Below are 72,089 nucleotides of genomic sequence, written 5' to 3'. Positions count from 1 at the left end.
GTACAGGGGGTATAGAGAGTGAGTACAGGGGGTATAGAGAGTGAGTTCAAGGGGTATAGAGAGTGAGTACAGGGGGTATAGAGTTTTAGTACAGGGGGTACAGAGAGTGGTACAGGGGGTATAGAGAGTGGTACAGGGGGTACAGAGAGTGGTACAGGGGGTATAGAGAGTGGTACAGGGGGTACAGAGAGTGGTACAGGGGGTATAGAGGGTGAGTACAGAGGGTATAGAGAGTGGTACAGGGGGTATAGAGAGTGGTACAGGGGGTACAGAGAGTGGTACAGGGGGTATAGAGAGTGGTACAGGGGGTACAGAGAGTGAGTCCAGGGGGTGTAGAGAGTGAGTACAGAGGAATATGGAGAGTGAGTAGAGGAGGGTATAGAGAGTGAGTACAGGGGGTATAGAGAGTGAGTTCAGGGGGATTATAGAGAGTGAGTACAGGGGGTATAGAGAGTGAGTACAGGGGGTATAGAGAGTGAGTTCAGGGGGATTATAGAGAGTGAGTACAGGGGGTATAGAGAGTGAGTACAGGGGGTATAGAGAGTGAGTTCAGGGGGATTATAGAGAGTGAGTACAGGGGGTATAGAGAGTGAGTACAGGGGGCATAGAGAGTGAGTTCAGGGGGATTATAGAGAGTGAGTACAGGGGGTATAGAGAGTGAGTACAGGGGGCATAGAGAGTGAGTAAAGGGGGTATAGAGAGTGAGTACAGTGGGTACAGAGAGTGAGTACAGGGGATATAGAGAGTGACTACAGGAGGGTATAGAGAGTGAGTACAGGGGGTATAGAGAGTGAGTGAAGATGGTATATAAAGTGAGTACAGGGGGGCACAGAGAGTGAGTACAGGGGGATTATAGAGAGTGAGTACAGGGGGTATAGAGAGTGAGTACAGGGGAAATAGAGAGTGAGTACAGTGGGTACAGAGAGTGAGTACAGGAATATAGAGAGTGACTACAGGAGGGTATAGAGAGTGAGTACAGGGGGTATAGAGAGTGAGTACAGGGGATAAAGAGAGTGAGTACAGGGGGTAAAGAGAGTGAGTACAGGAGGGTATAGAGAGTGAGTAAAGGGGGTATAGAGAGTGAGTACAGGGGGTGTAGAGAGTGAGTACAGGCGGTGTAGAGAGTGAGTACAGGGGGTATAGAGAGTGAGTACAGGGGGTATAGAGAGTGAGTACAGGGGGTATAGAGGGTGAGTACAGGGGGTATAGAGAGTGTGTACAGGGGGGTATAGAGAGTGAGTACAGGGGATATAGAGAGTGAGTACAGGGGGTATAGAGAGTGAGTACAGGGGGTACAGAGAGTGAGTACAGGGGGTATAGAGAGTGAGTAAAGGGGGATTATAGAGAGTGAGTACAGGGGATATAGAGAGTGACTAAAGGGGGTATAGAGAGTGAGTACAGGGGGTATAGAGACTGAGTACAGGGTTGTAGAGAGTGAGTACAGGAGGGTAAGGAGAGTGAGTACAGGGGGTACAGAGAGTGAGTACAGGAGGGTATAGAGAGTGAGTACAGTGGGTACAGAGAGTGAGTACAGTAGGGTATAGAGAGTGAGTACAGGGGGTATAGAGAGTGAGTACAGGGGGTATAGAGAGTGAGTACAGGGGGTATAGAGAGTGTGTACAGGGGGTATAGAGAGTGAGTACAGGGGTATAGGGAGTGAATACAGGGGTATTATACAGAGTGAGTACAGTGGGGTATAGAGAGTGAGTACAGGGGGTATAGAGAGTGAGTACAGGGGATATAGAGAGTGAGTAAAGGGGGTATAGAGATTGAATGCAGGGGGTATAGAGAGTGAGTACAGGGGGTATAGAGAGTGAGTACAGGGGGTATAGAGATTGAATGCAGAGGGTATAGAGAGTGACTACAGGGGGTATAGAGAGTGAGTACAGGGGGTATAGAGACTGAGTACAGGGGGTATATAGTGTGAGTACAGGGGGTATAGAGAGTGAGTACAGGGGGTATAGAGATTGAATGCAGGGGTTATATAGAGTGAGTACAGGGGGTATAGAGATTGAATGCAGGGGTTATATAGAGTGAGTACAGGGGGTATAGAGAGTGAGTACAGGGGGTATAGAGAGTGAGTACAGGGGGTATAGAGAGTGAGTTCAAGGGGTATAGAGAGTGAGTACAGGGGGTATAGAGAGTGAGTACAGGGGATATAGAGAGTGAGTACAGGAGGGTAAAGAGAGTGAATACAGGGGGATTATACAGAGTGAGTACAGGGGGGTATAGAGAGTGAGTACAGGGGGTATAGAGAGTGAGTACAGGGGGTATAGAGAGTGAGTAAAGGGGGATTATAGAGAGTGAGTACAGGGGGTGTAGAGAGTGAGTACAGGGGGTATAGAGAGTGAGTACAGGGGGTATAGAGAGTGAGTACAGGGGGTATAGAGAGTGAGTACAGGGGGTATAGAGAGTGTGTACAGGGGGTATAGAGAGTGAGTACAGGGGTATAGAGAGTGAATACAGGGGTATTATACAGACTGAGTACAGTGGGGTATAGAGAGTGAGTACAGGGGGTGTAGAGAGTGAGTACAGGGGGTATAGAGAGTGAGTAAAGGGGATATAGAGATTGAATGCAGGGGGTATAGAGAGTGAGTACAGGGGGTATAGAGATTGAATGCAGAGGGTATAGAGAGTGACTACAGGGGGTATAGAGAGTGAGTACAGGTGGTATAGAGACTGAGTACAGGGGGTATATAGTGTGAGTACAGGGGGTATAGAGAGTGAGTACAGGGGGTATAGAGATTGAATGCAGGGGTTATATAGAGTGAGTACAGGGGGTATAGAGATTGAATGCAGGGGTTATATAGAGTGAGTACAGGGGGTATAGAGAGTGAGTACAGGGGGTATAGAGAGTGAGTACAGGGGGTATAGAGAGTGAGTTCAAGGGGTATAGAGAGTGAGTACAGGGGGTATAGAGTTTTAGTACAGGGGGTATAGACAGTGAGTACAGGGGGTATAGAGACTGAGTCCAGGGGGTATAGAGAGTGAGTACAGGGGGAATAGAGAGTGAGTACAGGGGGTATAGAGAGTGAGTACAGGGGGTATAGAGAGTGAGTACAGGGGGACTAGAGTGTGAGTCCAGGGGGAATAGAGAGTGAGTACAGGGGGTATAGAGAGTGATTACAGGGGGTATAGAGAGTGAGTACAGGGGGACTAGAGTGTGAGTCCAGGGGGAATAGAGAGTGTGTAGATGGGGAATAGAGAGTGAATACAGGGGTATTATACAGAGTGAGTACAGTGGGGTATAGAGAGTGAGTACAGGGGGTATAGAGAGTGAGTACAGGGGATATAGAGAGTGAGTAAAGGGGGTATAGAGATTGAATGCAGGGGGTATAGAGAGTGAGTACAGGGGGTATAGAGAGTGAGTACAGGGGGTATAGAGATTGAATGCAGAGGGTATAGAGAGTGACTACAGGGGGTATAGAGAGTGAGTACAGGGGGTATAGAGACTGAGTACAGGGGGTATATAGTGTGAGTACAGGGGGTATAGAGAGTGAGTACAGGGGGTATAGAGATTGAATGCAGGGGTTATATAGAGTGAGTACAGGGGGTATAGAGATTGAATGCAGGGGTTATATAGAGTGAGTACAGGGGGTATAGAGAGTGAGTACAGGGGGTATAGAGAGTGAGTACAGGGGGTATAGAGAGTGAGTAAAGGGGGATTATAGAGAGTGAGTACAGGGGGTGTAGAGAGTGAGTACAGGGGGTATAGAGAGTGAGTACAGGGGGTATAGAGAGTGAGTACAGGGGGTATAGAGAGTGAGTACAGGGGGTATAGAGAGTGTGTACAGGGGGTATAGAGAGTGAGTACAGGGGTATAGAGAGTGAATACAGGGGTATTATACAGACTGAGTACAGTGGGGTATAGAGAGTGAGTACAGGGGGTGTAGAGAGTGAGTACAGGGGGTATAGAGAGTGAGTAAAGGGGATATAGAGATTGAATGCAGGGGGTATAGAGAGTGAGTACAGGGGGTATAGAGAGTGAGTACAGGGGGTATAGAGATTGAATGCAGAGGGTATAGAGAGTGACTACAGGGGGTATAGAGAGTGAGTACAGGGGGTATAGAGACTGAGTACAGGGGGTATATAGTGTGAGTACAGGGGGTATAGAGAGTGAGTACAGGGGGTATAGAGATTGAATGCAGGGGTTATATAGAGTGAGTACAGGGGGTATAGAGATTGAATGCAGGGGTTATATAGAGTGAGTACAGGGGGTATAGAGAGTGAGTACAGGGGGTATAGAGAGTGAGTACAGGGGGTATAGAGAGTGAGTTCAAGGGGTATAGAGAGTGAGTACAGGGGGTATAGAGAGTGAGTACAGGGGATATAGAGAGTGAGTACAGGAGGGTAAAGAGAGTGAATACAGGGGGATTATACAGAGTGAGTACAGGGGGGTATAGAGAGTGAGTACAGGGGGTATAGAGAGTGAGTACAGGGGGTATAGAGAGTGAGTAAAGGGGGATTATAGAGAGTGAGTACAGGGGGTGTAGAGAGTGAGTACAGGGGGTATAGAGAGTGAGTACAGGGGGTATAGAGAGTGAGTACAGGGGGTATAGAGAGTGAGTACAGGGGGTATAGAGAGTGTGTACAGGGGGTATAGAGAGTGAGTACAGGGGTATAGAGAGTGAATACAGGGGTATTATACAGACTGAGTACAGAGGGGTATAGAGAGTGAGTACAGGGGGTGTAGAGAGTGAGTACAGGGGGTATAGAGAGTGAGTAAAGGGGATATAGAGATTGAATGCAGGGGGTATAGAGAGTGAGTACAGGGGGTATAGAGATTGAATGCAGAGGGTATAGAGAGTGACTACAGGGGGTATAGAGAGTGAGTACAGGTGGTATAGAGACTGAGTACAGGGGGTATATAGTGTGAGTACAGGGGGTATAGAGAGTGAGTACAGGGGGTATAGAGATTGAATGCAGGGGTTATATAGAGTGAGTACAGGGGGTATAGAGATTGAATGCAGGGGTTATATAGAGTGAGTACAGGGGGTATAGAGAGTGAGTACAGGGGGTATAGAGAGTGAGTACAGGGGGTATAGAGAGTGAGTTCAAGGGGTATAGAGAGTGAGTACAGGGGGTATAGAGTTTTAGTACAGGGGGTATAGACAGTGAGTACAGGGGGTATAGAGACTGAGTCCAGGGGGTATAGAGAGTGAGTACAGGGGGAATAGAGAGTGAGTACAGGGGGTATAGAGAGTGAGTACAGGGGGTATAGAGAGTGAGTACAGGGGGACTAGAGTGTGAGTCCAGGGGGAATAGAGAGTGAGTACAGGGGGTATAGAGAGTGATTACAGGGGGTATAGAGAGTGAGTACAGGGGGACTAGAGTGTGAGTCCAGGGGGAATAGAGAGTGTGTAGATGGGGAATAGAGAGTGAATACAGGGGTATTATACAGAGTGAGTACAGTGGGGTATAGAGAGTGAGTACAGTGGGTATAGAGAGTGAGTACAGGGGATATAGAGAGTGAGTAAAGGGGGTATAGAGATTGAATGCAGGGGGTATAGAGAGTGAGTACAGGGGGTATAGAGAGTGAGTACAGGGGGTATAGAGATTGAATGCAGAGGGTATAGAGAGTGACTACAGGGGGTATAGAGAGTGAGTACAGGGGGTATAGAGACTGAGTACAGGGGGTATATAGTGTGAGTACAGGGGGTATAGAGAGTGAGTACAGGGGGTATAGAGATTGAATGCAGGGGTTATATAGAGTGAGTACAGGGGGTATAGAGATTGAGTACAGGGGGTATAGAGATTGAATGCAGAGGGTATAGAGAGTGAGTACAGGGGGTATATAGAGTGAGTACAGGGGGTATAGAGAGTGAGTACAGGGGGTATAGAGAGTGAGTACAGGGGGTATAGAGAGTGAGTTCAAGGGGTATAGAGAGTGAGTACAGGGGGTATAGAGAGTGAGTACAGGGGATATAGAGAGTGAGTACAGGAGGGTAAAGAGAGTGAATACAGGGGGATTATACAGAGTGAGTACAGGGGGGTATAGAGAGTGAGTACAGGGGGTATAGAGAGTGAGTAAAGGGGGATTATAGAGAGTGAGTACAGGGGGTGTAGAGAGTGAGTACAGGGGGTATAGAGAGTGAGTACAGGGGGTATAGAGAGTGAGTACAGGGGGTATAGAGAGTGAGTGCAGGGGGTATAGAGAGTGTGTACAGGGGGTATAGAGAGTGAGTACAGGGGTATAGAGAGTGAATACAGGGGTATTATACAGACTGAGTACAGTGGGGTATAGAGAGTGAGTACAGGGTGTGTAGAGAGTGAGTACAGGGGGTATAGAGAGTGAGTAAAGGGGATATAGAGATTGAATGCAGGGGGTATAGAGAGTGAGTACAGGGGGTATAGAGAGTGAGTACAGGGGGTATAGAGATTGAATGCAGAGGGTATAGAGAGTGACTACAGGGGGTATAGAGAGTGAGTACAGGTGGTATAGAGACTGAGTACAGGGGGTATATAGTGTGAGTACAGGGGGTATAGAGAGTGAGTACAGGGGGTATAGAGATTGAATGCAGGGGTTATATAGAGTGAGTACAGGGGGTATAGAGATTGAATGCAGGGGTTATATAGAGTGAGTACAGGGGGTATAGAGAGTGAGTACAGGGGGTATAGAGAGTGAGTACAGGGGGTATAGAGAGTGAGTTCAAGGGGTATAGAGAGTGAGTTCAGGGGGTATAGAGTTTTAGTACAGGGGGTATAGACAGTGAGTACAGGGGGTATAGAGACTGAGTCCAGGGGGTATAGAGAGTGAGTACAGGGGGTATAGAGAGTGAGTACAGGGGGTATAGAGAGTGAGTACAGGGGGACTAGAGAGTGTGTAGATGGGGAATAGAGAGTGATTCATAGAATCATAGAATCATAGAAGTTACAACATGGAAACAGGCCCTTCGGCCCAACATGTCCATGTCGCCCAGTTCATACCACTAAGCTAGTCCCAATTGCCTGCACTTGGCCTATATCCCTCTATACCCATCTTACCCATGTAACTGTCCAAATGCTTTTTAAAAGACAAAATTGTACCCGCCTCTCCACCTGCCTCTGGCAGCTCGTTCCAGACACTCACCACCCTTTGAGTGAAAAAATTGTCCCTCTGGACCCTTTTGTATCTCTCCCCTCTCACCTTAAATCTATGCCCCCTCGTTATAGACTCCCCTACCTTTGGGAAAAGATTTTGACTATCGACCTTATCTATGCCCCTCATTATTTTATAGACTTCTATAAGATCACCCCTTAACCTCCTACTCTCCAGGGAAAAAAGTCCTTGTCTGTCTAACCTCTCCCTGTAAGTCAAACCATCAAGTCCCGGTAGCATCCTCGTAAATCTTTTCTGCACTCTTTCTAGTTTAATAATATCCTTTCTATAATAGGGTGACCAGAACTGTACACAGTACTCCAAGTGTGGCCTCCCCAATGCCCTGTACAACTTCAACAAGACATCCCAACTCCTGCATTCAATGTTCTGACCAATGAAACCAAGCATGCCGAATGCCTTCTTCACCACCCTATCCACCTGTGACTCCACTTTCAAGGAGCTATGAATCTGTACTCCTAGATCTCTTTGTTCTTTAACTCTCCCCAACGCCCTACCATTAACAGAGTAGGTCCTGGCCCGATTCGATCTACCAAAATGCATCACCTCACATTTATCTAAATTAAACTCCATCTGCCATTCATCGGCCCACTGGCCCAATTGATCAAGATCCCGTTGCAATCCCAGATAACCTTCTTCACTGTCCACAATGCCACCAATCTTGGTGTCATCTGCAAACTTACTAACCATGCCTCCTAAATTCTCATCCAAATCATTAATATAAATAACAAATAACAGCGGACCCAGCACCGATCCCTGAGGCACACCGCTGGACACAGGCATCCAGTTTGAAAAACAACCCTCTACAACCACCCTCTGTCTTCTGTCGTCAAGCCAATTTTGTATCCAATTGGCTACCTCACCTTGGATCCTATGAGATTTAACCTTATGTAACAACCTACCATGCGGTACCTTGTCAAATGCTTTGCTGAAGTCCATGTAGACCACATCTACTGCACAGCCCTCATCTATCTTCTTGGTTACTCCTTCAAAAAACTCAATCAAATTCGTGAGACATGATTTTCCTCTCACAAAACCATGCTGACTGTTCCTAATTAGTCCCTGCCTCTCCAAATGCCTGTAGATTCTGTCCCTCAGAATACCCTCTAACAACTTACCCACTACAGATGTCAGGCTCACTGGTCTGTAGTTCCCAGGCTTTTCCCTGCCGCCCTTCTTAAACAAAGGCACAACATTTGCTACCCTCCAATCTTCAGGCACCTCACCTGTAGCGGTGGATGATTCAAATATCTCTGCTAGGGGACCCGCAATTTCCTCCCTAACCTCCCATAACGTCCTGGGATACATTTCATCAGGTCCCGGAGATTTATCTACCTTGATGCGCGTTAAGACTTCCAGCACCTCCCTCTCTGTAATATGTACACTCCTCAAGACATCACTATTTATTTCCCCAAGTTCCCTAACATCCATGCCTTTCTCAACCGTAAATACCGATGTGAAATATTCATTCAGGATCTCACCCATTTCTTGTGGTTCCGCACATTGATGAGCTTGTTGATCCTCAAGAGGCCCTACTCTCTCCCGAGTTACCCTTTTGGGGGGGAAAGAGAGTGAGTATAGGAGGTATAGAGAGTGAGTCCAGCGGGTATAGAGAGTGAGTACAGGGGGTATAGAGATTGAGTACAGGGGGAATAGAGAGTGAGTACAGGGGTAATAACGAATGAGTACAGTGGGTATAGATTGTGAGTCTAGGGGGTATAGAGAGTGATGACAGGGGGAATAGAGAGTGAGTCCAGGGGGCATGGAGAGTGAGTACAGGGGGGAATAGAGAGTGAGTACAGGAGGTATACTGAGTGAGTACAGGGGGTATAGAGAGTGAGTACAGGAGGTATAGAGAGTGAGTACATGGGGTATAGAGAGTGAGTACAGGGGGTATAGTGAGTGAGTACAGAGGTATAGAGAGTGAGTACATGGGGTATAGAGAGTGAGTAAAGGGGGTATAGTGAGTGAGTACAGGGGTTATAGAGAGTGAGTACAGGAGGTATAGAGAGTGAGTACATGGGGTATAGAGAGTGAGTACAGGGGGTATAAAGAGTGATTACAGGGGGTATAGAGAGTGAGTACAGGGGGAATCGAGAATGAGTACAGGTGGTATAGAGAGTGAGTATAGGGGGTATAGAGAGTGAGTACAGGGGGTATAGGGAGTGAGTACAGGGGGTATAGAGAGTGAGTACAGGGGGTATAGAGAGTGAGTACAGGGGGTATAGAGAGTGGTACAGGGGGTATAGAGAGTGGTACAGGGGGTACAGAGAGTGGTACAGGGGGTATAGAGAGTGGTGCAGGGGGTACAGAGAGTGAGTCCAGGGGGTGTAGAGAGTGAGGACAGAGGAATATGGAGAGTGAGTAGAGGAGGGTATAGAGAGTGAGTACAGGGGGTATAGAGAGTGAGTTCAGGGGGATTATAGAGAGTGAGTACAGGGGGTATAGAGAGTGAGTACAGGGGGAATAGAGAGTGAGTTCAGGGGGATTATAGAGAGTGAGTACAGGGGGTATAGAGAGTGAGTACAGGGGGTATAGAGAGTGAGTACAGGGGGTATAGAGAATGAGTTCAGGGGGATTATAGAGAGTGAGTACAGGGGGTATAGAGAGTGAGTACAGGGGGCATAGAGAGTGAGTTCAGGGGGATTATAGAGAGTGAGTACAGGGGGTATAGAGAGTGAGTACAGGGGGCATAGAGAGTGAGTAAAGGGGGTATAGAGAGTGAGTACAGTGGGTACAGAGAGTGAGTACAGGGGATATAGAGAGTGACTACAGGAGGGTATAGAGAGTGAGTACAGGGGGTATAGAGAGTGAGTGAAGATGGTATATAAAGTGAGTACAGGGGGGCACAGAGAGTGAGTACAGGGGGATTATAGAGAGTGAGTACAGGGGGTATAGAGAGTTAGTACAGGGGGCATAGAGAGTGAGTAAAGGGGGTATAGAGAGTGAGTACAGTGGGTGCAGAGAGTGAGTACAGGGGATATAGAGAGTGACTACAGGAGGGTATATAGAGTGAGTACAGGGGGTATAGAGAGTGAGTGAAGATGGTATATAAAGTGAGTACAGGGGGGCACAGAGAGTGAGTACAGGGGGATTATAGAGAGTGAGTACAGGGGGTATAGAGAGTGAGTACAGGGGAAATAGAGAGTGAGTACAGGGGGTATAGAGAGTGAGTACAGGGGAAATAGAGAGTGAGTACAGGGGATATAGAGAGTGACTACAGGAGGGTATAGAAAGTGAGTACAGGGGGTACAGAGAGTGAGTACAGGGGATAAAGAGAGTGAGTACAGGAGGGTATAGAGAGTGAGTAAAGGGGGTATAGAGAGTGAGTACAGGGGGTGTAGAGGGTGAGTACAGGGGGTATAGAGAGTGTGTACAGGGGGGTATAGAGAGTGAGTACAGGGGGTACAGAGAGTGAGAACAGGGGATATAGAGAGTGAGTAAAGGGGGATTATAGAGAGTGAGTACAGGGGATATAGAGAGTGAGTACAGGAGGGTAAAGAGAGTGAATACAGGGGGATTGTACAGAGTGAGTACAGGGGGGTATAGAGAGTGAGTACAGGGGGTATAGAGAGTGAGTACAGGGGGTATAGAGAGTGAGTAAAGGGGGATTATAGAGAGTGAGTACAGGGGATATAGAGAGTGACTACAGGGGGTATGGAGAGTGAGTACAGGGGGTATAGAGACTGAGTACAGGGGGTGTAGAGAGTGAGTACAGGAGGGTATGGAGAGTGAGTACAGGGGGTACAGAGAGTGAGTACAGGAGGGTATAGAGAGTGAGTACAGTGGGTACAGAGAGTGAGTACAGGAGGGGATAGAGAGTGAGTACAGGGGGTATAGAGAGTGAGTAAAGGGGGTGTAGAGAGTGAGTACAGGGGGTGTAGAGAGTGAGTACAGGGGGTATAGAGAGTGAGTACAGGGGGTATAGAGAGTGAGTTCAAGGGGTATAGAGAGTGAGTACAGGGGGTATAGAGAGTGAGTACAGGGGGAATAGAGAGTCAGTACAGGGGGTATAGAGAGTGAGTACAGGGGATATAGAGAGTGAGTACAAAGGGAATAGAGAGTGAGCACAGGGGGAATAAAGATTGAGTACAGGGGATATAGAGAGTGAGTACAGAGGGAATAAAGATTGAGTACAGGGGGTATCGAGAGTGAGTCCAGGGGATATAGAGAGTCAGTTCAGGGGGTATGGAGAATGAGTACAGTTGGTATAGAGAGTGAGTAGAAAGGTTATAGAGAGTGAGTACAGGGGGTTTTGAGAGTGAGTACAGGGGGTATAGAGATTGAGTACAGGGGGAATAGAGAGTGAGTACAGGGGGTATTGAGAGTGAGTACAGGTGGTATAGAGAGTGAGTAGAAAGGTTATAGAGAGTGAGTACAGGGGGTTTTGAGAGTGAGTCCAGGGGATATAGAGAGTCAGTTCAGGGGGTATAGAGAGTGAGTACAGGGGGAATAGAGAGTCAGTACAGGGGGTATAGAGAGTGAGTACAGGGGATATAGAGAGTGAGTACAAAGGGAATAGAGAGTGAGCACAGGGGGAATAAAGATTGAGTACAGGGGATATAGAGAGTGAGTACAGAGGGAATAAAGATTGAGTACAGGGGGTATCGAGAGTGAGTCCAGGGGATATAGAGAGTCAGTTCAGGGGGTATGGAGAATGAGTACAGTTGGTATAGAGAGTGAGTAGAAAGGTTATAGAGAGTGAGTACAGGGGGTTTTGAGAGTGAGTACAGCGGGTATAGAGATTGAGTACAGGGGGAATAGAGAGTGAGTACAGGGGGTATTGAGAGTGAGTACAGGTGGTATAGAGAGTGAGTAGAAAGGTTATAGAGAGTGAGTACAGGGGGTTTTGAGAGTGAGTACAGGGGGTATAGAGAGTGAGTGCAGGGGGTGTGGAGAGTGAGTACAGGGGGTGTAGAGAGTGAGTGCAGGGGATAAAGAGAGTGAGTCCAGGGGGTATATAGAGTGAGTACAGTGGGTATAGAGAGTGAGTATAGGGGGTATAGAGAGTGAGTACATGGGGTATAGAGAGTGAGTACAGGGGATTTCGAGAGTGAGTACAGGTGGTATAGAGAGTGAGTCATAGTCATAGAGTTATACAGCACGGATAGAGGCCCTTCGGCCCATCGTGTCCGCACCGGCCATCAGCCCTGTCTACTCTAATCCCATATTCCAGCATTTGGTCTGTAGCCTTGTATGCTATGGCATTTCAAGTGCTCATCCAAATGCTTCTTGAATGTTGTGAGGGTTCCTGCCTCCACAACCCTTTTAGACAGTGAGTTCCAGACTCCAACCACCCTCTGGGTGAAAAAGTTCTTTCTCAAATCCCCTCTAAACCTCCCGCCTTTTACCTTGAATCTATGTCCCCTTGTTATCGAACCCTCAACGAAGGGAAAAAGCTCCTTAGTATCCATCCTATCTGTGCCCCTCATAATTTTGTACACCTCAATCATGTCCCCCCTCAGCCTCCTCTGCTCCAAGGAAAACAAACCCAATCTTCCCAGTCTCTCTTCATAGCTGAAGCGCTCCAGCCCTGGTAACATCCTGGTGAATCTCCTCTGCACCCTCTCCAAAGCGATCACATCCTTCCTGTAGTGTGGCGACCAGAACTGCACACAGTACTCCAGCTGTGGCCTAACCAGTGTTTTATACAGCTCCATCATAACCTCCTTGCTCTTATATTCTATGCCTCGGCTAATAAAGGCAAGTATCCCATATGCCTTCTTTACCACCTTATCTACCTGTTCCGCCGCCTTCAGGGATCTGTGAACTTGCACACCAAGATCCCTCTGACCCTCTGTCTTGCCTAGGGTCCTCCCATTCATTGTATATTCCCTTGCCTTGTTAGTCCCTCCAAAGTGCATCACCTCGCACTTTTCTGGGTTAAATTCCATTTGCCACTGTTCCGCCCATCTGACCAACCCATCTATATCGTCCTGCAGACTGAGGCTATCCTCCTCACTATTTACCACCCTACCAATCTTTGTATCATCAGCGAACTTACTGATCATACCTTTTACATTCATATCCAAGTCATTAATGTAGACCACGAACAGCAAGGGACCCAGCACCGATCCCTGTGGTACCCCACTGGCCACAGGCTTCCAGTCACAAAAACAACCTTCGACCATCACCCTCTGCCTTCTGCCACTAAGCCAGTTTTGTATCCAAAGTGCCAAGGCACCCTGGATTCCATGGGCTCGTACCTTCTTGACCAGTCTCCTGTGGGGGACTTTATCGAAGGCCTTACTGAAATCCATGTATACCACATCCACTGCGTTACCCTCATCCACACGCCTAGTCACCCCCTCAAAAAATTCAATCAAATTAGTCAGACATGATCTTCCCTTGACAAAGCCATGTTGACTATCCCTGATTAATCCTTGCTTCTCCAAGTGGAGACTAATTTTGTCCTTCAGAATTTTTTCCAATAATTTTCCTACCACTGATGTTAGGCTCACTGGCCTGTAGTTCCCCGGTTTTTCCCTACTCCCCTTCTTGAATAATGGTATTACATTAGCGGTTCTCCAGTCCTCTGGCACATCCCCTGTGGCCAGAGAGGTTCTGAATATATGTGTTAGAGCCCCCGCAATCTCCTCCTTTGCCTCACACAGTGGCCTGGGATACATTTCGTCCGGGCCTGGGGATTTATCCATTTTTAGGCCTGCTAAAACCGCCAATACCTCCTCCCGCTCGATGTTAATATGTTCGAGTATATCACAGTCCCCCTGCCGTATTTCTATGTCTACATCGTCCTTCTCCATAGTGAAAACAGATGCAAAAAATTCATTTAGAACCCCTCCTACATCTGCCGGCTCCACACACAGATTGCCATTTTTGTCCCTAATGGGCCCTATTTTTTCCCTAGTCATCCTCTTACCCTTAATATACCTATAAAACATCTTAGGATTTTCCTTTATTTTGCTCGCCAGTGTTATTTCATGGCCCCTCCTTGATCTCCTAATTTCTTTTTTAAGTATCCCCCTGCACTTTTTGTACTCCTCTAGGGCTTCCTCCGTCTTTAGCCTTTTGTATCTTCCAAAAGCCCTCCTTTTTTTCCTCATCCATTCTCGTATATCCCCTGACATCCAAGGTTCCCTGGAGTTTTTGGAACCACCCTTGACCTTTACGGGAACATGTTGCCATTGTATGGTCTCAATCTCCCTTCTGAAAGACTCCCATTGCTCCGATGCGGATTTTCCTACAAGCAGCTGATCCCAGTCCATTTTGGCCAGATCCTGCCTTATCCTATTAAAATCGGCCTGCCCCCAATTTAGAACCTTTATTTCCGGCCCCTCCCTGTCCTTTTCCATGACCACCTTAAATCTCACCGATTTATGGTCACTGTCACCAAAGTGCTCACCTACTAGCACTTCTTCCACTTGGCCGGCCACATTCCCTAGAATTAGGTCCAGTACCGCCCCCTCTCTTGTAGGACTTTCTACATGCTGGCTCAAAAAGCTCTCCTGGATGCACGTTAAGAATTTTGTACCCTCTAAGCCTTTTACACTCTGAGTATCCCAGTTAATATTGGGGAAGTTGAAATCCCCCACTATTATTACCCTATTATTTACACAATTTTCTGAGATTTGCCTACATATCTGTTCCTCTATCTCCCCCTGACTGTTTGGGGGCCTATAGTACACTCCCATCAAAGTGCTTGCCCCCTTTTTGTTTTTAAGCTCCACCCATATGGCCTCATTAGAGGAACCTGCTAATATATCATCCCTCCTTATGGCAGTAATTGATTCTTTAATTAATACTGCGACCTCCCCTCCTCTTATACCTCCCCCTCTGTCTCGCCTGAAGATTCTGTACCCCGGAATATTGAGCTGCCAGTCTTGCCCCTCCCTCAACCATGTCTCTGTGACAGCAACAATATCATACTCCCATGTGTTTATCAACACCATCAGTTCATCCACCTTATTTGCAAGACTCCTTGCATTAAAATAGATGCCATCCAGCCTTGCCCTCACATATTTGCCCTGTCTTCCAAGCTGACTTGTTTTTTTCTCTATATTTGGCTGCACATCACCCCCTATTGTAGCTCCACTCTGTATCCCATCCCCCTGCCAAGTTAGTTTAAACCCCCCCCAACAGTGCTAGCAAACCTCCCCGCAAGGATATTTGTCCCGCTCTGGTTCAGGTGCAACCCGTCCGACTTGTACAAGTCCCACCTTCCCCAGAAGCAGGCCCAGTGATCCAGGAAACTGAAACCCTCCCTCCTGCACCAACTCTTTAGCCACGCATTCATCTGTTCTATCCTCCTATTTCTATACTCACTAGCCCGTGGCACTGGGAGTAATCCAGAGATTACAACCTTTGAGGTCCTGCTCTTTAATCTGCTACCTAGCTCCCTAAATTCTTGATGCAGGACCTCATCTCCCTTCCTACCTATGTCGTTGGTCCCAATGTGGACCACGACCTCTGCCTGCTCACCCTCCCCCTTGAGAATGCCCTGTAGCCGCTCAGTGACATCCATGACCCTGGCACCAGGGAGGCAACAAACCATCCTGGAGTCACGTTTACGGCCACAGAAACGCCTGTCTGTTCCCCTTACGATAGAATCCCCTACCACTATAGCTCTTCCACTCTTTTTCCTCCCAGCCTGTGCAGCAGAGCTACCCCTGGTGCCAGGAAGTTGGCTGCTGCTGCCTTCCCCTGATAAGTCATCCCCCTCAACAATATCCAAAGCGGTATATTTGTTTGAGAGGGGGACGGCCACAGGGGACCCCTGCACTGCCTGCCTGCTCCTCTTACTCTGCCTGGTGGTCACCCAATTACTTCCTGCCTGTACAACCTTTACCTGCGGTGTGACCATCTCACTAAACGTGCTGTCCACGACGTTCTCAGCATCGCGAATGCTCCTTAATGAATCCATCCGCAGCTCCAGTGCCGCAATGCGGTTTGTCAGCAGCTGCAGCTGGATACATTTCCCGCACACATGGTCGTCAGGGACACCGGAAGGGTCCCTGATTTCCCACATAGAGCAGGAAGAGCATAACACGAGGCTGGGCTGTCCTGACATGACTTACCCTTTAACTAATTAATTCAAATTAAATGAATCCCACCAATTTCACTTCAATTAAAAAGGTCTACTCAAGGGCCCTCGCTGAACAGCAGTCCCCCACTACACAACAGAGACCAGAGAATCCACAAACTCTGACCTTAGACAAATTCAGCAGGAAAATACTCACCAGCCAATCACTGACCTCTTCCTTGGTGACGTCCCACTTGGATTACTTTTTGCTTCTTATTTATCTTAGGTCCAGGAGTTAAGTCCCTGTGATGTCGCACAGTAGTTGTCTCTTGGAGCAGGTCTGATGCTGCTTTTATTCCACAATCTCAGAATGAGTCCAGGGGGTACAGAGAGAGTCCAGGGGGGAAGAGAGTGAGTACAGGGGGTTTCGAGAGTGATTACAGGGGTTACTGAGAGTGAGTACAGGGGGTATAGAGAGTGAGTGCAGGGGGTATAGAGAGTGAGTACAGGGGGCATAGAGACTGAGTACATGGGGTATAGAGAGTGAGTACAGGGGGTTTAGAGAGTGAGTACAGGGGGTACAGAGAGTGAGTACAGGGGGTATATAGAGTGAGTACACGGGGTATAGAGAGTGAGTACAGGGGGTATAGAGAGTGAGTACAGGGGGTATGGAGAGTGAGTACAGGGGATATAGAGAGTGAGTACAGGGGGTATAGAGAGTGAGTACAGGGGGTATGGAGAGTGAGTAAAGGGGGTATGGAGATTGAGTACATGGGGAATACAGAGTGAGTACAAGGGGAATACAGAGTGAGTACAGGGGGTATATAGAGTGGGTACAGGGGGAATAGGGAGTGAGTACAGGGGGTATAGAGAGTGAGTACAGGGGGTATAGAGAATGAGTACAGGGGGTATAGAGAGTGAGTACAGGGGGTATAGAGAGTGAGTACATGGGGTATAGAGTGTGAGTCCAGGGGGTATAGAGAGTGAGTTCAGGGGGTATAGAGAGTGAGTACAGGGGGTATAGAGGGTGAGCACAGGGGATATAGAGAGTGATTACAGGGGGTATAGAGAGTGAGTACAGCGTGTATAGAGAGTGAGTACAGGGGGTATAGAGAGTGAGTACAGGAGGTATAGAGAGTGAGTGCAGGGGATATAGAGAGTGAGTACAGGGGGTATAGAGAGTGAGTGCAGGGGGTATAGAGAGTGAGTACAGGGTGTTTATAGAGTGAGTACAGGGGGTATAGAGAGTGAGAACATGGGGTATAGAGAGTGAGTACAGGGGTATAGAGACTGAGTACAGGGGGTATAGAGAGTGAGTACATGGGGATATAGAGGGTGAGTACGGAGGGTATAGAGAGTGAGTACAGCGTGTATAGAGAGTGAGTACAGGGGGTATAGAGAGTGAGTACAGGAGGTATAGAGAGTGAGTGCAGGGGATATAGAGAGTGAGTACAGGGGGTATAGAGAGTGAGTGCAGGGGGTATAGAGAGTGAGTACAGGGTGTTTATAGAGTGAGTACAGGGGGTATAGAGAGTGAGAACATGGGGTATAGAGAGTGAGTACAGGGGTATAGAGACTGAGTACAGGGGGTATAGAGAGTGAGTACATGGGGATATAGAGGGTGAGTACGGAGGGTATAGAGAGTGTGTACAGGGGGTATAGAGAGTGAGTACAGGGGGTATAGAGAGTGAGTACAGGGGGTATAGAGAGTGAGTACAGGAGGTATAGAGAGTGAGTACATGGGGTATAGAGAGTGAGTACAGGGGGTTTAGAGAGTGAGTACAGGGGGTATAGAGAGTGAGTACAGGGGGTATAGAGAGTGAGTACAGGGGGTATAGAGACTGAGTACATGGGGTATAGAGAGTGAGTACAGGGGGTTTAGAGAGTGAGTACAGGGGGTATAGAGAGTGAGTACATGGGGATATAGAGGGTGAGTACGGAGGGTATAGAGAGTGAGTACAGGGGGTATAGAGAGTGAGTACAGGGGGGAGAGAGTGAGTACAGGGGGTATAGAGAGTGAGTACAGGAGGTATAGAGAGTGAGTACAGGGGGTATAGAGAGTGAGTACAGGGGGTATAGAGAGTGAGTACAGGGGGTATAGAGAGTGAGTACAGGGGGTATAGAGAGTGAGTACACGGGCTTTGAGAGTGAGTACATAGGGGAAAGAGAGTGAGTCCAGGGGGTATAGAGAGTGAGTACAGGGGGTATAGAGAGTGAGTACAGGGGGTATAGAGAGTGAGTCCAGGGGGTATAGAGAATGAGTACAGGGGGGTATATAGAGTGAGTACATAGGGTATAGAGAGTGAGTACATGGGGTATAGAGAGTGAGTACATGGGGTATAGAGAGTGAGTACAGGGGGTACAGAGAGTGAGTACAGGGGGTATAGAGAGTGAGTACAGGGGATATAGAGAGTGAGTACAGAGGGATATAGAGAGTGAGTACAGGGGGTTTGGAGAGTGAGTACAGGGGGTATAGAGAGTGAGTACAGGGGATATAGAGAGTGAGTACAGAGGGATATAGAGAGTGAGTACAGGGGGTTTGGAGAGTGAGTACAGGGGGTATAGAGAGTGAGTACAGGGGGTATAGAGAGTGAGTACAGGAGGTATGGAGAGTGAGTACAGGGGGTATAGAGAGTGAGTACAGAGGGATATAGAGAGTGAGTACAGGGGGTATAGAGAGTGAGTACAGGGGGTATGGAGAGTGAGTACAGGGGATTTCGAGAGTCAGTACAGGGGGTATAGAGAGTGAGCACAGGGGGTATAGAGAGTGAGTACAGGGGGTACAGAGAGTGAGTACCGGGGGTATATAGAGTGAGTACACGGGGTATAGAGAGTGAGTACAGGGGGTATAGAGAGTGAGTACAGGGGGTATGGAGAGTGAGTACAGGGGATATAGAGAGTCAGTACAGGGGGTATGGAGAGTGATTAAAGGGGGTATGGAGATTGAGTACAGGGGGTATAGAGAGTGAGTACATGGGGAATACAGAGTGAGTACAAGGGGAATACAGAGTGATTACAGGGGGTATATAGAGTGGGTACAGGGGGAATAGGGAGTGAGTACAGGGGGTATAGAGAGTGGGTACAGGGGGAATAGGGAGTGAGTACAGGGGGTATAGAGAGTGAGTACAGGGGGTATAGAGAGTGAGTACACGGGGTATAGAGAGTGAGTTCATGGGGTATAGAGAGTGAGTACATAGGGTATAGAGAGTGAGTCCAGGGGGTATAGAGAGTGAGTACAGGGGGTATAGAGAGTGAGTTCAGGGGGTACAGAGAGTGAGTACATGGGGTATAGAGAGTGAGTACAGGGGGTATAGAGGGTGAGCGCAGGGGATATAGAGAGTGATTACAGGGGGTATAGAGAGTGAGTTCAGGGGGTATAGAGAGTGAGTTCAGGGGGTATAGAGAGTGAGTACATGGGGTATAGAGTGTGAGTCCAGGGGGTATAGAGAGTGAGTTCAGGGGGTACAGAGAGTGAGTACAGGGGGTATAGAGAGTGAGTACAGGGGGTATAGAGGGTGAGCACAGGGGATATAGAGAGTGATTACAGGGGGTATAGAGAGTGAGTACAGCGTGTATAGAGAGTGAGTACAGGGGGTATAGAGAGTGAGTACAGGGGGTATAGAGAGTGAGTGCAGGGGATATAGAGAGTGAGTACAGGGGGTATAGAGAGTGAGTGCAGGGGGTATAGAGAGTGAGTACAGGGTGTTTATAGAGTGAGTACAGGGGGTATAGAGAGTGAGAACATGGGGTATAGAGAGTGAGTACAGGGGTATAGAGACTGAGTACAGTGGGTATAGAGAGTGAGTACATGGGGATATAGAGGGTGAGTACGGAGGGTATAGAGAGTGTGTACAGGGGGTATAGAGAGTGAGTACAGGGGGTATAGAGAGTGAGTACAGGGGGTATAGAGAGTGAGTACAGGAGGTATAGAGAGTGAGTACAGGGGGTATAGAGACTGAGTACATGGGGTATAGAGAGTGAGGACAGGGGGTATAGAGAGTGAGTACAGGGGGTATAGAGAGTGAGTACACGGGCTTTGAGAGTGAGTACATAGGGGAAAGAGAGTGAGTCCAGGGGGTATAGAGAATGAGTACAGGGGGGTATACAGAGTGAGTACATAGGGTATAGAGAGTGAGTACAGGGGGTATAGAGAGTGAGTACATGGGGTATAGAGAGTGAGTACAGGGGGTACAGAGAGTGAGTACAGGTGGTATAGAGAGTGAGTACAGGGGATATAGAGAGTGAGTACAGAGGGATATAGAGAGTGAGTACAGGGGGTTTGGAGAGTGAGTACAGGGTGTATAGAGAGTGAGTACAGGGGGTATAGAGAGTGAGTACAGGAGGTATGGAGAGTGAGTACAGGGGGTATAGAGAGTGAGTACAGAGGGATATAGAGAGTGAGTACAGGGGGCATAGAGAGTGAGTACAGGGGGACCAGAGAGTGAGTACAGGGGATATAGAGAGTGAGTACAGGGGGACCAGAGAGTGAGTACAGGTGGTATAGAGAGTGAGTACAGGGGGACCAGAGAGTGAGTACAGGTGGTATAGAGAGTGAGTACAGGGGGTATGGAGGGTGAGTACAGGGGGTATAGAGACTGAGTACAGGGGATATAGAGAGTGAGTACAGGGGGTATAGAGACTGAGTACAGGGGGTATAGAGAGTGAGTACAGGGGGTATGGAGGGTGAGTACAGGGGGTATAGAGAGTGAGTACATGGGGATATAGAGAGTGAGTACAGGGGATATAGAGGGTGAGTACAGGGGGTATAGAGACTGAGTACAGGGGATATAGAGAGTGAGTACAGGGGGTATAGAGAGTGAGTACATGGGGATATAGTGAGTGAGTACAGGGGATATAGAGGGTGAGTACAGGGGGTATAGAGAGTGAGTACAGGGGGTATGGAGGGTGAGTACATGGGGATATAGTGAGTGAGTACAGGGGATATAGAGGGTGAGTACAGGGGGTATAGAGAGTGAGTACAGGGGGTATAGAGAGTGAGTACATGGGGATATAGTGAGTGAGTACAGGGGATATAGAGGGTGAGTACAGGGGGTATAGAGAGTGAGTACAGGGGGTATGGAGGGTGAGTACAGGGGGTATAGAGAGTGAGTACATGGGGATATAGAGAGTGAGTACAGGGGATATAGAGGGTGAGTACAGGGGGTATAGAGACTGAGTACAGGGGATATAGAGAGTGAGTACAGGGGGTATAGAGAGTGAGTACAGGGGGTATAGAGAGTGAGTACAGGGGGTATGGAGGGTGAGTACAGGGGGTATAGAGAGTGAGTACAGGGGGTATAGAGAGTGAGTACATGGGGATATAGTGAGTGAGTACAGGGGATATAGAGGGTGAGTACAGGGGGTATAGAGACTGAGTACAGGGGATATAGAGAGTGAGTACAGTGGGTAAAGAGAGTGAGTACAGGGGATATAGAGGGTGAGTACAGGTGGTATAGAGAGTGAGTACAGGGGGTATGAAGGGTGAGTACAGGGGGTATAGAGAGTGAGTGCAGGGTTTATAGAAACTGAGTACAGGGGATATAGAGAGTGAGTACAGGGGGTATAGAGAGTGAGTACAGGGGGTATAGAGACTGAGTACAGGGGATATAGAGAGTGAGTACAGGGGGTATAGAGAGTGAGTACAGGGGATATAGAGGGTGAGTACAGGTGGTATAGAGAGTGAGTACAGGGGGTATAGAGCGTGAGTGCAGAGGGTATAGAGAGTGAGTGCAGGGGGTATAGAGAGTGAGTGCAGGGGGTATAGAGAGTGAGTGCAGGGGGTATAGAGAGTGAGTGCAGGGGGTATAGAGAGTGAGTACAGGGTCTTTATAGAGTGAGTAGAGGGGGTATAGAGAGTGAGAACATGGGGTATGGAGAGTGAGTGCAGGGGGTACAGAGAGTGAGTACATGGGGATATAGAGGGTGAGGACGGAGGGTACAGAGAGTGAGTGCAGGGGGTATAGAGAGTGAGTACAGGGGGTAAAGAGAGTGAGTACTGGAGGTTTCGAGAGTCAGTACATGGGGTATAGAGAGAGAGTACAGGGGGTATGGAGAGTGAGTACAGTGGGTATGGAGAGTGAGTACAGGGGGTATAGAGAGTGAGTACAGGGGGTATAGAGAGTGAGTACAGGGGGTATAGAGAGTGAGTCCAGGGGGTATAGAGAATGAGTACAGAGGGATATAGAGAGTGAGTACAGGGGGTTTGGAGAGTGAGTACAGGGGGTATAGAGAGTGAGTACAGAGGGATATAGAGAGTGAGTAAAGGGGGTATAGAGAGTGAGTACAGGGGGTATGGAGAGTGAGTACAGGGGATTTCGAGAGTCAGTACAGGGGGTATAGAGAGTGAGCACAGGGGGTATAGAGTGTGAGTACAGGGGGTACAGAGAGTGAGTACCGGGGGTATATAGAGTGAGTACACGGGGTATAGAGAGTGAGTACAGTGGGTATGGAGAGTGAGCACAGGGGGTAAAGAGAGTGAGTGCAGGGGGTATAGAGAGTGAGCACAGGGGGTAAAGAGAGTGAGTACAGGGGGTATGGAGAGTGAGGAAAGGGGGTATGGAGAGTGAGTAGAGGGGATATAGAGAGTCAGTACAGTGGGTATGGAGAGTGAGGAAAGGGGGTATGGAGAGTGAGTAGAGGGGATATAGAGAGTCAGTACAGGGGGTATAGAGAGTGAGTAAAGGGGGAATAGGGAGTGAATACAGGGGGTATAGAGAGTGAGTACAGGGGGTATAGAGAGTGAGTACAGGGGGTATAGAGAGTGAGTACAGGGGGTATAGAGGGTAAGCACAGGGGATATAGAGAGTGATTACAGGGGGTATAGAGAGTGAGTACAGGGTGTATAGAGAGTGAGTACAGGGGGTATAGAGAGTGAGTACTGGGGATATAGAGAGTGAGTACAGGGGCAATAGAGAGTGAGTACAGGGGGTATAGAGAGTGAGTACTGGGTGTTTATAGAGTGAGTACAGGGGGTATAGAGAGTGAGTACAGGGGATATAGAGAGTGACTACAGGGTGTTTATAGAGTGAGTACAGGGGGGATAGAGTGTGAGTGCAGGGGGTATAGAGAGTGAGTACAGGGTGTTTATAGAGTGAGTACAGGGGGTATAGAGAGTGAGTACAGGGGGTATAGAGGGTGAGTGCAGGGGGTATAGAGAGTGAGTACAGGGTGTTTATAGAGTGAGTACAGGGGGTATGGAGACTGAGTACAGGGGGTATAGAGAGTGAGTACAGGGGGTATAGAGGGTAAGCACAGGGGATATAGAGAGTGAGTACTGGGGATATAGAGAGTGAGTACAGGGGGTGTAGAGAGTGAGTACAGGGGGTATAGAGAGTGAGTGCAGGGGGTATAGAGAGTGAGTACATGGGGTACAGAGAGTGAGTACAGGGAGTACAGAGAGTGAGTACAGGGGGTATAGAGAGTGAGTACACGGGGTTTGGAGAATAAGTACAGGGGGTATAGAGAGTGAGTACAGGGGGTTTGGAGAGTGAGTACAGGGTGTATAGAGAGTGAGTACAGGGGTTATAGAGAGTGAGTACAGGAGGTATGGAGAGTGAGTACAGGGGGTTTAGAGAGTGAGTACAGAGGGATATAGAGAGTGAGTACAGGGGGTATAGAGAGTGAGTACAGGGGGACCAGAGAGTGAGTACAGGTGGTATAGAGAGTGAGTACAGGGGGACCAGAGAGTGAGTACAGGTGGTATAGAGAGTGAGTACAGGGGGTATGGAGGGTGAGTACAGGGGGTATAGAGAGTGAGTACAGGGGGTATAGAGAGTGAGTACAGGGGATATAGAGGGTGAGTACAGGGGGTATAGAGACTGAGTACAGGGGATATAGAGAGTGAGTACAGGGGGTATGGAGGGTGAGTACAGGGGGTATAGAGAGTGAGTACAGGGGGTATAGAGAGTGAGTACATGGGGATATAGAGAGTGAGTACAGGGAATATAGAGGGTGAGTACAGTGGGTAAAGAGAGTGAGTACAGGGGATATAGAGGGTGAGTACAGGTGGTATAGAGAGTGAGTACAGGGCGTATGGAGGGTGAGTACAGGGGGTATAGAGAGTGAGTACAGGGGGTATAGAGAGTGAGTACAGGGGGTATAGAGAGTGAGTACAGGGGGTTTGGAGAATAAGTACAGGGGGTATAGAGAGTGAGTACAGGGGGTATAGAGAGTGAGTACAGGGGGTATAGAGAGTGAGTACAGGGGGTATAGAGAGTGAGTAAAGGGGGTATAGAGAGTGAGTACAGAGGGTATAGAGAGTGAGTACAGGGGGTATAGAGAGTGAGTACATGGGTTATAGAGAGTGAGTACATGTGGATATCTAGAGTGAGTACACGGGGTATAGAGAGTGAGTACATGGGTTATAGAGAGTGAGTACAGGGGGTATAGAGAGTGAGTACAGGGGGTATAGAGAGTGAGTACATGGGTTATAGAGAGTGAGTACATGTGGATATCGAGAGTGAGTACACGGGGTATAGAGAGTGAGTACAGGGGGTATAGAGAGTGAGAACAGGGGGTATAGAGAGTGAGTACAGGGGGTTTCGAGAGTGAGTACAGGGGGTATAGAGATTGAGTACATGGGTTATAGAGAGTGAGTACATGTGGATATCGAGAGTGAGTACACGGGGTATAGAGAGTGAGTACATGGGTTATAGAGAGTGAGTACAGGGGGTATAGAGAGTGAGTACAGGGGGTATAGAGAGTGAGTACATGGGTTATAGAGAGTGAGTACATGTGGATATCGAGAGTGAGTACACGGGGTATAGAGAGTGAGTACAGGGGGTATAGAGAGTGAGAACAGGGGGTATAGAGAGTGAGTACAGGGGGTTTCGAGAGTGAGTACAGGGGGTATAGAGATTGAGTACATGTGTTATAGAGAGTGAGTACATGTGGATATCGAGAGTGAGTACACGGGGTATAGAGAGTGAGTACAGGGGGTATAGAGAGTGAGTACAGGGGGATTATAGAGTGTGAGTACAGGGGGTATAGAGAGTGAGTACATGGGTTATAGAGAGTGAGTACATGTGGATATCGAGAGTGAGTACACGGGGTATAGAGAGTGAGTACAGGGGGTATAGAGAGTGAGAACAGGGGGTATAGAGAGTGAGTACAGGGGGTACAGAGAGTGAGTACAGGGGGTATAGAGAGTGAGTACAGGGGGTATAGAGATTGAGTACATGGGTTATAGAGAGTGAGAACATGTGGATATCGAGAGTGAGTACACGGGGTATAGAGAGTGAGTACAGTGGGTATAGAGAGTGAGTACATGGGGATACGGAGAGTGAATACAGGGGTATAGAGAGTGAGTACATGGGGATACAGAGAGTGAGTACAGGGGGTATAGAGAGTGAGTACAGGGAGTATAGAGTGTGAGTACATGGGGATACAGAGAGTGAGTACAGGGGGTAGAGAGAGTGAGTACAGGGGGTATAGAGTGTGAGTACAGGGGGTAGAGAGAGTGAGTACATGGGGATATAGAGAGTGAGTACAGGGGGTATAGAGAGTGAGTACAGGGGATATAGAGAGTGAGGACTGGGGGAATAGAGAGTGAGTAAGGGGGTATAGAGAGTGAGTACAGGGGGAATAGAGAGTGAGTACATGGGGATACAGAGAGTGAGGACATGGGGATACAGAGAGTGAGTACAGGGGGTATAGAGAGTGAGTACATGGGGATATCGAGAGTGAGGACATGGGGATACAGAGAGTGAGTACAGGGGGTATAGAGAGTGAGTACAGGGGGTATAGAGAGTGAGTACAGGGGGTAAAGAGAGTGAGTACAGGGGGTATAGAGAGTGAGTACATGGGGATATAGAGAGTGAGTACAGGGGGTATAGAGAGTGAGTACAGGGGATATAGAGAGTGAGTACAGGGGGTATAGAGAGTGAGTACAGGGGGAATAGAGAGTGAGTACAGGGGGTATAGAGAGTGAGTACAGGGGGTATAGAGGGTGAGTACAGGGGGTATAGAGAGTGAGTACAAGGGGTATTGAGAGTGAGTCAAGAGGGAAATAGAGAGTGAGTACATGGGGATATAGAGAGTGAGTACTGGGGGTATAGAGAGTGAGTACAGGGGGATACAGAGAGTGAGTACTGGGGGTATAGAGAGTGAGTACAGGGGGATACAGAGAGTGAGTACTGGGGGTATAGAGAGTGAGTACAGGGGGATACAGAGAGTGAGTACTGGGGGTATAGAGAGTGAGTACAGGGGGATACAGAGAGTGAGTACAGGGGGTATAGAGAGTGAGTACAGGGGGTATAGAGAGTGAGTACAGGGGGTATAGAGGGTGAGTACAGGGGGTATAGAGGGTGAGTACAGGGGGTATAGAGAGTGAGTACTGGGTGTATGGAGAGTGAGTACATGGGGATATAGAGAGTGATTACAGGGGGTATAGAGAGTGAGTACAGGGGGTATAGAGTTTGAGTGCAGGGGTTATAGAGAGTGAGTACAGGGGGTATAGAGAGTGAGTACAGGGGGTATAGAGAGTGAGTACTGGGGTTATGGAGAGTGAGTACATGGGGATATAGAGAGTGAGTACAGGGGGTATAGAGATTGAGTGCAGGGGGTATAGAGAGTGAGTACAGGGGGAATAGAGAGTGAGTACAGGGGGTATAGAGGGTGAGTACAGAGGGTATGGAGAGTGAGTACAGGGGATATAGAGAGTGAGTACAGGGGGTATAGAGAGTGAGTACAGGGGGTACAGAGAGTGAGTACAGGGGGCATGGAGGGTGAGTACAGGGGATATAGAGGGTGAGTACAGGGGGTATAGAGAGTGAGTACAGGGGGTATAGAGAGTGAGTACAGGGGGTATAGAGATTGACTACAGGGGGTATTGAGAGTGAGTACATGGGGATATGGAGAGTGAGTACAGGGGGTATAGAGAGTGAGTACATGGGGATAGAGAGAGTGAGTACAAGGGGATATGGAGAGTGAGTACAGGGGGTATAGAGAGTGAGTACAGGGGGTATAGAGAGTGAGTACAGGGGGAATAGAGAGTGAGTACAGGGGGAATAGCGATTGAGTGCAGGGGGAATAGAGAGTGAGTACAGGGGGAATAGCGATTGAGTGCAGGGAGAATAGTAAGTGAGTACAGGGGGAATAGAGAGTGAGTACAGGGGATATAGAGAGTGAGTCCAGGGGGTATAGAGAGTGAGTACAGGGGGAATAGAGAGTGAGTACAGGGGATATAGAGAGTGAGTACATGGGGATACAGAGAGTGAGTACAGGGGGTATAGAGAGTGAGTACAGGGGGTATAGAGAGTGAGTACAGGGAGTATAGAGAGTGAGTACATGGGGATACAGAGAGTGAGTACAGGGGGTACAGAGAGTGAGTACTGGGGGTATAGAGAGTGAGTACATGGGGATATCGAGAGTGAGTACAGGGGGTACAGAGAGTGAGTACAGGGAGAATAGAGAGTGAGTACAGAGGGTATAGAGAGTGAGTACAGGGGGTAAAGAGAGTGAGTACAGGGGGTATAGAGGGTGAGTACAGAGGGTATGGAGAGTGAGTACAGGGGGTAAAGAGAGTGAGTACAGGGGGTATAGAGAGTGAGTACAGAGGGTATGGAGAGTGAGTACAGGGGGTATAGAGAGTGAGTACAGGGGGTAAAGAGAGTGAGTACAGGGGGTATTGAGAGTGAGTACAGGGGGTATAGAGAGTGAGTACAGGGGGCATAGAGGGTGAGTACAGGAGAAATAGAGGGTGAGTACAGGGGGTATAGAGAGTGAGTACAGGGGGTATAAAGAGTGAGTACAGAGGGTATTGAGAGTGAGTACAGGGGGTAAAGAGAGTGATTACAGGGGGTATTGAGAGTGAGTACAGGGGGTATAGAGAGTGAGTAAAGGGGGCATAGAGGGTGAGTACAGGGGAAATAGAGGGTGAGTACAGTGGGTATAGAGAGTGAGTACAGGCGGTATAGAGAGTGAGTACAGGGGGAATAGAGAGTGAGTACAGGGGGTATAGAGAGTGAGTACAGGGGGTATAGAGAGTGAGTACAGGGGGAATAGAGATTGAGTGCATGGGGAATAGAGAGTGAGTACAGGGGGTATAGAGAGTGAGTACAGAGGGTAAAGAGAGTGAGTACAGGGGGAATAGAGATTGAGTGCAGGGGAATAGAGAGTGAGTACAGGGGATATAGAGAGTGAGTACATGGGGATATAGAGAGTGAGTACAGGGGGTATAGAGAGTGAGTACATGGGGATATAGAGAGTGAGTACAGGGGGTATAGAGAATGAGTACAGGGGGATACAGAGAGTGAGTACTGGGGGTATAGAGAGTGAGTACAGGGGGATACAGAGAGTGAGTACAGGGGGTATAGAGAGTGAGTACAGGGGGTATAGAGAGTGAGTACAAGGGGTATAGAGGGTGAGTACAGGGGGTATAGAGGGTGAGTACAGGGGGTATAGAGAGTGAGTACTGGGGGTATGGAGAGTGAGTACATGGGGATATAGAGAGTGAGTACAGGGGGTATAGAGAGTGAGTACAGGGGGTATCGAGAGTGAGTACTGGGGGTTATGGAGAGTGAGTACATGGGGATATAGAGAGTGAGTACAGGGGGTATAGAGAGTGAGTGCAGGGGGTATAGAGAGTGAGTGCAGGGGGTATAGAGAGTGAGAACAGGGGGTATAGAGAGTGAGTGCAGGGGGTATAGAGAGTGAGAACAGGGGGTATAGAGAGTGAGTACATGGGGATATGGAGAGTGAGTACAGGGGGTATAGAGGGTGAGTACAGAGGGTATGGAGAGTGAGTACAGGGGGTACAGAGAGTGAGTACAGGGGGCATGGAGGGTGAGTACAGGGGATATAGAGGGTGAGTACAGGGGGTATAGAGAGTGAGTACAGGGGGTACAGAGAGTGAGTACAGGGGGCATGGAGGGTGAGTACAGGGGATATAGAGAGTGAGTACAGGGGGTATAGAGAGTGAGTACAGGGGGTATAGAGAGTGAGTACAGGGGGTATAGAGATTGACTACAGGGGGTATTGAGAGTGAGTACATGGGGATATGTAGAGTGAGTACAGTGGGTATAGAGAGTGAGTACATGGGGATAGAGAGAGTGAGTACAGGGGGTATAGAGAGTGAGTCCAGGGGGTATAGAGAGTGAGTACAGGGGGAATAGAGAGTGAGTACAGGGGGAATAGCGATTGAGTGCAGGGGGAATAGAGAGTGAGTACAGGGGGAATAGCGATTGAGTGCAGGGGGAATAGAGAGTGAGTACAGGGGGAATAGAGAGTGAGTACAGGGGATATAGAGAGTGAGTCCAGGGGGTATAGAGAGTGAGTACAGGAGGAATAGAGAGTGAGTACAGGGGATATAGAGAGTGAGTACAGGGGGTAAAGGGAGTGAGTACAGGGTGTAGAGAGAGTGAGTACATGGGGATATAGAGAGTGAGTCCAGGGGGTATAGAGAGTGAGTACAGGGGGAATAGAGAGTGAGTACTGGGGGTATAGAGAGTGAGTACATGGGGATATCGAGAGTGAGTACAGGGGGTATAGAGAGTGAGTACAGGGGGTATAGAGAGTGAGTACTGGAGGTATAGAGAGTGAGTACAGGGGGTATAGAGAGTGAGTACAGGGGGTAAAGGGAGTGAGTACATGGGGAATAGAGAGTGAGTCCAGGGGGTATAGAGAGTGAGTACAGGGGGAATAGAGAGTGAGTACTGGGGGTATAGAGAGTGACTACAGGGGGAATAGAGAGTGAGTACAGGGGATATAGAGAGTGAGTACAGGGGGTAAAGGGAGTGAGTACAGGGGGAATAGAGAGTGAGTCCAGGGGGTATAGAGAGTGAGTACAGGGGGAATAGAGAGTGAGTACTGGGGGTATAGAGAGTGAGTACATGGGGATATCGAGAGTGAGTACAGGGGGTATAGAGAGTGAGTACAGGGGGTATAGAGAGTGAGTACTGGGGGTATAGAGAGTGAGTACATGGGGATATCGAGAGAGAGTACAGGGGGTATAGAGAGTGAGTACAGGGGGTATAGAGAGTGAGTACAGGGGGTATAGAGAGTGAGTACATGGGGATATCGAGAGTGAGTACAGGGGGTATAGAGAGTGAGTACAGGGGATATCGAGAGTGAGTAAGGGGGTATAGAGAGTGAGTACATGGGGATATAGAGAGTGAGTACAGGGGGTATAGAGAGTGAGTACAGGGGGTATAGAGGGTGAGTACAGAGGGTATGGAGAGTGAGTACAGGGGGTATAAAGAGTGAGTACAGGGGGTATAGAGAGTGAGTACAGGGGGTATAGAGAGTGAGTACAGGGGGCATAGAGGGTGAGTACAGGGGAAATAGAGGGTGAGTACAGGGGGAATAGAGAGTGAGTACAGGGGGTATAGAGAGTGAGTACAGGGGGTAAAGGGAGTGAGTACAGGGGGTATAGAGAGTGAGTACAGGGGGTAAAGAGAGTGAGTACAGGGGGTATAGAGAGTGAGTACAGGGGATATAGAGAGTGAGTACAGGGGGTATAGAGGGTGAGTACAGGGGGTATAGAGAGTGAGTACAGGGGGAATAGAGATTGAGTGCAGGGGAATAGAGAGTGAGTACAGGGGATATAGAGAGTGAGTACATGGGGATATAGAGAGTGAGTACAGGGGGTATAGAGAGTGAGTACATGGGGTATAGAGAGTGAGTGAAGGGGGTATAGAGAGTGAGTACAGGGGGATATGGAGCGTGAGTACAGAGGGTATAGAGAGTGAGTACAGGGGGAATAGAGATTGAGTGCAGGGGAATAGAGAGTGAGTACAGGGGATATAGAGAGTGAGTACATGGGATATAGAGAGTGAGTACAGGGGGTATAGAGGGTGAGTACAGGGGGATATGGAGCGTGAGTACAGGGGGTATAGAGAGTGAGTACAGGGGGTATAGAGAGTGAGTACATGGGGAAATAGAGAGTGAGTACAGGGGGTATAGAGAATGAGTACAGGGGGATACAGAGAGTGAGTACTGGGGGTATAGAGAGTGAGTACAGGGGGATACAGAGAGTGAGTACAGGGGGTATAGAGAGTGAGTACAGGGGGTATAGAGAGTGAGTACAGGGGGTATAGAGAGTGAGTACAGGGGGTATAGAGAGTGAGTACAGGGGGTATAGAGAGTGAGTACTGGGGGTATAGAGAGTGAGTGCAGGGGGTATAGAGAGTGAGTGCAGGGGGTACAGAGAGTGAGTACAGGGGGTATAGAGAGTGAGTGAAGGGGGTATAGAGAGTGAGTACAGGGGGTATAGAGAGTGAGTACAGGGGGTATAGAGAGTGAGTACAGGGGGTATAGAGAGTGAGTACTGGGGGTATGGAGAGTGAGTACATGGGGATATAGAGAGTGAGTACAGGGGGTATAGAGAGTGAGTACAGGGGGTATAGAGAGTGAGTACTGGGGGTATAGAGAGTGAGTGCAGGGGGTATAGAGAGTGAGTGCAGGGGGTATAGAGAGTGAGAACAGGGGGTATAGAGAGTGAGTGCAGGGGGTATAGAGAGTGAGAACAGGGGGTATAGAGAGTGAGTACATGGGGATATGGAGAGTGAGTACAGGGGGTATAGAGAGTGAGTGCAGGGGGTATAGAGAGTGAGTGCAGGGGGTATAGAGAGTGAGAACAGGGGGTATAGAGAGTGAGTGCAAGGGGTATAGAGAGTGAGAACAGGGGGTATAGAGAGTGAGTACATGGGGAAATGGAGAGTGAGTACAGGGGGTATAGAGGGTGAGTACAGAGGGTATGGAGAGTGAGTACAGGGGGTACAGAGAGTGAGTACAGGGGGCATGGAGGGTGAGTACAGGGGATATAGAGGGTGAGTGCAGGGGGTATGGAGAGTGAGTACAGGGGGTATAGAGAGTGAGTATAAGGGGTATAGAGAGTGAGTACAGGGGGTATAGAGGGTGAGTACAGGGGGTATAGAGAGTGAGTACAGGGGGTATAGAGGGTGAGTACAGGGGGTATAGAGAGTGAGTACCGGGGGTATAGAGGGTGAGTACAGGGGGTATAGAGAGTGAGTACAGGGGGTATAGAGAATGAGTTTTGGGGGTATAGTGAGTGAGTATAGGGGGTATAGAGAGTGAGTACAGGGGGTATAGAGAGTGAGTAAAATGGGGTTTCGAGAGTGAGTACAGGGGGTGTGGAGAGTGAGTACAGGGGGTATAGAGAGTGAGTATCGGGAGTATAGAGAGTGAGTACAGGGGGTATAGAGAGTGAGTACATGGGGATATGGTGAGTGAGTACAGTGGGTATAGAGAGTGAGTACAGGGGGAATCGAGAGTGAGTACAGGGGGTAAAGAGCGTGAGTACAGTGGGTGTGGAGAGTGAGTACAGGGGGTATAGAGAGTGAGTACAGGGGGTATAGAGAGTGAGTACAGGGGGTTTTGAGAGTGAGTACAGGGGGTATAGAGAGTGAGTACAGGAGGTAAAGAGAGTGAGTACAGGTGGTATAGAGAGTGAGTACAGGGGGTTTTGAGAGTGAGTACAGGGGGTATAGAGAGTGAGTACAGGGGGTATAGAGAGTGAGTACAGGGGGTATAGAGAGTGAGTACAGGTGGTATAGAGAGTGAGTACAGGGGGTATAGAGAGTGAGTACAGGGGGTATGGAGAGTGAGTACATGGGGATATCGAGAGTGAGTACAAGGGGTATAGAGAGTGAGTACAGGGGGTATAGAGAGTGAGTACAGGGGTTACAGAGAGTGAGTACAGTGGGTATAGAGAGTGAGTACAGGGGGAATCGAGAGTGAGTACAGGGGGTAAAGAGCGTGAGTACAGTGGGTGTGGAGAGTGAGTACAGGGGGTATAGAGAGTGAGTACAGGGGGTATAGAGAGTGAGTACAGGGCGTTTTGAGAGTGAGTACAGGGGGTATAGAGAGTGAGTATAGGGGGTATAGAGAGTGAGTACAGGGGGTATAGAGGGTGAGTACAGGGGGTATAGAGAGTGAGTACAGGGGGTATAGAGGGTGAGTACAGGGGGTATAGAGAGTGAGTATAGGGGGTATAGAGAGTGAGTACAGGGGGTATAGAGAATGAGTTTTGGGGGTATAGTGAGTGAGTATAGGGGGTATAGAGAGTGAGTACAGGGGGTATAGAGGGTGAGTACAGGGGGTATAGAGAGTGAGTACAGGGGGTATAGAGAATGAGTTTTGGGGGTATAGTGAGTGAGTATAGGGGGTATAGAGAGTGAGTACAGGGGGTATAGAGAGTGAGTAAAATGGGGTTTCGAGAGTGAGTACAGGGGGTATGGAGAGTGAGTACAGGGGGTATAGAGAGTGAGTATCGGGAGTATAGAGAGTGAGTACAGGGGGTATAGAAAGTGAGTACAGGGGATATAGAGAGTGAGTACAGGGGGTATAGAAAGTGAGTACATGGGGATATAGAGAGTGAAGACAGGGGGTATGGAGAGTGATTACATGGGGATATAGAGAGTGAGTACAGGGGGTATAGCGAGTGAGTACAGGGGATATAGAGAGTGAGTACAGGGGGAAGAGAGAGTGAGTATGTGGGGATATAGAGAGTGAGTACAGGGGGTATAGAAAGTGAGTACATGGGGCATAGAGAGTGAGTACTGCGGGTATAGAGGGTGACTACAGGGGGTTTAGAGAGTGAGTACAGGGGGTATAGAGAGTGAGTATCGGGGGTATAGAGAGTGAGTATAGGGGGTATAGAGAGTGAGTACAGGGGGTATAGAGAATGAGTGCAGGGGGTATGGAGAGTGAGTACAGGGGGTATAGAGAGTGAGTATAAGGGGTATAGAGAGTGAGTACAGGGGGTATAGAGGGTGAGTACAGGGGGTATAGAGAGTGAGTACAGGGGGTATAGAGGGTGAGTACAGGGGGTATAGAGAGTGAGTACCGGGGGTATAGAGGGTGAGTACAGGGGGTATAGAGAGTGAGTACAGGGGGTATAGAGAATGAGTTTTGGGGGTATAGTGAGTGAGTATAGGGGGTATAGAGAGTGAGTACAGGGGGTATAGAGAGTGAGTAAAATGGGGTTTCGAGAGTGAGTACAGGGGGTGTGGAGAGTGAGTACAGGGGGTATAGAGAGTGAGTATCGGGAGTATAGAGAGTGAGTACAGGGGGTATAGAGAGTGAGTACATGGGGATATGGTGAGTGAGTACAGTGGGTATAGAGAGTGAGTACAGGGGGAATCGAGAGTGAGTACAGGGGGTAAAGAGCGTGAGTACAGTGGGTGTGGAGAGTGAGTACAGGGGGTATAGAGAGTGAGTACAGGGGGTATAGAGAGTGATTACAGGGGGTTTTGAGAGTGAGTACAGGGGGTATAGAGAGTGAGTACAGGAGGTAAAGAGAGTGAGTACAGGTGGTATAGAGAGTGAGTACAGGGGGTTTTGAGAGTGAGTACAGGGGGTATAGAGAGTGAGTACAGGGGGTATAGAGAGTGAGTACAGGGGGTATAGAGAGTGAGTACAGGTGGTATAGAGAGTGAGTACAGGGGGTATAGAGAGTGAGTACAGGGGGTATGGAGAGTGAGTACATGGGGATATCGAGAGTGAGTACAAGGGGTATAGAGAGTGAGTACAGGGGGTATAGAGAGTGAGTACAGTGGGTATAGAGAGTGAGTACAGGGGGAATCGAGAGTGAGTACAGGGGGTAAAGAGCGTGAGTACAGTGGGTGTGGAGAGTGAGTACAGGGGGTATAGAGAGTGAGTACAGGGGGTATAGAGAGTGAGTACAGGGGGTTTTGAGAGTGAGTACAGGGGGTATAGAGAGTGAGTACAGGAGGTAAAGAGAGTGAGTACAGGTGGTATAGAGAGTGAGTACAGGGGGTTTTGAGAGTGAGTACAGGGGGTATAGAGAGTGAGTACAGGGGGTATAGAGAGTGAGTACAGGGGGTATAGAGAGTGAGTACAGGTGGTATAGAGAGTGAGTACAGGGGGTATAGAGAGTGAGTACAGGGGGTATGGAGAGTGAGTACAGGGGGTATAGAGAGTGAGTACAGGGGTTATTGAGAGTGAGTATAGGATGTATAGAGAGTGAGTACAGGGGGTATAGAGAGTGAGTACAGGGGGTATAGAGAGTGAGTATAGGGGGTATAGAGAGTGAGTAGATGGGGATATAGAGAGTAAGTACAGGGGGTATTGAGAGTGAGTACAGGGGGTATAGAGAGTGAGTACATGGGGATATAGAGAGTGAGTCCAGGGGGTATAGAGAGTGAGTCCAGGGGGTATAGAGAGTGAGTACAGGGGGTATAGAGAGTGAGTACAGGGGGTATAGAGAGTGAGTATAGGGGGTATGGAGAGTGAGTACAGGGGTTATGGAGAGTGAGTACAGGGGGTATAGAGAGTGAGTATAGGGGGTATGGAGAGTGAGTACAGGGGTTATGGAGAGTGAGTATAGGGCGTATCGAGAGTGAGTATAGGGGGTATATAGAGTGAGTACATGGGGATATAGAGAGTGAGTCCAGGGGGTATAGAGAGTGAGTACAGGGGGTATAGAGAGTGAGTACAGGGGGTATAGAGAGTGAGTACAGGTGGTATAGAGAGTGAGTACAGGGGGTATAGAGAGTGAGTACATGGGGTAGAGAGAGTGAGTACAGGGGGTATAGAGAGTGAGTACAGGGGCATAGAGAGTGAGTATAGGGCAGTATAGAGAGTGAGTACAGGGGGTATAGAGAGTGAGTACAGGGGATATAGAGAGTGAGTATCGGGGGTATAGAGAGTGAGTACAGGGGGTATAGAGAGTGAATATAGTGGGTATAGAGAGTGAGTACATGGGGATATAGAGAGTGAGTACAGGGGGTATAGAGAGTGAGTACAGGGGGTATAGAGAGTGAGTACAGGGGGTATAGAGAGTGAGTACAGGTGGTATAGAGAGTGAGTACAGGGGGTATAGAGAGTGAGTACAGGGGGTATAGAGAGTGAGTACAGGGGGTATAGAGAGTGAGTACAGGGGGTATAAAGATTGAGTACAGGGGGTATGGAGAGTGAGTACAGGGGTTATAGAGAGTGAGTACAGGGGGTATAGAGAGTGAGTACAGGGGGTATAGAGAGTGAGTACAGGGGTATAGAGAGTGAGTACAGGGGGTATAGAGAGTGAGTACAGGGGGTAGACATGATGAGTACAGTTAGTTTGGAGGGTCAGTCTGTGGGCTATCGTGAGTGAATACACGAAGGATAGAGGGTGAGTGCACGCAGTGTAGAGGGTGAGTACACGCAGTGTAGAGGGTGAGTGCACGCGGTGTAGAGGGTGAGTACACGCAGTGTAGAGGGTGAGTACACGCAGTGTAGAGGGTGAGTATAGGGGGTATAGTGAGTGAGTATAGGGCAGTATAGAGAGTGAGTACAGAGGGTATAGAGAGTGAGTACAGGGGGTATAGAGAGTGAGTACAGGGGTATAGAGAGTGAGTACAGTGGGTATAGAGAGTGAGTACAGGGGGTATAGAGAGTGAGTACAGGGGGAAGAGAGAGTGAGTACGTGGGGTATAGAGAGTGAGTACTGGGGGTATAGAGAGTGAGTACTGGGGGTATAGAGAGTGAGTCCAGGGGGTATAGAGAGTGAGTACTGGGTGTATAGAGAGTGATTGTAGGGGGTATGGAGAGTGAGTACAGGGGGTATGGAGATTGAGTACAGGGGTGTATAGAGAGTGAGTACAGGGGGTATAGAGAGTGAGTACATGGGGATATAGAGAGTGAGTACAGGGGGTAGAGAGAGTGAGTACAGGGGGTATAGAGAGTGAGTACATGGGGATATAGAGAGTGAGTACAGGGGGCATAGAGAGTGAGTACAGGGGGTATAGAGAGTGAGTACAGGGGGTATAGAAAGTGAGTACAGGGGGCATAGAGAGTGAGTACAGGGGGTATAGAGAGTGAGTACAGGGGGTATAGAAAGTGAGTACAGGGGGCATAGAGAGTGAGTACAGGGGGTATAGAGGGTGACTACAGGGGGTATAGAGAGTGAGTACAGGGGGTATAGAGAGTGAGTATAGGGGGTATAGAGAGTGAGTATAGGGGGTATAGAGAGTGAGTACATGGGGATATAGTGAGTGAGTACAGTGGGTATAGAGAGTGAGTACAGGGGGAATCGAGAGTGAGTACAGGGGGTAAAGAGCGTGAGTACAGTGGGTGTAGAGAGTGAGTACAGGGGGTAAGGAGAGTGAGTATAGGGGGTATAGAGAGTGAGTATAGGGGGTATAGAGAGTGAGTACATGGGGATATGGTGAGTGAGTACAGTGGGTATAGAGAGTGAGTACAGGGGGAATCGAGAGTGAGTACAGGGGGTAAAGTGCGTGAGTACAGTGGGTGCAGAGAGTGAGTACAGGGGGTATAGAGAGTGAGCACAGGAGGTAAAGAGAGTGAGTACAGGGGGTATAGAGAGTGAGTACAGGGGGTATAGAGAGTGAGTACAGGGGGTAAAGAAAGTGAGTACATGGGGATATAGAGAGTGAGTACAGGGGGTATAGAGAGTGAGTGCAGGGGGTATAGAGAGTGAGTGCAGGGGGTATAGAGAGTGAGTACAGGGGGTATGGAGAGTGAGTACATGGGGATATAGAGAGTGAGTACAGTGGGTATAGCGAGTGAGTACAGGGGATATAGAGAGTGAGTACAGGGGGAAGAGGGTGTGAGTACGTGGGGATATAGAGAGTGAATACAGGGGGTATAGAGAGTGAGTACAGGGGGTATAGAGAGTGAGTATAGGGGGTACAGAGAGTGAGTACAGGGGGTATGGAGAGTGAGTACAGGGTGTATAGAGAGTGAGTACAGGGGGTATGGAGAGTGAGTACAGGGGGTATAGAGAGTGAGTACAGGGGGTATAGAGAGTGAGTACAGGGGGTATAGAGAGTGAGTACAGGGGGTATAGAGAGTGAGTACAGGGGGTATAGAGAGTGAGTACATGGGGATATAGAGAGTGAGTACAGGGGGTATAGAGGGTGAGTACAGGGGGTATAGAGAGTGAGTACAGGGGGTATAGAGAGTGAGTACAGGGGGTATAGAGAGTGTGTAAAATGGGGTATAGAGAGTGAGTACAGGGGGTATGGAGAGTGAGTACAGGGGGTATAGAGAGTGAGTACAGGGGGTATAGAGAGTGAGTACAGGGGGTATAGAGAGTGAGTACAGGGGGTATAGAGAGTGAGTACAGGGGCATAGAGAGTGAGTATAGGGCAGTATAGAGAGTGAGTACAGGGGGTATAGAGAGTGAGTACAGGGGGTATAGAGAGTGAGTACAGGGGGTATAGAGAGTGAGTACATGGGGATATAGAGAGTGAGTACAGGGGGTATAGAGGGTGAGTACAGGGGGTATGGAGAGTGAGTACAGGGTGTATAGAGAGTGAGTACAGGTGGTATAGAGAGTGAGTACAGGGGGAATCGAGAGTGAGTACAGGGGGTAAAGAGCGTGAGTACAGGGGGTATAGAGAGTGAGTACAGGGCGTTTTGAGACTGAGTACAGGGTGTATAGAGAGTGAGTACAGGGGGTATAGAGAGTGAGTACAGGGGGTAAAGAGAGTGAGTACAGGGGGTATAGAGAGTGAGTACAGGGGGTATCGAGAGTGAGCACAGGGGGTATAGAGAGTGAGTACATGGGGATATATAGAGTGAGTACAGGGGGTATAGGGAGTGAGTTTCGGGGGTATAGAGAGTGAGTACAGGGGATATGGAGAGTGAGTATAGGGTGTATAGAGAGTGAGTACAGGGGGATATAGAGAGTGAGTACAGGGGGTATAGAGAGTGAGTATAGGGTGTATAGAGAGTGAGTACAGGGGGATATAGAGAGTGAGTACAGGGGGTATAGAGAGTGAGTATAGTGGGTATAGATAGTGAGTACACGGGGATACAGAGAGTGAGTACAGGGGTTATAGAGAGTGACTACAGGGGGATACAGAGAGTGAGTACAGGGGGTATAGAGACTGAGTGCAGGGGGTCTAGAGAGTGAGTACAAGTGGTATATAGATTTAGTACAGGGGGTATAGACGGTGATACAGGGGGTATAGAGAGTGACTACTGGGGGTATAGAGAGTGAGTACATGGGGATATAGAGAGTGAGTACATGGGGATATAGAGAGTGAGTACAGGGGGTATCGGGAGTGAGTACTGGTGGCAGAGAGAGTGAGTACAGGTGGTATAGAGAGTGAGCATAGGGGGTAAAGAGAGTGAGTACATGGGGATATAGAGAGTGAGTACAGGGGGTATAGAGAGTGAGTCCAAGGGGTATAGAGAGTCAGTACAGGGGGCATAGAGAGTGAGTACAGGGGGAAGAGAGAGTGAGTACAGGGGGTATAGAGAGTCAGTACAGGGGGTAATGAGAGTGAGTATAGGGGGTATAGAGAGTGAGTACAGGGGGATATAGAGAGTGAGTACAGGGGGTATCGAGGGTGAGTACAGGGGGTATAGAGAGTGAGTATAGGGGGTATAGAGAGTCAGTACAGGGGGTATAGAGAGTGAGTATAGGGGGTATAGAGAGTGAGTACAGGGGGATATAGAGAGTGAGTACAGGGGGTATAGAGAGTGAGTATATGGGGTATAGAGAGTGAGTATAGGGGGTATACAAAGTGAGTACATGGGGATATAGTGAGTGAGTACAGGGGGTAAAGAGCGTGAGTACAGTGGGTGTAGAGAGTGAGTACAGGGGGTATAGAGAGTGAGTACAGGGGGTTTTGAGAGTGAGTACAGGGGGTATAGAGAGTGAGTACAGGGGGTAAAGATAGTGAGTACATGGGGATACAGAGAGTGAGTACAGGGGGTAAAGAGCGTGAGTACAGTGGGTGTAGAGAGTGAGTACAGGGGGTATAGAGAGTGAGTACAGGGGGTTTTGAGAGTGAGTACAGGGGGTATAGAGAGTGAGTACATGGGGATATAGAGAGTGAGTACAGGGGGTATAGAGAGTGAGTACAGGGGGTATAGAGAGTGAGTACAGGGGGTAAAGATAGTGAGTACATGGGGATATAGAGAGTGAGTACAGGGGGTATGGAGAGTGAGTACAGGGGGTATAGAGAGTGAGTAAATCGGGAAAAGAGAGTCAGTACATGGGGATATAGAGAGTGAGTACAGGGGGTCTAGAGAGTGAGTACAGTGGGTAGAGAGAGTGAGTACATGGGGATACAGAGATTGAGTACAGGGGGTATAGAGAGTGAGTCCAGGTGGTATAGAGAGTGAGTACAGGGGGTATAGAGAGTGAGTATAGGGGGTATAGAGAGTGAGTACAGGCAGGATAGAGACTGAGTACAGGGGGTATAGAGACTGAGTACAGGGGGTCCAGAGAGTGAGTAAAAGGGAGTATAGAGAGTGAGTACAGGGGGTATAGAGAGTGAGTACAGGCGGGATAGAGACTGAGTACAGGGGGTATAGAGACTGAGTACAGGGGGTCTAGAGAGTGAGTAAAAGGGGGTATAGAGAGAGAGTACAGGGGGTAGAGAGAGTGAGTACTGGGGGTATAGAGAGTGAGTACAGGGGGTCGAGAGAGTGAGTAAAAGGGTGTATAGAGAGTGAGTACAGGGGGTATAGAGAGTGAGTACAGGCGGGATAGAGACTGAGTGCAGGGGGTCTAGAGAGTGAGTAAAAGGGGGTATAGAGAGAGAGTACAGGGGGTAGAGAGAGTGAGTACTGGGGGTATAGAGAGTGAGTACAGGGGGTATAGAGAGTGAGTATAGGGGGTATAGAGAGTGAGTATAGGGTAAAAGAGAGTGAGTACAGGGGGATATAGAGAGTGAGTATAGGGGGTATAGAGAGTGAGTATAGGGTTATAGAGAGTGAGTACAGGGGGATATAGAGAGTGAGTAAGGGGCTAAAGAGTATGAGTCCAGGGGGTATAGAGAGTGAGTACAGGGGGTATGGAGAGTGAGTACAGGGGGTATGGAGAGTGAGTCCAGGGGGTATAGAGAGTGAGTACAGGGGGTATAGAGACTGAGTACAGGGGGTCTAGAGAGTGAGTAAAAGGGGGTATTGAGAATGAGTACAGGGGGTATAGAGAGTGAGTCCAGGTGGTATAGAGAGTGAGTCCAGGGGGTATAGAGAGTGAGTATAGGGGGTATAGAGAGTGAGTACATGGGGATATCGAGAGTGAGTACAGGGGCTAAAAAGCATGAGTCCAGGGGGTTTCGAGAGTGTGTACAGGGGGTAAAGAGGGTGAGAACAGGGGTATAGAGAGTGAGTACATGGGGATATCGAGAATGAGTACAAGGGGTATAGAGAGTGAGTACAGGGGTTATAGAGAGTGAGCACAGGGGATATAGAGAGTGAGTAGATGGGGATATAGAGAGTGAGTACAGGGGGTATAGAGTGTGAGTACAGGCGGTATAGAGAGTGAGTCCAGGGGGTATAGAGAGTGAGTACAGGGGGTATAGAGAGTGAGTACAGGGGGTATAGAGAGTGAGTATCGGGGGTATAGAGAGTGAGTAGATGGGGATATAGAGAGTAAGTAAGGGGGTATAGAGAGTGAGTACAGGGGGAATGGAGAGTGAGTACAGGGGGATATAGAGAGTGAGTACATGGGGGTATAGAGAGTGAGTCCAGGGGGTATAGACAGTGAGTACAGGGGGTATAGAGAGTGAGTATCGGGGGTATAGAGAGTGAGTAAGGGGGTATAGAGAGTGAGTACAGGGGGAATGGAGAGTGAGTACAGGGGGATATAGAGAGTGAGTACATGGGGGTATAGAGTGTGAGTACAGGGGGTATGGAGAGTGAGTACAGGGGGTATATAGAGTGAGTATAGGGGGTATAGAGAGTGAGTACAGGGGGATATAGAGAGTGAGTACATGGGGATATCGAGAGTGAGTACAGGGGATATAGAGAGTGAGTACAGGGGGTATAGAGAGTGAGTACAGAGGGTATAGAGAGTGAGTACAGGGGGTATAGAGAGTGAGTACAGGGGATATAGAGAGTGAGTACAGGGTGTATAGAGAGTGAGTACAGGGGGTATAGAGAGTGAGTACAGGGGGTATAGAGAGTGAGTACAGGGGTTATAGAGAGTGAGTACAGGGGATATAGAGAGTGAGTACAGGGTGTATAGAGAGTGAGTACAGGGGATATAGAGAGTGAGTACAGGGTGTATAGAGAGTGAGTACAGGGGGTATAGAGAGTGAGTACAGGGGGTATAGAGAGTGAGTACAGGGGATATAGAGAGTGAGTACAGGGGGTATAGAGAGTGAGTACAGGGGGTCTAGAGAGTGAGTAAAAGGGGGTATTGAGAATGAGTACAGGGGGTATAGAGAGTGAGTCCAGGTGGTATAGAGAGTGAGTCCAGGGGGTATAGAGAGTGAGTATAGGGGGTATAGAGAGTGAGTACATGGGGATATCGAGAGTGAGTACAGGGGCTAAAAAGCATGAGTCCAGGGGGTTTCGAGAGTGTGTACAGGGGGTAAAGAGGGTGAGAACAGGGGTATAGAGAGTGAGTACATGGGGATATCGAGAATGAGTACAAGGGGTATAGAGAGTGAGTACAGGGGGTATAGAGAGTGAGTACAGGGGTTATAGAGAGTGAGCACAGGGGATATAGAGAGTGAGTCCAGGGGGTATAGAGAGTGAGTACAGGGGGTATAGAGAGTGAGTACAGGGGGTATAGAGAGTGAGTATCGGTGGTATAGAGAGTGAGTAGATGGGGATATAGAGAGTGAGTACAGGGGGTATAGAGAGTGAGTCCAGGGGGTATAGAGAGTGAGTAGATGGGGATATAGAGATTGAGTACAGGGGGTATAGAGAGTGAGTACAGGGGGTATAGACAGTGAGTACAGGGGGTATATAGAGTGAGTATCGGGGGTATAGAGAGTGAGTAAGGGGGTATAGAGAGTGAGTACAGGGGGAATGGAGAGTGAGTACAGGGGGATATAGAGAGTGAGTACATGGGGGTATAGAGTGTGAGTACAGGGGGTATGGAGAGTGAGTACAGGGGGTATATAGAGTGAGTATAGGGGGTATAGAGAGTGAGTACAGGGGGATATAGAGAGTGAGTACATGGGGATATCGAGAGTGAGTACAGGGGATATAGAGAGTGAGTACAGGGGGTATAGAGAGTGAGTACAGGGTGTACAGAGAGTGAGTACAGGGGATATAGAGAGTGAGTACAGGGTGTACAGAGAGTGAGTACAGGGTGTACAGAGAGTGAGTACAGGGGAAATAGAGAGTGAGTACAGGGGGTATAGAGAGTGAGTACAGGGTGTATAGAGAGTGAGTACAGGGGGTATAGAGAGTGAGTACAGGGGTTATAGAGAGTGAGTACAGGGGATATAGAGAGTGAGTACAGGGTGTATAGAGAGTGAGTACAGGGGATATAGAGAGTGAGTACAGGGTGTATAGAGAGTGAGTACAGGGGGTATAGAGAGTGAGTACAGGGGGATATAGAGAGTGAGTACATGGGGTATAGAGAGTGAGTACAGGGGGTATAGAGAGTGAGTACAGGGGATATAGAGAGTGAGTACAGGGTGTATAGAGAGTGAGTACAGGGGGTATAGAGAGTGAGTACATAGAATCATAGAATCATAGAAGTTACAACATGGAAACAGGCCCTTCGGCCCAACATGTCCATGTCGCCCAGTTTATACCACTAAGCTAGTCCCAATTGCCTGCACTTGGCCCATATCCCTCGATACCCATCTTCCCCATGTAACTGTCCAAATGCTTTTTAAAAGACAAAATTGTACCCGCCTCTACTACTGCCTCTGGCAGCTCGTTCCAGACACTCACCACCCTTTGAGTGAAAAAATTGCCCCTCTGGATCCTTTTGTATCTCTCCCCTCTCACCTTAAATCTGTGCCCCCTCGTTATAGACTCCCCTACCTTTGGGAAAAGATTTTGACTATCGACCTTATCTATGCCCCTCATTATTTTATAGACTTCTATAAGATCACCCCTTAACCTCCTACTCTCCAGGGAATAAAGTCCCAGTCTGTCTAACCTCTCCCTGTAAGTCAAACCATCAAGTCCCGGTAGCATCCTAGTAAATCTTTTCTGCACTCTTTCTAGTTTAATAATATCCTTTCTATAATAGGGTGACCAGAACTGTACACAGTACTCCAAGTGTGGCCTCACCAATGCCCTGTACAACTTCAACAAGACATCCCAACTCCTGCATTCAATGTTCTGACCAATGAAACCAAGCATGCTGAATGCCTTCTTCACCACCCTATCCACCTGTGACTCCACTTTCAAGGAGCTATGAATCTGTACTCCTAGATCTCTTTGTTCTATAACTCTCCCCAACGCCCTACCATTAACGGAGTAGGTCCTGGCCCGATTCGATCTACCAAAATGCATCACCTCACATTTATCTAAATTAAACTCCATCTGCCATTCATCGGCCCACTGGCCCAATTTATCAAGATCCCGTTGCAATCCTAGATAACCTTCTTCACTGTCCACAATGCCACCAATCTTGGTGTCATCTGCAAACTTACTAACCATGCCTCCTAAATTCTCATCCAAATCATTAATATAAATAACAAATAACAGCGGACCCAGCACCGATCCCTGAGGCACACCGCTGGACACAGGCATCCAGTTTGAAAAACAACCCTCGACAACCACCCTCTGTCTTCTGTCGTCAAGCCAATTTTGTATCCAATTGGCTACCTCACCTTGGATCCCATGAGATTTAACCTTATGTAACAACCTACCATGCGGTACCTTGTCAAAGGCTTTGCTGAAGTCCATGTAGACCACGTCTACTGCACAGCCCTCATCTATCTTCTTGGTTACCCCTTCAAAAAACTCAATCAAATTCGTGAAACATGATTTTCCTCTCACAAAACCATGCTGACTGTTCCTAATTAGTCCCTGCCTCTCCAAATGCCTGTAGATTCTGTCCCTCAGAATACCCTCTAACAACTTACCCACTACAGATGTCAGGCTCACTGGTCTGTAGTTCCCAGGCTTTTCCCTGCCGCCCTTCTTAAACAAAGGCACAACATTTGCTACCCTCCAATCTTCAGGCACCTCACCTGTAGCGGTGGATGATTCAAATATCTCTGCTAGGGGACCCGCAATTTCCTCCCTAACCTCCCATAACGTCCTGGGATACATTTCATCAGGTCCCGGAGATTTATCTACCTTGATGCGCGTTAAGACTTCCAGCACCTCCCTCTCTGTAATATGTACACTCCTCAAGACATCACTATTTATTTCCCCAAGTTCCCTAACATCCATGCCTTTCTCAACCGTAAATACCGATGTGAAATATTCATTCAGGATCTCACCCATCTCTTGTTGTTCCGCACATAGATGACCTTGTTGATCCTTAAGAGGCCCTACTCTCTCCCTAGTTACCCTTTTGCCCTTTATGTATTTGTAGAAGCTCTTTGGATTCACCTTTGCCTGATCTGCCAAAGCAATCTCATATCCCCTTTTTGCCCTCCTGATTTCTCTCTTAACTCTACTCCGGCAATCTCTATACTCTTCAAGGGATCCACTTGATCCCAGCTGCCTATGCATGTCATATGCCTCCTTCTTATTTTTGACTAGTGCCTCAATCTCCCGAGTCATCCAAGGTTCCCTACTTCTACCAGCCTTGCCCTTCACTTTATAAGGAATGTGCTTACCCTGAACCCTGGTTAACACACTTTTGAAAGCCTCCCACTTACCAGACGTCCCTTTGCCTGCCAACAGACTCTCCCAATCAACTTCTGAAAGTTCCTGTCTAATACCATCAAAATTGGCCTTTCCCCAATTTAGAATTTTAACTTTTGGGCCAGACCTATCCTTCTCCATAGCTATCTTAAAACTAATGGAATTATGATCACTGGTCCCAAAGTGATCCCTCACTAACACTTCTGTCACCTGCCCTTCCTTATTTCCCAAGAGGAGGTCAAGTTTTGCCCCCTCTCTAGTCGGGCCATCCACATACTGAATGAGAAATTCCTCCTGAATACACTCAACAAATTTCTCTCCATCCAAGCCCCTAATGCTATGGCTGTCCCAGTCAATGTTGGGAAAGTACAGGGGGTATAGAGAGTGAGTACAGGGGGTATAGAGAGTGAGTACAGGGGGTATAGAGAGTGAGTATAGGGCAGTATAGAGAGTGAGTACAGGGGGTATAGAGAGTGAGTACAGGGGGTATAGAGAGTGAGTACAGGGGGTATAGAGAGTGAGTACAGGGGTATAGAGAGTGAGTACAGGGGGTATAGAGAGTGAGTACAGGGGGTATAGAGAGTGAGTACAGGGGCTATAGAGACTGAGTATAGGGGGTATAGAGAGTGAGTACATGGGGATATATAGAGTGAGTACAGGGGGTAAAGAGCGTGAGTACAGGGGGTATAGAGAGTGAGTACAGGGGGTATATAGAGTGAGTACAGGGGGTATAGAGAGTGAGTACATGGGGATATCGAGAGTGAGTACAGGGGGTATAGAGAGTGAGTACAGGGGTTATAGAGAGTGAGTACATGGGGATATAGAGAGTGAGTACAGGGGATATAGAGAGTGAGTACAGGGTGTATAGAGAGTGAGTACAGGGGGTATAGAGAGTGAGTACATGGGGTATAGAGAGTGAGTACAGGGGGTATAGAGAGTGAGTACAGGGGTATAGAGAGTGAGTATAGGGCAGTATAGAGAGTGAGTACAGGGGGTATAGAGAGTGAGTACAGGGGGTATAGAGAGTGAGTACAGGGGGTATAGAGAGTGAGTACAGGGGTATAGAGAGTGAGTACAGGGGGTATAGAGAGTGAGTACAGGGGGTATAGAGAGTGAGTACAGGGGCTATAGAGACTGAGTATAGGGGGTATAGAGAGTGAGTACATGGGGATATATAGAGTGAGTACAGGGGGTAAAGAGCGTGAGTACAGGGGGTATAGAGAGTGAGTACAGGGGGTATAGAGAGTGAGTACAGGGGGTATAGAGAGTGAGTACAGGGGGTATAGAGAGTGAGTACAGGGCGTAGAGAGAGTGAGTACAGGGGGTAGAGAGAGTGAGTACTGGGGGTATAGAGAGTGAGTACAGGGGGTATAGAGAGTGAGTATAGGGGGTATAGAGAGTGAGTACAGGGGGTATAGAGAGTGAGTACAGGGGTATAGAGAGTGAGTACAGGGGGTATAGAGAGTGAGTACAGGGGGTATAGAGAGTGAGTACAGGGGGTATAGAGACTGAGTATAGGGGGTATAGAGAGTGAGTACATGGGGATATATAGAGTGAGTACAGGGGGTAAAGAGCGTGAGTACAGGGGGTATAGAGAGTGAGTACAGGGGGCATAGAGAGTGAGTACAGGGGGTATAGAGAGTGAGTACAGGGGGTATAGAGAGTGAGTACAGGGGGTATAGAGAGTGAGTACAGGGGGTATAGAGAGTGAGTACAGGGGGTATAGAGAGTGAGTACAGGGGGTATGGAGAGTGAGTACAGGGGGTATAGAGAGTGAGTACAGGGGGTATAGAGACTGAGTACAGGGGGTCTGGAGAGTGAGTAAAAGGGGGTATAGAGAGTGAGTACAGGGGGTAGAGAGAGTGAGTACAGGGGGTAGAGAGAGTGAGTACTGGGGTTATAGAGAGTGAGTACAGGGGGTATAGAGAGTGAGTATAGGGGGTCTGGAGAGTGAGTACAGGGGGTATAGAGAGTGAGTACAGGGGGTATATAGAGTGAGTACAGGGGGTATAGAGAGTGAGTACAGGGGGTATATAGAGTGAGTACAGGGGGTATAGAGAGTGAGTACAGGGGGTATATAGAGTGAGTACAGGGGGTATAGAGAGTGAGTACAGGGGGTATAGAGAGTGAGTACAGGGGGTATATAGAGTGAGTACAGGGGGTATAGAGAGTGAGTACAGGGGGTATAGAGAGTGAGTACAGGGGGTATATAGAGTGAGTACAGGGGGTATAGAGACTGAGTATAGGGGGTATAGAGAGTGAGTACATGGGGATATATAGAGTGAGTACAGGGGGTAAAGAGCGTGAGTACAGGGGGTATAGAGAGTGAGTACAGGGGGCATAGAGAGTGAGTACTGGGGGTATAGAGAGTGAGTACAGGGGGTATAGAGAGTGAGTACAGGGGGTATAGAGAGTGAGTACAGGGGGTATAGAGAGTGAGTACAGGGGGTCTAGAGAGTGAGTAAAAGGGGGTATAGAGAGTGAGTACAGGGGGTATAGAGAGTGAGTACAGGGGGTATAGAGAGTGAGTACAGGTGGTATAGAGAGTGAGTACAGGGGGTCTAGAGAGTGAGTAAAAGGGGGTCTAGAGAGTGAGTAAAAGGGGGTATTGAGAATGAGTACAGGGGGTATAGAGAGTGAGTCCAGGTGGTATAGAGAGTGAGTCCAGGGGGTATAGAGAGTGAGTATAGGGGGTATAGAGAGTGAGTACATGGGGATATCGAGAGTGAGTACAGGGGCTAAAAAGCATGAGTCCAGGGGGTTTCGAGAGTGTGTACAGGGGGTAAAGAGGGTGAGAACAGGGGTATAGAGAGTGAGTACATGGGGATATCGAGAATGAGTACAAGGGGTATAGAGAGTGAGTACAGGGGGTATAGAGAGTGAGTACAGGGGTTATAGAGAGTGAGCACAGGGGATATAGAGAGTGAGTAGATGGGGATATAGAGAGTGAGTACAGGGGGTATAGAGAGTGAGTACAGGCGGTATAGAGAGTGAGTCCAGGGGGTATAGAGAGTGAGTACAGGGGGTATAGAGAGTGAGTACAGGGGGTATAGAGAGTGAGTATCGGGGGTATAGAGAGTGAGTAGATGGGGATATAGAGATTGAGTACAGGGGGTATAGAGAGTGAGTACAGGGGGTATAGAGAGTGAGTACAGGGGGTATAGAGAGTGAGTACAGGGGGTATAGAGAGTGAGTACAGGGGGTATAGAGAGTGAGTACAGGGGGTATAGACAGTGAGTACAGGGGGTATAGAGAGTGAGTATCGGGGGTATAGAGAGTGAGTACAGGGGGTATAGACAGTGAGTACAGGGGGTATAGAGATTGAGTACAGGGGGTATAGAGAGTGAGTACAGGGGGTATAGAGAGTGAGTACAGGCGGTATAGAGAGTGAGTACAGGGGGTATAGAGAGTGAGTACAGGGGGTATAGAGAGTGAGTACAGTGGGTATAGAGAGTGAGTACAGGGGGTATAGACAGTGAGTACAGGGGGTATAGAGAGTGAGTATCGGGGGTATAAAGAGTGAGTAAGGGGGTATAGAGAGTGAGTACAGGGGGAATGGAGAGTGAGTACAGGGGGATATAGAGAGTGAGTACATGGGGGTATAGAGAGTGAGTACATGGGGATATATAGAGTGAGTATAGGGGGTATAGAGAGTGAGTACAGGGGGATATAGAGAGTGAGTACATGGGGATATCGAGAGTGAGTACAGGGGATATAGAGAGTGAGTACAGGGGGTATGGAGAGTGAGTACAGGGGGTATATAGAGTGAGTATAGGGGGTATAGAGAGTGAGTACAGGGGGATATAGAGAGTGAGTACATGGGGATATCGAGAGTGAGTACAGGGGATATAGAGAGTGAGTACAGGGTGTACAGAGAGTGAGTACAGGGGATATAGAGAGTGAGTACAGGGTGTACAGAGAGTGAGTACAGGGGATATAGAGAGTGAGTACAGGGTGTACAGAGAGTGAGTACAGGGGATATAGAGAGTGAGTACAGGGGGTATAGAGAGTGAGTACAGGGTGTATAGAGAGTGAGTACAGGGGGTATAGAGAGTGAGTACAGGGGTTATAGAGAGTGAGTACAGGGGATATAGAGAGTGAGTACAGGGTGTATAGAGAGTGAGTACAGGGGATATAGAGAGTGAGTACAGGGTGTATAGAGAGTGAGTACAGGGGGTATAGAGAGTGAGTACAGGGGGATATAGAGAGTGAGTACATGGGGTATAGAGAGTGAGTACAGGGGGTATAGAGAGTGAGTACAGGGGATATAGAGAGTGAGTACAGGGGGTATAGAGAGTGAGTACATGGGGTATAGAGAGTGAGTACAGGGGGTATAGAGAGTGAGTATAGGGCAGTATAGAGAGTGAGTACAGGGGGTATAGAGAGTGAGTACAGGCGGTATAGAGAGTGAGTACAGGGGGTATAGAGAGTGAGTACAGGGGTATAGAGAGTGAGTACAGGGGGTATAGAGAGTGAGTACAGGGGGTATAGAGAGTGAGTACAGGGGCTATAGAGACTGAGTATAGGCGGTATAGAGAGTGAGTACATGGGGATATATAGAGTGAGTACAGGGGGTAAAGAGCGTGAGTACAGGGGGTATAGAGAGTGAGTACAGGGGGTATAGAGAGTGAGTACAGGGGGTATAGAGAGTGAGTACATGGGGATATCGAGAGTGAGTACAGGGGGTATAGAGAGTGAGTACATGGGGATATAGAGAGTGAGTACAGGGGATATAGAGAGTGAGTACAGGGTGTATAGAGAGTGAGTACAGGGGGTATAGAGAGTGAGTACATGGGGTATAGAGAGTGAGTACAGGGGGTATAGAGAGTGAGTACAGGGGTATAGAGAGTGAGTATAGGGCAGTATAGAGAGTGAGTACAGGGGGTATAGAGAGTGAGTACAGGGGGTATAGAGAGTGAGTACAGGGGTATAGAGAGTGAGTACAGGGGGTATAGAGAGTGAGTACAGGGGGTATAGAGAGTGAGTACAGGGGCTATAGAGACTGAGTATAGGGGGTATAGAGAGTGAGTACATGGGGATATATAGAGTGAGTACAGGGGGTAAAGAGCGTGAGTACAGGGGGTATAGAGAGTGAGTACAGGGGGTATAGAGAGTGAGTACAGGGGGTATAGAGAGTGAGTACAGGGGGTATAGAGAGTGAGTACAGGGCGTAGAGAGAGTGAGTACAGGGGGTAGAGAGAGTGAGTACTGGGGGTATAGAGAGTGAGTACAGGGGGTATAGAGAGTGAGTATAGGGGGTATAGAGAGTGAGTACAGGGGGTATAGAGAGTGAGTACAGGGGTATAGAGAGTGAGTACAGGGGGTATAGAGAGTGAGTACAGGGGGTATAGAGAGTGAGTACAGGGGGTATAGAGACTGAGTATAGGGGGTATAGAGAGTGAGTACATGGGGATATATAGAGTGAGTACAGGGGGTAAAGAGCGTGTGTACAGGGGGTATAGAGAGTGAGTACAGGGGGCATAGAGAGTGAGTACAGGGGGTATAGAGAGTGAGTACAGGGGGTATAGAGAGTGAGCACAGGGGGTATAGAGAGTGAGTACAGGGGGAAAAGAGAGTGAGTACAGGGGGTATAGAGAGTGAGTACAGGGGGTAGAGAGAGTGAGTACTGGGGTTATAGAGAGTGAGTACAGGGGGTATAGAGAGTGAGTATAGGGGGTCTGGAGAGTGAGTACAGGGGGTATGGAGAGTGAGTACAGGGGGTATAGAGAGTGAGTACAGGGGGTATAGAGAGTGAGTACAGGGGGTATAGAGAGTGAGTACAGGGGGTATAGAGAGTGAGTACAGGGGGTATGGAGAGTGAGTACAGGGGGTATAGAGACTGAGTACAGGGGGTCTAGAGAGTGAGTAAAAGGGGGTATAGAGAGTGAGTACAGGGGGTAAAGAGCGTGAGTACAGGGGGTATAGAGAGTGAGTACAGAGGGTATAGAGAGTGAGTACAGGGGGTATAGAGAGTGAGTACAGGGGGTATAGAGAGTGAGGACAGGGGGTATAGAGAGTGAGTACAGGGGGTATAGAGAGTGATTACAGGGGGTATGGAGAGTGAGTACAGGGGGTATAGAGAGTGAGTACAGGGGGTATAGAGAGTGAGTACATGGGGATATAGAGAGTGAGTACAGGGGGTATAGGGAGTGAGTACTGGTGGCAGAGAGAGTGAGTACAGGTGGTATAGAGAGTGAGCATAGGGGGTAAAGAGAGTGAGTACATGGGGATATAGAGAGTGAGTACAGGGGGTATAGAGAGTGAGTCCAAGGGGTATAGAGAGTCAGTACAGGGGGTATAGAGAGTGAGTATAGGGGGTATAGAGAGTGAGTAAAATGGGGATATAGAGAGTGAGTACAGGGGGTATAGAGAGTGAGTCCAGGGGGTATAGAGAGTCAGTACAGGGGGTAAAATGGGGATATAGAGAGTGAGTACAGGGGGTATAGAGAGTGAGTCCAGGGGGTATAGAGAGTCAGTACAGGGGGTATAGAGAGTGACTATAGGGGGTATAGAGAGTGAGTACAGGGGGATAGAGAGAGTGAGTACAGGGGGTATAGAGAGTGAGTACAGGGGGTATAGAGAGTGAGTACAGGGGGTATAGAAAGTGAGTACATGGGGATATAGAGAGTGAGTACAGGGGGTATAGCGAGTGAGTACAGGGGATATAGAGAGTGAGTCCAGGGGGTATAGAGAGTCAGTACAGGGGGTATAGAGAGTGAGTATAGGGGGTATAGAGAGTGAGTACAGGGGGATATAGAGAGTGAGTACAGGGGGTATACAGAGTGAGTATATGGGGTATAGAGAGTGAGTATAGGGGGTATACAAAGTGAGTACATGGGGATATAGTGAGTGAGTACAGGGGGTAAAGAGCGTGAGTACAGTGGGTGTAGAGAGTGAGTACAGGGGGTATAGAGAGTGAGTACAGGGGGTTTTGAGAGTGAGTACAGGGGGTATAGAGAGTGAGTACAGGGGGTAAAGATAGTGAGTACATGGGGATATAGAGAGTGAGTACAGGGGGTAAAGAGCGTGAGTACAGTGGGTGTAGAGAGTGAGTACAGGGGGTATAGAGAGTGAGTACAGGGGGTTTTGAGAGTGAGTACAGGGGGTATAGAGAGTGAGTACAGGGGATATAGAGAGTGAGTACAGGGGGTATAGAGAGTGAGTACAGGGGATATAGAGAGTGAGTACAGGGGGTATAGAGAGTGAGTACAGGGGGTATAGAGAGTGAGTACAGGGGGTATAGAGAGTGAGTACAGGGGTATAGAGAGTGAGTACAGGGGGTATAGAGAGTGAGTACAGGGGGTATAGAGAGTGAGTACAGGGGCTATAGAGACTGAGTATAGGGGGTATAGAGAGTGAGTACATGGGGATATATAGAGTGAGTACAGGGGGTAAAGAGCGTGAGTACAGGGGGTATAGAGAGTGAGTACAGGGGGTATAGAGAGTGAGTACAGGGGGTATAGAGAGTGAGTACATGGGGATATCGAGAGTGAGTACAGGGGGTATAGAGAGTGAGTACATGGGGATATAGAGAGTGAGTACAGGGGATATAGAGAGTGAGTACAGGGTGTATCGAGAGTGAGTACAGGGGGTATAGAGAGTGAGTACATGGGGTATAGAGAGTGAGTACAGGGGGTATAGAGAGTGAGTACAGGGGTATAGAGAGTGAGTATAGGGCAGTATAGAGAGTGAGTACAGGGGGTATAGAGAGTGAGTACAGGGGGTATAGAGAGTGAGTACAGGGGGTATAGAGAGTGAGTACAGGGGTATAGAGAGTGAGTACAGGGGGTATAGAGAGTGAGTACAGGGGGTATAGAGAGTGAGTACAGGGGCTATAGAGACTGAGTATAGGGTGTATAGAGAGTGAGTACATGGGGATATATAGAGTGAGTACAGGGGGTAAAGAGCGTGAGTACAGGGGGTATAGAGAGTGAGTACAGGGGGTATAGAGAGTGAGTACAGGGGGTATAGAGAGTGAGTACAGGGGGTATAGAGAGTGAGTACAGGGCGTAGAGAGAGTGAGTACAGGGGGTAGAGAGAGTGAGTACTGGGGGTATAGAGAGTGAGTACAGGGGGTATAGAGAGTGAGTATAGGGGGTATAGAGAGTGAGTACAGGGGGTATAGAGAGTGAGTACAGGGGTATAGAGAGTGAGTACAGGGGGTATAGAGAGTGAGTACAGGGGGTATAGAGAGTGAGTACAGGGGGTATATAGACTGAGTATAGGGGGTATAGAGAGTGAGTACATGGGGATATATAGAGTGAGTACAGGGGGTAAAGAGCGTGTGTACAGGGGGTATAGAGAGTGAGTACAGGGGGCATAGAGAGTGAGTACAGGGGGTATAGAGAGTGAGTACAGGGGGTATAGAGAGTGAGCACAGGGGGTATAGAGAGTGAGTACAGGGGGTATAGAGAGTGAGTACAGGGGGTATAGAGAGTGAGTACAGGGGGTAGAGAGAGTGAGTACTGGGGTTATAGAGAGTGAGTACAGGGGGTATAGAGAGTGAGTATAGGGGGTCTGGAGAGTGAGTACAGGGGGTCTGGAGAGTGAGTACAGGGGGTATAGAGAGTGAGTACAGGGGGTATAGAGAGTGAGTACAGGGGGTATAGAGAGTGAGTACAGGGGGTATAGAGAGTGAGTACAGGGGGTATGGAGAGTGAGTACAGGGGGTATAGAGACTGAGTACAGGGGGTCTAGAGAGTGAGTAAAAGGGGGTATAGAGAGTGAGTACAGGGGGTAAAGAGCGTGAGTACAGGGGGTATAGAGAGTGAGTACAGAGGGTATAGAGAGTGAGTACAGGGGGTATAGAGAGTGAGTACAGGGGGTATAGAGAGTGAGGACAGGGGGTATAGAGAGTGAGTACAGGGGGTATAGAGAGTGATTACAGGGGGTATGGAGAGTGAGTACAGGGGGTATAGAGAGTGAGTACAGGGGGTATAGAGAGTGAGTACATGGGGATATAGAGAGTGAGTACAGGGGGTATAGGGAGTGAGTACTGGTGGCAGAGAGAGTGAGTACAGGTGGTATAGAGAGTGAGCATAGGGGGTAAAGAGAGTGAGTACATGGGGATATAGAGAGTGAGTACAGGGGGTATAGAGAGTGAGTCCAAGGGGTATAGAGAGTCAGTACAGGGGGTATAGAGAGTGAGTATAGGGGGTATAGAGAGTGAGTAAAATGGGGATATAGAGAGTGAGTACAGGGGGTATAGAGAGTGAGTCCAGGGGGTATAGAGAGTCAGTACAGGGGGTAAAATGGGGATATAGAGAGTGAGTACAGGGGGTATAGAGAGTGAGTCCAGGGGGTATAGAGAGTCAGTACAGGGGGTATAGAGAGTGACTATAGGGGGTATAGAGAGTGAGTACAGGGGGATATAGAGAGTGAGTACAGGGGGTATAGAGAGTGAGTACAGGGGGTATAGAGAGTGAGTACAGGGGGTATAGAAAGTGAGTACATGGGGATATAGAGAGTGAGTACAGGGGGTATAGCGAGTGAGTACAGGGGATATAGAGAGTGAGTCCAGGGGGTATAGAGAGTCAGTACAGGGGGTATAGAGAGTGAGTATAGGGGGTATAGAGAGTGAGTACAGGGAGATATAGAGAGTGAGTACAGGGGGTATACAGAGTGAGTATATGGGGTATAGAGAGTGAGTATAGGGGGTATACAAAGTGAGTACATGGGGATATAGTGAGTGAGTACAGGGGGTAAAGAGCGTGAGTACAGTGGGTGTAGAGAGTGAGTACAGGGGGTATAGAGAGTGAGTACAGGGGGTTTTGAGAGTGAGTACAGGGGGTATAGAGAGTGAGTACAGGGGGTAAAGATAGTGAGTACATGGGGATATAGAGAGTGAGTACAGGGGGTAAAGAGCGTGAGTACAGTGGGAGTAGAGAGTGAGTACAGGGGGTATAGAGAGTGAGTACAGGGGGTTTTGAGAGTGAGTACAGGGGGTATAGAGAGTGAGTACAGGGGGTATAGAGAGTGAGTACAGGGGATATAGAGAGTGAGTACAGGGGGTATAGAGAGTGAGTACAGGGGGTATAGAGAGTGAGTACAGGGGATATAGAGAGTGAGTACAGGGGGTACAGAGAGTGAGTACAGGGGGTCTAGAGAGTGAGTAAAAGGGGGTATAGAGAGTGAGTACAGGGGATATAGAGAGTGAGTACAGGGGGTATAGAGAGTGAGTACAGGGGGTCTAGAGAGTGAGTACAGGGGGTATAGAGAGTGAGTACAGGGGGTATAGAGAGTGAGTACAGGGGGTATAGAGAGTGAGTACAGGGGGTATAGAGAGTGAGTACAGGGGGTATAGAGAGTGAGTACAGGGGGTATAGAGAGTGAGTACAGGGGGTATAGAGAGTGAGTACAGGGGGTATAGAGAGTGAGTACAGGGGGTATAGAGAGTGAGTACAGGGGGTCTAGAGAGTGAGTAAAAGGGGGTATAGAGAGTGAGTACAGGGGGTATAGAGAGTGAGTACAGGCGGGATAGAGACTGAGTACAGGGGGTATAGAGACTGAGTACAGGGGGTCTAGAGAGTGAGTAAAAGGGGGTATAGAGAGTGAGTACAGGGGGTATAGAGAGTGAGTACAGCGGGTCTAGAGAGTGAGTATAGGGGGTATAGAGAGTGAGTACAGGGGGTATAGAGAGTGAGTATAGGGGGTATAGAGAGTGAGTATAGGGGGTATAGAGAGTGAGTACAGGGGGTATAGAGAGTGAGTATAGGGGGTATAGAGAGTGAGTATAGGGTTATAGAGAGTGAGTACAGGGGGATATAGAGAGTGAGTAAGGGGCTAAAGAGTATGAATCCAGGGGGTATAGAGAGTGAGTACAGGGGGTATGGAGAGTGAGTCCAGGGGGTATAGAGACTGAGTACAGGGGGTCTAGAGAGTGAGTACATGGGGATATCGAGAATGAGTACAAGGGGTATAGAGAGTGAGTACAGGGGGTATAGAGAGTGAGTGCAGGGGGTATAGAGAGTGAGTACAGAGGGTATAGAGTGTGAGTACAGGGGGTATAGAGGGTGAGTTCATGGGGATATCGAGAGTGAGTACAGGGGGTATAGAGAGTGAGTCCAGGGGGTATAGAGAGTGAGTACAGGGGGTATAGAGAGTGAGTAGATGGGGATATAGAGATTGAGTCCAGGGGGTATAGAGAGTGAGTACAGGGGGTATCGACAGTGAGTACAGGGGGTATAGAGAGTGAGTATCGGGGGTATAGAGAGTGAGTACAGGGGGTATAGAGAGTGAGTGCAGGGGGTATAGAGAGTGAGTACAGAGGGTATAGAGTGTGAGTACAGGGGGTATAGAGAGTGAGTTCATGGGGATATCGAGAGTGAGTACAGGGGGTATAGAGAGTGAGTCCAGGGGGTATAGAGAGTGAGTACAGGGGGTATAGAGAGTGAGTAGATGGGGATATAGAGATTGAGTCCAGGGGGTATAGAGAGTGAGTACAGGGGGTATCGACAGTGAGTACAGGGGGTATAGAGAGTGAGTATCGGGGGTATAGAGAGTGAGTACAGGGGGTATAGACAGTGAGTAAGGGGGTATAGAGAGTGAGTACAGGGGATATAGAGAGTGAGTACAGGGGGTATGGAGAGTGAGTACAGGGGATATAGAGAGTGAGTACAGGGGGTATGGAGAGTGAGTACAGGGGATATAGAGAGTGAGTACAAGGGGTATAGAGAGTGAGTACATGGGGATATAGAGAGTGAGTACAGGGGATATGGAGAGTGAGTACAGGGGAAATAGAGAGTGAGTAAGGGGGTATAGAGAGTGAGTACATTGGGTATAGAGAGTGAGTACAGGGGGTATAGAGAGTGAGTACAGGGGTATAGAGATTGAGTATAGGGGTATAGAGAGTGAGTACAGGGGGTATAGAGAGTGAGTACATGGGATATAGAGAGTGAGTACAGGGGGTATAGAGGGTGAGTACAGGGGTATGGAGAGTGAGTACAGGGGATATGGAGAGTGAGTACAGGGGAAATAGAGAGTGAGTAAGGGGGTATAGAGAGTGAGTACATGGGGTATAGAGAGTGAGTACAGGGGGTATGGAGAGTGAGTACAGGGGAAATAGAAAGTGAGTAAGGGGGTATAGAGAGTGAGTACATGGGGATATAGAGAGTGAGTACAGGGGATATGGAGAGTGAGTACAGGGGAAATAGAGAGTGAGTAAGGGGGTATAGAGAGTGAGTACATGGGGTATAGAGAGTGAGTACAGGGGGTATAGAGAGTGAGTACAGGGGTATAGAGAGTGAGTATCGGGGTATAGAGAGTGAGTACAGGGGGTATAGAGAGTGAGTACAGGGGGTATAGAGAGTGAGTACATGGGGTATAGAGAGTGAGTACAGGGGGTATAGAGAGTGAGTATAGGGCAGTATAGAGAGTGAGTACAGGGGGTATAGAGAGTGAGTACAGGGGGTATAGAGAGTGAGTACAGGGGGTATAGAGAGTGAGTACAGGGGTATAGAGAGTGAGTACAGGGGGTCTAGAGAGTGAGTAAAAGGGGGTATTGAGAATGAGTACAGGGGGTATAGAGAGTGAGTCCAGGTGGTATAGAGAGTGAGTCCAGGGGGTATAGAGAGTGAGTATAGGGGGTATAGAGAGTGAGTACATGGGGATATCGAGAGTGAGTACAGGGGCTATAAAGCATGAGTCCAGGGGGTAAAGAGAGTGTGTACAGGGCGTAAAGAGGCTGAGAACAGGGGTATAGAGAGTGAGTACATGGGGATATCGAGAATGAGTACAAGGGGTATAGAGAGTGAGTACAGGGGGTATAGAGAGTGAGTGCAGGGGGTATAGAGAGTGAGTACAGAGGGTATAGAGTGTGAGTACAGGGGGTATAGAGAGTGAGTTCATGGGGATATAGAGAGTGAGTACAGGCGGTATAGAGAGTGAGTCCAGGGGGTATAGAGAGTGAGTACAGGGGGTATAGAGAGTGAGTATCGGGGGTATAGAGAGTGAGTAGATGGGGATATAGAGATTGAGTACAGGGGGTATAGAGAGTGAGTCCAGGGGGTATAGAGAGTGAGTAGATGGGGATATAGAGATTGAGTCCAGGGGGTATAGAGAGTGAGTACAGGGGGTATCGACAGTGAGTACAGGGGGTATAGAGAGTGAGTATCGGGGGTATAGAGAGTGAGTACAGGGGGTATAGACAGTGAGTAAGGGGGTATAGAGAGTGAGTACAGGGGGTATAGAGAGTGAGTACAGGGGGTATGGAGAGTGAGTACAGGGGATATAGAGAGTGAGTACAGGGGGTATGGAGAGTGAGTACAGGGGATATAGAGAGTGAGTACAAGGGGTATAGAGAGTGAGTACATGGGGATATAGAGAGTGAGTACAGGGGATATGGAGAGTGAGTACAGGGGAAATAGAGAGTGAGTAAGGGGGTATAGAGAGTGAGTACAGGGGGTATAGAGAGTGAGTACAGGGGGTATAGAGAGTGAGTACAGGGGTATAGAGAGTGAGTATAGGGGTATAGAGAGTGAGTACAGGGGGTATAGAGAGTGAGTACATGGGGTATAGAGAGTGAGTACAGGGGGTATAGAGGGTGAGTACAGGGGGTATAGAGGGTGAGTACAGGGGTATGGAGAGTGAGTACAGGGGATATGGAGAGTGAGTACAGGGGAAATAGAGAGTGAGTAAGGGGGTATAGAGAGTGAGTACATGGGGTATAGAGAGTGAGTACAGGGGGTATGGAGAGTGAGTACAGGGGAAATAGAGAGTGAGTAAGGGGGTATAGAGAGTGAGTACATGGGGATATAGAGAGTGAGTACAGGGGATATGGAGAGTGAGTACAGGGGAAATAGAGAGTGAGTAAGGGGGTATAGAGAGTGAGTACATGGGGTATAGAGAGTGAGTACAGGGGGTATAGAGAGTGAGTACAGGGGTATAGAGAGTGAGTATCGGGGTATAGAGAGTGAGTACAGGGGGTATAGAGAGTGAGTACAGGGGGTATAGAGAGTGAGTACAGGGGGTATAGAGAGTGAGTACAGGGGGTATAGAGAGTGAGTACAGGGGGTATAGAGAGTGAGTACAGGGGGTATAGAGAGTGAGTACAGGGGTATAGAGAGTGAGTACAGGGGGTATAGAGATTGAGTACAGGGGGTATAGAGAGTGAGTACAGGGTGTACAGAGAGTGAGTACATGGGGATATAGAGAGTGAGTACAGGGGATATAGAGAGTGAGTACAGGGTGTACAGAGAGTGAGTACATGGGGATATCGAGAGTGAGTACAGGGGGTATAGAGAGTGAGTACAGGGGATATAGAGAGTGAGTACAGGGTGTATAGAGAGTGAGTACAGGGGGTATAGAGAGTGAGTACATGGGGTATAGAGAGTGAGTACAGGGGGTATAGAGAGTGAGTACAGGGGTATAGAGAGTGAGTATAGGGCAGTATAGAGAGTGAGTACAGGGGGTATAGAGAGTGAGTACAGGGGGTATAGAGAGTGAGTACAGGGGGTATAGAGAGTGAGTACAGGGGTATAGAGAGTGAGTACAGGGGGTATAGAGAGTGAGTACAGGGGGTATAGAGAGTGAGTACAGGGGTATAGAGAGTGAGTACAGGGGGTATAGAGAGTGAGTACAGGGGGTATAGAGAGTGAGTACAGGGGCTATAGAGACTGAGTATAGGGGGTATAGAGAGTGAGTACATGGGGATATATAGAGTGAGTACAGGGGGTAAAGAGCATGAGTACAGGGGGTATAGAGAGTGAGTACAGGGGGTATAGAGAGTGAGTACAGGGGGTATAGAGAGTGAGTACAGGGGGTATAGAGAGTGAGTACAGGGGTATAGAGAGTGAGTACAGGGGGTATAGAGAGTGAGTACAGGGGGTATAGAGAGTGAGCACAGGGGGTATAGAGAGTGAGTACAAGGGGTATAGAGAGTGAGTACAGGGGGTATGGAGAGTGAGTACAGGGGGTCTAGAGAGTGAGTACAGGGCGTAGAGAGAGTGAGTACAGGGGGTAGAGAGAGTGAGTACAGGGCGTAGAGAGAGTGAGTACAGGGGGTATAGAGAGTGAGTACAGGGCGTCGAGAGAGTGAGTACAGGGGGTAGAGAGGGTGAGTACTGGGGGTATAGAGAGTGAGTACAGGGGGTATAGAGAGTGAGTATAGGGGGTATAGAGAGTGAGTACAGGGGGTATAGAGAGTGAGTACAGGGGTATAGAGAGTGAGTACAGGGGGTATAGAGAGTGAGTACAGGGGGTATAGAGAGTGAGTACAGGGGGTATAGAGACTGAGTATAGGGGGTATAGAGAGTGAGCACATGGGGATATATAGAGTGAGTACAGGGGGTAAAGAGCGTGAGTACAGGGGGTATAGAGAGTGAGTACAGGGGGTATAGAGAGTGAGTACAGGGGGTATAGAGAGTGAGTACAGGGGGTATAGAGAGTGAGTACGGGGGTATAGAGAGTGAGTACAGGGGGTATAGAGAGTGAGTACAGGGGGTATGGAGAGTGAGTACAGGGGGTATAGAGAGTGAGTACAGGGGGTATAGAGACTGAGTACAGGGGGTCTAGAGAGTGAGTACAGGGGGTATAGAGAGTGAGTACAGGGGGTAGAGAGAGTGAGTACAGGGGGTAGAGAGAGTGAGTACTGGGGTTATAGAGAGTGAGTACAGGGGGTATAGAGAGTGAGTACAGGGGGTATAGAGAGTGAGTACAGGGGGTATAGAGAGTGAGTACAGGGGGTATAGAGAGTGAGTACAGGGGGTATAGAGAGTGAGTACAGGGGGTATGGAGAGTGAGTACAGGGGGTATAGAGACTGAGTACAGGGGGTCTAGAGAGTGAGTAAAAGGGGGTATAGAGAGTGAGTACAGGGGGTAAAGAGCGTGAGTACAGGGGGTATAGAGAGTGAGTACAGGGGGTATAGAGAGTGAGTACAGGGGGTATAGAGAGTGAGTACAGGGGGTATAGAGAGTGAGTACAGGGTGTATAGAGAGTGAGTACAGGGGGTATAGAGAGTGAGTACAGGGGGTATGGAGAGTGAGTACAGGGGGTATAGAGAGTGAGTACAGGGGGTATAGAGAGTGAGTACAGGGGGTAGAGAGAGTGAGTACTGGGGTTATAGAGAGTGAGTACAGGGGGTATAGAGAGTGAGTATAGGGGGTCTGGAGAGTGAGTACAGGGGGTATGGAGAGTGAGTACAGGGGGTATAGAGAGTGAGTATAGGGGGTATGGAGAGTGAGTACAGGGGGTATGGAGAGTGAGTACAGGGGGTACAGAGAGTGAGTATAGGGGGTATAGAGAGTGAGTATAGGGGGTATAGAGAGTGAGTACAGGGGGATATAGAGAGTGAGTATAGGGGGTATAGAGAGTGAGTACATGGGGATATCGAGAGTGAGTACAGGGGCTAAAGAGCGTGAGTACAGGGGGTATAGAGAGTGAGTACAGGGGGTATAGAGAGTGAGTACATGGGGATATCGAGAGTGAGTACAAGGGGTATAGAGAGTGAGTACAGGGGGTATAGAGAGTGAGTACAGGGGGTATAGAGAGTGAGTATAGGGGGTATTGAGAGTGAGTACAGGGGGTATAGAGAGTGAGTATAGGGGGTATGGAGAGTGAGTACAGGGGGTATAGAGAGTGAGTCCAGGTGGTATAGAGAGTGAGTATCGGGGGTATGGAGAGTGAGTACAGGGGGTATGGAGAGTGAGTACAGGGGGATATAGAGAGTGAGTAAGGGGGTATAGAGAGTGAGTACATGGGGATATCGAGAGTGAGTACAGGGGGTATGGAGAGTGAGTACAGGGAGTATAGAGAGTGAGTATTGGGGGTATAGAGAGTGAGTATAGGGGGTATAGAGAGTGAGTACAGGGGGATATAGAGAGTGAGTAAGGGGGTATAGAGAGTGAGTACATGGGGATATCGAGAGTGAGTACACGGGGTATGGAGAGTGAGTACAGGGGGTATAGAGAGTGAGTACAGGGGTATAGAGAGTGAGTATAGGGCAGTATAGAGAGTGAGTACAGGGGGTATAGAGAGTGAGTACAGTTGGTATAGAGAGTGAGTATAGGGGGTATAGAGAGTGAGTACAGGGGGTATAGAGAGTGAGTACTGGGGTATAGAGAGTGAGTACAGGGGGTATAGAGAGTGAGTACAGGGGGTATAGAGAGTGAGTACAGGGGGTATAGAGAGTGAGTACAGGGGGTATAGAGAGTGAGTATAGGGGGTATAGAGAGTGAGTACATGGGGATATATAGAGTGAGTACGGGGGGTAAAGAGCGTGAGTACAGGGGGTATAGAGAGTGAGTACAGGGGGTATATAGAGTGAGTACAGGGGGTATAGAGAGTGAGTACAGGGGGTATAGAGAGTGAGTACAGGGGGTATAGTGAGTGAGTACAGGGGGTATCGGGAGTGAGTACAGGGGTATAGAGAGTGAGTACAGGGGGTATAGAGAGTGAGTACAGGGGGTAGAGATGATGAGTACAGTTAGTTTGGAGGGTCAGTCTGTGGGCTATCGTGAGTGAATACACGCAGTGTAGAGGGTGAGTACACGCAGTGTAGAGGGTGAGTGCACGCAGTGTAGAGGGTGAGTTCATGCAGTGTAGAGGGTGAGTGCATGCAGTGTAGAGGGTGAGTACACGCAGTGTAGAGGGTGAGTACACGCAGTGTAGAGGGTGAGTACACGCAGTGTCGAGGGTGAGTACACGCAGTGTAGAGGGTGAGTTCATGCAGTGTAGAGGGTGAGTGCATGCAGTGTAGAGGGTGAGTACACGCAGTGTAGAGGGTGAGTACACGCAGTGTAGAGGGTGAGTTCACGCAGTGTGGAGGGTGAGTACACGCAGTGTAGAGGGTGAGTACACGCAGTGTAGAGGGTGAGTACACGCAGTGTAGAGGGTGAGTACTCGGGTTTTTCGAGGGCGTGTTCAGGGAGTATAGAATCATACAATCATAGAAAGGTTACAGCGTGGAAGGAGGCCATTTGGCCCATCGTGTCCCTGCCGGCTCTATGCAAGAGCAATCCAGCTAGTCCCTTTCCCCCGCCCTATCCCTGTTGCCCTACGTTTTTTGTTCCTTTCAAGTATTTATCCAGTTGCCTTTTGAAGGCCATGATTGAATCTGCCTCCACCACCCCCTCGGGCAGTGCATTCCAGATCCTAACCACTCGCTGTGTAAAAAAAGGTTTTTCTTATGTTTCGTTTGGTTCTTTTCCCAATCAGCTTAAATCTATTTCCTCTGTTTCTTGACCCTTCCGCCAATGGGAACAGTTTCTCTCTGTCTACTCTGTCTGGATCCTTCATGATTTTGAATACCTCGATCAAATCTCCTCTCAACCGTCTCTGTTCCAAGGAGAACAACCCCAGCTTCTCCAGTCTATCCACATAACTGAAGTCCCTCATCCCTGGGATCATTCTAGTAAATCTCTTCTGCATCCTCTCTAAATCCTTCACATCTTTCCTAAAGTGCGGTGCCCAGAACTGGACACAATAATCCTGCTGTGACTGAACCAGTGTTTTATAAAGGTTCATCATGATTTCCATACTTTTGTACTCTATGCCTTTATATATAAAGCCCACTATGCTTTTTTAACCGTTTTCTCAACCTGTCCTGCCGCATTCAATGATTTTTATACATATCCCCCCAGGTCCCTCTGTTCCTGTACCCCTTTATGGAATTGTGCCCTTTAGTTTTTTGTCTCTCCTCATTCATCCTATCAAAATGTATCACCACATTTTTTTGTGTTAAATTTCATCTGCCATGTGTCCACCCATTCCACCATCCTGTCTATATCCTCTTGAAATCTATCACTATCCTCCTCACTGTTTACTACACTTCCAAGTTTTGTGTTCTCCACATATTTTGAAATTGTGCCCTGTACACCCAAGTCCAAATCATTAACATGTATCAAGAAAAGCAGTGGTCCCAGCACTGACCCCTGGGGAACACTACTGTACACCTCCCTCCAGTCCGGAAAACAACCGTTCACCACTACTCTCTGTTTCCTGTCACTTTGCCAATTCTGTATCCATGCTGCCATTGTCCCCTTTATTCCATGGGCCGCAATCTTGATGATAAGCCTATTATGCAGCACTTTATCAAATGCCTTTTGAAAGTCCATATACATAACATCAACTGCATTGCCCTCATCGACCCTTTTTGTTAACTCATCAAAAAACTCTCCCAAGTTGGTTAAGCACGATTTGCCTTTAACAAATCTGTGCTGGCTTTCCCTAATCAATTCACACTTGTGCAAGTAACTACTCATTCCATCCCTGATTATCATTTCTAAAAGTTTCCCCACCACCGAGGTTAAACTGACCGGTCTGTAGTTGCTGGGTTTATCCTTACACCCTTTTTTCAACAAGGGTGTAACATTTGCAATTCTCCAGTCCTCTGGCACCACCCCCGTACCTCGGGATGTTTGGAAGATTATGACCAGCACCTCCACAATTTCCACCCTTACTTCCCTCGGCACCCTAGGATGCATCCCATCCGGACCGGGTGACTTATCTACTTTAAGTACAGCCAGCCTTTCAAGTCCCTCTTTATCAATTTTTAGCCCATCCAGCATCTCAACTACATCTTCCTTTACTGAGACGCTGACAGCATCTTCTTCTTTGGTAAAGACATAGAAACATAGAAAATAGGAGCAGGAGTAGGCCATTCGGCCCTTCGAGCCTGCTCCGCCATTCAATATGATCATGGCTGATCCTCTATCTCAATACCATATTCCCGCTCTCTCCCCATACCCCTTGATGCCTTTTGTGTCTAGAAATCTATCCAGCTCCTTCTTAAATATATTCAGTGACTTGGCCTCCACAGCCTTCTGTGGTAGAGAATTCCACAGGTTCATCACCCTCTGAGTGAAGACATTTCTCCTCATCTCAGTCCTAAATGTCCTACCCCATATCCTGAGACTGTGACCCCTCGTTCTAGACCCCCCAGCCAGGGGAAACATCCTCCCTGCATCCAGTCTGTCTAGCCCTGTCAGAATTTTATATGTTTCAATGAGATAAATAAGACAGATGCAAGTACTCATTTAGTACTTCAGCCTTCCCCTTTGCTTCCATGAGTAGATCTCCTTTATGGTCCTTAATCGGCCCCACCCCTCCTCTTACTACCCATTTATTGTTTACATGTCTGTCAAAGACTTTTGGATTCCCTTTTATGTTGGCCGCCAGTCTATTCTCATACTCTCTCTTTGCCCCTCTTATTTCCTTTTTCACTTCCCCTCTGAACTTTCTATATTCAGCCTGGTTCTCACTTGTGTTATCAACCTGACATCTGTCATATGCCCCTTTTTTCCGTTTCATCTTACTCACTATCGCTTGTCATCCAGGGAGCTCTAGCTTTATTGCCCTACCTTTCCCTCTCGAGGGAATGTCCCTAGACTGTACCCAAACCATCTCAGCTTTAAAGGCCGCCCATTGTTCAATTACAGTTTTTCCTGCCAATCTTTGATTCCAATTTACCCGGGCCAGATCTGTTCTCATCCCACTGAAATTGGCCCTCCTCCAATTGAGTATTTTTACTTTAGAGTGGTCCATGTCCTTTTCTATAGCTATTCTAAACCTTATGATACTATGATCGCTGTTCCCTAAATGTTCCCCCACTGACACTTGCTCCACTTGACCCACCTCATTCCCCAGAACCAGATCCAGCAATGCCTCCTTCCTCATTGGGCCAGAAACGTACTGATCAAGAAAGTTCTTCTGAACATACTCCAAAAATTCACCCTCCTGCTCTTTGCCCTTTACACTATTACTATCCCAGTCTATATTAGGATAGTTGAAGTCCCCCATTATCACTACTCTATGACCTTTGCACCTCTGTAATTTCCCTACAAATTTGCTCCTCTATCTCCCTCTCACTAGTTGGTGGCCTATAGAATACACCCAGTAGTGTAATGGCACCTCTATTGTTTCTTAACTAACCAAATAGATTCTGTCCTTGACCCCTCCAGGACATCCTCTCTCTCCAGTTCTGCAATATTCTCCTTAATCAATACCCCCCCCCTCCTTTCTTTCCTTCCCTATCTTTCCTGAACACCTTGTATCCAGGAATATTTAGTACCCAATCCGGCCCTTTTTTGAGCCAGGTCTCCATTATCGCCACGACATCATATTCCCATGTGGCCATTTGCGCTGCAGCTCACCGACCTTATTTACCACACTTTGTGCGTTTACACACATGCACTGGAAACCAGTCTTAGACTTTCTTGTACTCTCTCTTAGTCTGATCCCACCTAACACCGTACTATGTCTTACTCCAGTGCCATCTGTCTCTCCCAACCCTTTGTGCAGCTGATTTCTTCTTTCCAATGGTACATCCTGGTGCCCATCCCCCTGCCAAATTAGTTTAATCCCACCCCCCCACCCCCACAGCACTAGTGAACCTCCCCGCAAGGACATTGGTCCCAGCTCTGTTGAGGTGCAACCCATCCAGCCTGTACAGGTCCCACCTCCCCCAGATCTGGTCCCAATTCCCCAGGAATCTAAAGCCCTCCCTCCTGCACCATCTCTCCAGCCACGGAGAGATGCTCTATCCTCCTATTTCTATACTCGCTAGTGCGTAGCACCGGGAGTAATCCGGAGATTACTACCTTAGAGGTCCTGCTTCTTAATCTGTTTCCTAACTCCTTAAAATCTGCCAGCAGGACCTCATCCCTCTTTCTACCTATGTTGTTCATACCGATATGGACCACGACCTCTGGCTGTTCACCCTCCCCCTGCAGAATGTTCGCAGCCCGCTTGATTGGCACCCCATCCACCACCCTAAACATTCACTCCCTTCACCACCGGCGCACAGTGGCTGCAGTGTGTACCCTCCACAGGATGCACTGCAGCAACTCGCCAAGGCTTCTTCAACAGCACCTCCCAAACCCATGACCTCTACCATCTAGAAGGACAAGGGCAGCAGGCGCATGGGAACAACACCACCTGCACGTTCCCCTCCAAGTCACACACCATCCCGACTTGGAAATATATCACCGTTCCTTCATCGTCGCTGGGTCAAAATCCTGGAACTCCCTTCCTAACAGCACTGTGGGAGAACCTTCACCACACGGACTGCAGGGGTTCAAGAAGGTGGCTCATCAGCAATTAGGGATGGGCAATAAATGTTGGCCTTTCCAGTGACACCCACATCCCATGAACGAATAAAAAAATGCCACTCAGTGACATCCATGACCCTGGCACCAGGGAGGCAATATACCATCCTGGAATCAAGTCTACGGCCGCAGAAACACCTGTCTGCTCCCCTAAACTATAGAGTCCCCTACCACTATTGCTGTCCTGACTTTTACCCTCCCCCCATCCACACATGGTGGTATGATCTTGGCTCTGGCTGCAGTCCCCAGAGGAGCCTGAGGATGGTTACAGGGGGATATAGAGGATGGTTAAAGGGGGATATAGAGGATGTTTAAAGGGGGATATAGTGAATGGTTACAGGGGGATATAGAGGATGGTTAAAGGGGGATATAGAGGATGGTTACAGGGGGATATAGAGGATGGTTAAAGGGGGATATAGAGGATGGTTACAGGGGGATATAGAGGATGGTTACAGGGGGATATAGAGAATGGTTACAGGGGGATATAGAGAATGGTTACAGGGGGATATAGAGAATGGTTAAAGGGGGATATAGAGAATGGTTAAAGGGGGATATAGAGAATGGTTACAGGGGGATATAGAGAATGGTTACAGGGGGATATAGAGGGTGAATACGGGGGTGTATAGATGATGAGCACAGGGGGCTATAGAGAGAGGATTCAGGGACGTATAGAGAGTGAGTACAAGGGGGTATAGAGAATGGACACAAGGGTTGTTGAGGGTTTGTACAGGGGCATATAGAGGATGGGTGCAGGAGCGTATAGGGGGTGAGTACAGGGGGTATAGAGAGTGAGTACAGGGGGTATAGAGAGTGAGTACAGGGGGTATAGAGAGTGAGTACAGGGGGTATAGAGAGTGAGTACAGGGGGTATAGAGAGTGAGTACAGGGGGTATAGAGAGTGAGAACAGTGGGTATAGAGAGTGAGTACAGGGGGTATAGAGAGTGAGTACAGTGGGGTACAGGGGGTGAGCCTCGGCGGGTATAGAGGGTGTGTACAAGGACATATAGAGGATGGGTACAGGGGCGTATAGAGGGTGAGTACAGGGGGTATAGAGAGTGAGTACAGGGGGTATAGAGGGTGAGTACAGGGGGTATAGAGAGTGAGTACAGGGGGTATAGAGAGTGAGTACAGGGGGTATAGAGAGTGAGTACAGGGGGTATAGAGAGTGAGTACAGGGGGTATAGAGAGTGAGTACAGGGGGTATAGAGAGTGAGTACAGGGGGTATAGAGAGTGAGTACAGGGGAATATAGGGGGCAAGTACTGAGGGATCATAGAAGTTACAACATGGAAACAGGCCCTTCGGCCCAACATGTCCATGTCGCCCAGTTTATACCACTAAGCTAGTCCCAATTGCCTGCACTTGGCCCATATCCCTCTATACCCATCTTACCCATGTAACTGTCCAAATGCTTTTTAAAAGACAAAATTGTACCCGCCTCTACTACTGCCTCTGGCAGCTCGTTCCAGACACTCACCACCCTTTGAGTGAAAAAATTACCCTCTGGACCCTTTTGTATCTCTCCCCTCTCACCTTAAATCAGGAGATAGTCGGGGCATGTAATAAGGGAACAGCCATAATTATGGGGGATTTTAATTATCATATTAACTGGACAAATCAAATTGGGCAGAGCAGCCTTGAGGACGAGTTCATTGAGTGCATCAGGGATGGATTTCTTGAGCAGTATGTAACTGATCCTACAAGGGGGCAGGCAACCTTGGACCTGGTCCTGTGTAATGAGTCAGGATTAATTAATAATGTCCTAGTTAAGGATCCCCTTGGAATGAGCGACCACAACATGGTTGAATTCCATATCCAATTAGAGGGTGAGAAGGTTGATTCTCAAACAAGCGTACTGAGCTTGAATAAAGGAGACTATGATGGTATGAGAGCGGAATTGATTAAAGTGGACTGGGAAAATAGATTAAAGGGTAAGACGGTACATGAGCAGTGGTGTTCATTTAGGGAGTTATTTTACAACTTTCAAAATAAATATATTCCACTGAGGAAAAAAGGGTGTAAAAGAAATGACAGCCATCCGTGGCTAAGTAAAGAAATCAAGGATAGTATCCGACTAAAAACAAGGACATATAAGGTAGCCAAACTTAGTGGGAGGATAGAAGATTGGGAATTCTTCAAAAGACAGCAAAAAGTAACTCAAGGATTGATTAAGAAAGGGAAGTTAGATTATGAAAAGAAATTAGCAAAAAATATAAAAACAGCCATAATTATGGGGGATTTTAATTATCATATTAAATGGACAAATCAAATTGGGCAGAGCAGCCTTGAGGACAAGTTCATTGAGTGCATCAGGGATGGATTTCTTGAGCAGTATGTAACTGATCCTACAAGGGGGCAGGCAACCTTGGACCTGGTCCTGTGTAATGAGTCAGGATTAATTAATAATGTCCTAGTTAAGGATCCCCTTGGAACGAGCGACCACAACATGGTTGAATTCCATATCCAATTAGAGGTTAGCCATAATTATGGGGGATTTTAATTATCATATTAACTGGACAAATCAAATTGGGCAGAGCAGCCTTGAGGACGAGTTCATTGAGTGCATCAGGGATGGATTTCTTGAGCAGTATGTAACTGATCCTACAAGGATAGCAAGAGTTTCTATAGTTATATAAAAAGAAAAAGGGTGGCTAAGGCAAACATAGGTCCCTTAGAGGATGAGACCGGGAAATTAATGGTGGGAAACATGGAGATGGCAAAAATGCTGAACAAATATTTTGTTTCAGTCTTTACAGTAGAGGACACTAAGAATATCCCAACACTGGACAAACAGGGGACTCTCGGGGGGGAGGAGCTAAATACGATTAAAATCACTCAGGAGATGGTACTCAGTAAAATAATGGGACTCAAGGCGGATAAATCCCCTGCTGCACCTGCATACCAACTTGGCTTCCATCCTAGGGTCTTGAGGGAAGTGGCAGGAGGGATTGTGGATGCTTTGGTGATAGTTTTCCAAAATTCCCTGGACTCAGGAGAGGTCCCGGCAGATTGGAAAACTGCTAATGTAACACCGTTATTTAAAAAGGGTAGTAGGCAGAAGGCTGGAAATTATAGGCCAGTTAGCTTAACATCTGTGGTGGGTAAAATTTTGGAGTCTATTATTAAGGAGACAGTAACGGAACATTTAGATAAGCATAATTTAATAGGACAAAGTCAGCATGGCTTTATGAAGGGGAAGTCATGTCTGACAAATTTGCTTGAGTTCTTCGAGGATATAACGTATAGGGTGGATAAAGGGGAACCAGTGGACATAGTGTATTTAGACTTCCAGAAGGCATTCGACAAGGTGCCACATAAAAGATTATTACTTAAGATAAAAAATCACGGGATTGGGGGTAATATTCTGGCATGGGTGGAGGATTGGTTATCGAACAGGAAGCAGAGAGTTGGGATAAATGGTTCATTTTCGGACTGGCAACCAGTAACCAGTGGTGTTCCACAGGGGTCGGTGCTGGGTCCCCAACTCTTTACAATCTATATTAACGATTTGGAGGAGGGGACCGAGTGCAACATATCAAAATTTGCAGATGATACAAAGATGGGAGGGAAAGTAGAGAGTGAGGAGGACATAAAAAACCTGCAAGGGGATATAGACAGGCTGGGTGAGTGGGCGGAGATTTGGCAGATGCAATATAATATTGGAAAATGTGAGGTTATGCACTTTGGCAGGAAAAATCAGAGAGCAAGTTATTTTCTTAATGGCGAGAGACTGGAAAGTACTGCAGTACAAAGGGATCTGGGGGTCCTAGTGCAAGAAAATCAAAAAGTTGGTATGCAGGTGCAGCAGGTGATCAAGAAAGCCAACGGAATGTTGGCTTTTATTGCTAGGGGGATAGAATATAAAAACAAGGAGGTATTGCTGCAGTTATATAAGGTATTGGTGAGACCGCACCTGGAATACTGCATACAGTTTTGGTCTCCATACTTAAGAAAAGACATACTTGCTCTCGAGGCAGTACAAAGAAGGTTCACTCGGTTAATCCCGGGGATGAGGGGGCGGACATATGAGGAGAGGTTGAGTAGATTGGGACTCTACTCATTGGAGTTCAGAAGAATGAGAGGCGATCTTATTGAAACATATAAGATTGTGAAGGGTCTTGATCGGGTGGATGCAGTAAGGATGTTCCCAAAGATGGGTGAAACTAGAACTAGGGGGCATAATCTTAGAATAAGGGGCTGCTCTTTCAAAACTGAGATGAGGAGAAACTTCTTCACTCAGAGGGTGGTAGGTCTGTGGAATTTGCTGCCCCAGGAAGCTGTGGAAGCTACATCATTAGATAAATTTAAAACAGAAATAGACAGTTTCCTAGAAGTAAAGGGAATTAGGGGTTATGGGGAGCGGGCAGGAAATTGGACATGAAGCTGAGTTCGGATCGGTCAATGCCCTGTGGGTGGCGGAGAGGGCCCAGGGGCTATGTGGCCGGGTCCTGCTCCGACTTCTTGTGTTCTTTAGATTTGTGGTTGGGATCAGATCAGCCATGATCTTATTGA

The sequence above is a fragment of the Heptranchias perlo genome, chromosome 23 (genome assembly GCF_035084215.1).
Source record: "Heptranchias perlo isolate sHepPer1 chromosome 23, sHepPer1.hap1, whole genome shotgun sequence".
Classification (NCBI taxonomy): domain Eukaryota; kingdom Metazoa; phylum Chordata; class Chondrichthyes; order Hexanchiformes; family Hexanchidae; genus Heptranchias; species Heptranchias perlo.
The sequence above is the reverse complement of the archived record's forward strand: the minus strand, read 5'-3'. Positions refer to the sequence as shown.